This window comes from Dendrobates tinctorius, unplaced genomic scaffold (genome assembly GCF_039654945.1).
Source record: "Dendrobates tinctorius isolate UK_male_01 unplaced genomic scaffold, ASM3965494v1 ptg000285l, whole genome shotgun sequence".
NCBI lineage: Eukaryota > Metazoa > Chordata > Amphibia > Anura > Dendrobatidae > Dendrobates > Dendrobates tinctorius.
Genome location: NW_027361952.1, coordinates 1,372,018 through 1,444,106, shown reverse-complemented (window position 1 = coordinate 1,444,106; position 72,089 = coordinate 1,372,018). Strand labels below are relative to the sequence as shown.

At 44.6% G+C, this 72,089-nt stretch overlaps 1 protein-coding gene across 1 annotated transcript; it reads left to right on the top strand.

Moving 5' to 3' along the window:
• Positions 1 to 19,142: 19,142 nt before the first annotated feature.
• Positions 19,143 to 58,941, top strand: LOC141072659 (granzyme A-like). The gene is made up of 5 exons (XM_073559959.1): positions 19,143 to 19,197; positions 32,609 to 32,756; positions 38,864 to 39,014; positions 53,361 to 53,618; positions 58,389 to 58,941. Exons 1-5 carry the CDS (start codon positions 19,143 to 19,145, stop codon positions 58,545 to 58,547), a joined length of 771 nt encoding a protein of 256 aa, XP_073416060.1. The 3' UTR covers positions 58,548 to 58,941.
• The last annotated feature ends 13,148 nt before the right edge of the window (positions 58,942 to 72,089 follow it).

Sequence of the window (72,089 nt, the reverse complement as noted above, 5' to 3'; positions counted from 1 at the left end):
CCCTGCGACTATGGCCCTACCTGTGCAGGGCTTCTACATCTTAGCTGCACCAAAACATCTGTCCCAGAGAAGCGACACTGCAGCGCAGGTCAATCTGATCAGAAGCCACAGGTGGCGTCACGTATCATTCACCTATAAACGTTATTCACCCCTTTGCATGGACGCCCAGGGCCACGGAACGGGTCATCATCACCACCAATGTGATACATCCCTCTGAGACACCGGCCCGGTACCGATTAACCCCACTGCCCCGGCTGGCCACCCACACTCCATTTCAGATTCATCTTGGACTGGGGAATTCACGATTTGACTTGATAACCCAGGCATGGTATGATAGAAAGAGCTACATGGACTAATGTGAAGTGTGGCCTGCTGCATCATTCACTTTTGGTGGGGGTGAAGGACACAAGGAAAGGGGTTCTTCCTGACCAGGAGCCAGCACTTGACGACTCAGTGTTGCATTTTTTGAAACTTCTGAAGAGGAGGGCATATTTGCTGGAGTCTGTTTCGGCAATGTAAGCCAAAACCAGTTCCTGATGCTCCGGTTTTAAAAGCAGTTAACCTATTCCCAGAAAATGTAGCCTTCCAGGCGTTCCGGAGCCAGACCATGACGCAGGCTCAACACCTCCTGCCTTAGCTGCTATTGTGCTTTTGCCACTACCAGCAGATGCACCACCACCATCAGCACCAGCTGGCCCCCCACGCCCACGTCCGCGGCCTCTTCCACCAAACTTCAAAATGTTGCAGAAAATGAACCCAAAATAACATCAGATATATGGTACTGTATTAAAAGCGTACAGCTCTATACAGTCAAAGGATGATTGTCAATCTCCCTATATATACCATCAGTCACACAGAGACACTCACAGGCTCAGTATGGATTAGACAAGAATATAAAAAGTAGAAAAAGTGTACAGTATCATCAGATAGCAGGTATATATATTATAGTTTAAACATTCTAAATCTCCGTAGATATTTCAGGAGGCAGACACAGATGCTCTCAGGCTCAGTATGGATTACAACACAATATAAAATGCCGTAAAACAGTAATGGATCTTAAGAGTACAGCTGTACATAGTGTAGGGGTCATTGTTGTCAATCTCAGTATTTGTTTCCACAGTCAGAAAATAACTCTCACTTGGTCAGTTTGGATTAGACCAGAATATGAAAAGCAGTAAATGGTTAATGTATCACAAGCTTAGAGCTGTATACACTAGTGTTGGGGGAATTTTTAAATGTACATCTAAATTGCAGGAGTATGGCTAATTTCACACTAGCGTATTTTACATGCAGCGCACGGTGCCGCTAAGCCCCGCCCCCTGCCCGCCCCGTCCGGTCATCTCCCCCTACTATCGCACACGGTCGCATGCGATCTGCGCACCCTATCTTTAGCATAGGGTGCGCAGACCGTGCGCTAGTAGGATTTTTGCGTGCGCTGCGCACTTTTGAAAGTGCGCCAAAATGCTGCACGCACCATGCTGCATTTTGGCGCGCTCGGCGCACCTTCAAAAGTGCGCAGCGCACACAAAAATCCTACTAGCGCACGGCCAGCGCATGGTCTGCACACCCTATGCTAAATATAGCATGCGGCCATGTGCGATAGTAGGAGGCGATGACCGGATGGGGCGGTCAGGGAGCGGGCAGGGGGCGGGGCTTAGCAGCGCCGTGCCCTGCATGTAAAATACGCTAGTGTGAAACTAGCCTATCCCACAGACTGTCACATGCTCAGGATGGATCACACCATAATATAACAAGAAGATCCGCAAGAAATAATCACACATGTGGGACAATGTTCCAGGTGTCAATGATACACTTAGAGTGGTGGGTGGAGGAGGACTTCCTGGCAGAAAGGGTACAGTATTACCAGGTATATATAGCATAGTTTAAACATTAAAAATGTACGTCTATATATTCAGGAGTAGTGTTGAGCCACCCCGCTAGTGTTCCAGTTCGTTTTGGTTCGTCGAACACGAGACAAGTTTGTCGAACATTCGACGAACAACGTCGAACACCATTGAAAACAATGGCAGGCAAGCACAAACACATACAAACACATAGAAAACAATCACAAAACAGTCCCAAAGCAGACACAATGCTCAGAATACAAAAATAACATATAGAAAAGGGCAACTACATATAGAAAAGAGGTGGAGGAGTAAAAGGAGGAGGAGGAGACACAGATATAGGCATGTCATGCCCTTATGAAGTCAAGAAAGGCTGGAATAAAAATGTAAAATACCAAAAAACAGTAAAAATCTGAAATCGAAGACTATCATATACTGTCGGACTTCCCACCATAAATTAGGCCTACTGCCGATCGGGCGGCGTTATTCCCACGAACCTCCGAACAGTGTCTATGAAGGCAAAGTGTTTGGTGTCCGGGGGCAGTATGGTTGCAAAGCTGAACCTTATAGGAATGTCCAGAAGGGCACCACCAGGAGTGGAGCCTGCGGTTTAATTCCACCCGGGAAACCTCAACCATGCCAGCTACAGAAAAGATGGACAGATTGCAAGCTTTGTCGATTCTGTGGGTGGTGGTGGATGTCCGTTTTTAGTTGTGCTAGCGATTTGTCAGCTTAATTCCGTTAACGAACGAGACTCCAGCATCCCCCCGCTGTACGCGTCAAGCTTACTAGAGGGACACGCGAGGCTCTGGCACGCGAGATCGATCAATAACAGGTCTGTCATGCCCTTACATGTCCAGGGCTGCATGCGTGCTACACTGAAAGGTCCAGCAGGTGTCGCTTACAGGTGCAGATAACCCGCTGAACCCCATTAGTGATGGGATTCCAATTCTTCCCCGCGAACGAGGATTTCCCAGTAAGTGCAGGTCAATCGGAATTCCGGAATTAGGCCTAACCGGCATTTCAGAAAAAATGAAAAACTTAAGTGTCCAAACCACAGGTGCTGTAGCTTGCTTAACAGCTGGGCTCCTATGCTGAGTAGCACGCAGTTCTTACATAAACAGGCGGCATAGCTAGGTTCACAGGTGGGCTCCTCTGCTGAGCAGTAGACACCAGTACTAGTCCCAAAGTATTCACTGGGCTAAATGGAATTAAAAAAAAATGGTTCTTACATAAACAGGCGGCACAGCTTGGTTCATGGGTGGGCTCCTCTGATGAGTAGCAGACAGTTACTAGGCCCAAAGTATTAACTGTGCTAAATGCAGTCAAAAACTGGTTCTTTCATAAACAGGCGGCATAGCTAGGTTCACTGGTGGGCTCCTCTGCTGAGTAGCAGACAGTGCTACAAGCCCCAAAAGGATTTTCTGGACAAGATGCGGAAAAAAATATTTAGAAACACACACGGTGTAGCTCCTTGACAGGTGTACTACACCGCTTGCTGCCACACACTGCTACTATGCCATGAAACAGTCTATTAACATTGAAAACCATTATTAATGTGAAAATGAAGTTACGCTTTTGGTGAACGAACCATTCTCGAACGGAACCTCGAACAGCCGAATTTTAAGCAAAGTGTTCGAGTTCGGCGAACGGATCGAACACCGCCCAAAACAGCTGGAATTTTAACTTGGCGAACAGGTCGACTAGAACACCGCTCATCTCTAATCGGGAGGCAGACTCAGACGTTCTCAGGCCCAGTATTAATTTGACAAGATTGTAGAAAGTTGAGAAAGGGTACAGTATCACCGGATAACAAGGTATATATGTAGCATAGTTTACACATGAAAAACCTATGTCTATATATCAGGAGGCAGACTCAGAGGGTCTCAGGCCCAGTATGGATTTGACGTGATTGTAGAAAGTTGAGAAAGGGTACAGTATCACTGGAGAGCAGGTATATATAGCATAGTTTAAACATTAAAAATCTGCGTGTATATTTCCGGAGTCCGACAAAGACACTCACAGCCTCAGTATGGATTAGACAAGAATCTAAAAAGTAGAAAAAGGGTTACGTATTCGAAGCGTAGACCAGTATACACTGTTGGGGTATTTTGCAATCTTCATATATATTTCAGTCTCAGTAAGACAGTCCAGACTCTCCGCAAGAGGAAACGAGATGGATACAAGCACAGACGGAAAGTCGACTGATTGCAGAAATTTTGGAATTATTAATCATGGTAAAAACTCCCGGGAGAATTCTCAGAGGCGATGCTGACCCCCAATTACTTTGTCTGTGGAGACAGCGAAAACAGTTCTTGTGAAGAAAGGTTTGCTGTATCGCAGTACCGTGGAACCCATCACCGTTACTCATCTCCATCAAATTGTGATCACAGGGACAGATGTAGACATTGTCCTCTGTTATGAATGAGTCACCGTAGGAGGCAAAAACAGAAATGCTAGCTAAGTCCTGAAAACCAGAGAAGTTGGCAACTATCAGATTGCAGACCCCTGAACCTATCAACACAACTAGCAGTAGCCGTGGGGGGTTCCTACGATGACCTAGACCCCTCGATCACAGCCAGAGAGATACATAGACCTAAAGAAGGAAAGGGGAAATCTAACTGCCCCAGAGCAGACCCCAAAGCAATAGGAAGCCCCCCACATATAATGACGGTGAAGCAAGATGAAAACACTTACACAGACAGAAAGACAGGCTGAGCAAAGACGGGGCCCAAAAACTACCTAGATAGGAACGGATAGGAAGGCTGCTGTCTGCAATCTGCCAAAACCCTATCAGAGACAAAAGCCAACAAGCTGATATAAAAATGTCCCTGAAGCAACTAAGCTTCAAAAACTAAATCAGCACTCCGGTACTTTCAGAAAACAGAGCTCAAGGAACACTGCACACTCCAGCAGGGAGTGGCAGAATCCAAAAAGCAAGAAAAACAAAAACAAATCTTAGATGCAAAAAGGCAAAACAGCAAACTTAGCTTTAGGAGAGCAGGAATCAGACTGGTGTCTAAGAGTCCACAGAGAAATCACCCGCAGGGCAGAAAGGGCGTAGGCTGCCTTAAATCCAGTCAGTGACTCCACTCAGCCAATCGTCTTCATTAGTCCCAGGTGCCTGATAATCAGGCTCACTACCTTCCTTCACTAGAATAGGGAGTTCACCAGGCCTCAGTGACGGAGGGGAAAATGAACTCACAACAGTACCCCCCCCTTGAGGAGGGGTCACCGAACCCTCAACAACGCTACCAGGGCGATCAGGGTGAGCCCGATGAAAGGCACGCACCAATTTTTTGGCATGAATATCAGAGGCAGAGACCCAGGAATTATCCTCCTGACCATAACCCTTCCACTTAACCAAATACTGGAGTCTCCGTCTAGCCAGACGGGAATCCAGAATTTTCTCTACCTCATATTCCAAGTTACCTTCAACCAATACAGGGTCCGGAGGTGCCACCTCAGGCACAACTGGCTCAACAAACCTCTTCAACAAGGACTTATGGAACACATTATGGATCTTAAATGTGACAGGAAGAGCCAAACGAAAAGAGACCGGATTAATAATCTCCAAAATCTTGTAAGGTCCAATAAATCTAGGCTTAAACTTAGGAGAAGCCACCTTCATAGCAATATTTTTTGATGATAACCACACCATATCACTAATCTTAAACTGGGGACCAATGGTCCTATGTCGATTGGAAAACCGCTGGGCCTTTTCCTGGGAGAGAGATAACTTATCCACCACTTGGTCCCAGATCTGGTGCATTCTCTCCACCACAGTGTCAACACCTGGGCAGGCAGAAGGCTCCACCTGCCCTGAAGAAAATCGAGGGTGAAAACCAAAGTTACAAAAAAAAGGTGACATCAAAGTGGCAGAACTAGCTCTATTATTTAAAGCAAATTCGGCCAAGGGCAAAACTGAAACCCAATCATCCTGATCAGCGGAAATAAAACATCTCAAATACGACTCCAAGGTCTGGTTTGTTCTCTCTGTCTGCCCATTGGTCTGAGGGTGAAAAGCAGAGGAGAAGGACAACTGAATTCCCAACTTGGAACAGAACGTCCTCCAAAATTTAGACACAAATTGAACTCCTCTGTCAGATACAATGTTCTCAGGAATTCCGTGCAAGCGAACCACCTGTTGCAAAAACAGAGGCACCAACTCAGAGGAAGATGGCAACTTAGGGAGTGGTACAAGATGAACCATCTTAGAGAACCTATCACAAATCACCCAAATAACAGTCATTCTTTGAGAGACCGGCATATCAGAAATGAAATCCATTGAAATATGGGTCCATGGCCTCCTGGGGACCGGCAAAGGCATCAACAACCCACTAGAGCGAGAACAAGATTTAGACCGGGAGCAAGTCCCACAGGACTGCACAAAATTCCTGACATCATGAGACAAGGTGGGCCACCAAAAAGAGCGACTCACCAGATCTCTAGTACCAAAAATACCTGGATGACCAGCCAGTGCAGAGCAATGAACTTCAGACATCACTCTCTTCTTCCACTGGTCAGGAACATACAACTTTCCACTGGGGCAACGCTCAGGTTTGTCCTCCTGGAACTCTTGCAGAGCAAGTCTCAAATCGGGCGAGATGGCAGAAAGAACTACCCCTTCGCCTAAAATGGTGGCAGGCTTGGTCACCACAGGAGAATCAGCAAAGAAACTCCTAGAGAGGGCATCTGCCTTGACATTCTTAGTTCCAGGAAGGAAAGAGACCACAAAATCAAAACGTGTAAAAAACAAGGCCCACCTAGCCTGTCTAGGGTTCAGGCGTTTAGCCGACTCTAGGTAAATCAAATTTTTTTGGTCAGTGAGGACCACAACTTGATGTTTGGCTCCCTCCAACCAATGTCTCCACTCCTCAAATGCCCATTTCATGGCCAACAGTTCCCGATTCCCCACATCATAGTTACGTTCAGATGAAGAGAACTTACGGGAAAAGAAAGCACAGGGATTCATTTTAGATGTTACTGGATCCTTTTGGGACAACACCGCTCCTGCACCAATCTCAGAAGCATCCACCTCTACCTGGAACGGGAGTGAGACATCAGGTTGCCGCAGAACCGGGGCGAAGGTAAATCTACGCTTCAGCTCCTGAAAGGAAGCAACCACCTCCGGAGACCAATTCAACACATCCGCACCCTTCCTGGTCAGGTCAGTCAATGGTTTGGCAATACTAGAAAATTTTGCTATAAATTTCCGATAAAAATTAGCAAAACCCAAAAACTTCTGGAGGGCCTTCAAAGAAGTGGGCTGAACCCAATCATAAATGGCCTGTACCTTGGCCGGGTCCATTTCAATAGTTGACGGAGACAAAATAAATCCCAAAAAAGAAATTCTCTGTACTCCAAAAAGGCATTTTGATCCTTTGACATACAGAGAATTCTCTCTCAAGATCCGAAACACAGTCCGAATATGTTCCACATGAGAATCCCAATCCTTGCAGAAGATCAAAATATCATCCAGATAGATAATCAAAAATGTATCGACAAAGTCTCGGAAAATATCGTTCATGAAGCACTGGAAGACAGAAGGGGCATTAGTGAGCCCAAAAGGCATCACCAGGTACTCAAAATGTCCCTCCGGAGTATTAAACGCCGTCTTCCATTCATCCCCCTGCTTAATGCAGATAAGATTATACGCCCCCCTGAGGTCAAGCTTGGTAAACCAGCAAGCACCTCTGACTCTAGAGAATAGATCCGAAATCAGGGGTAACGGATACTGATATTTTATAGTAATTTTATTGAGGGCACGATAATCAATACAAGGCCTTAAAGAACCATCCTTCTTGGCCACAAAAAAAAACCGACACCTAAGGGAGAAGAGGATGGTCTAATATGACCCTTCTCCAACGCCTCCTAAATATAGGACCGCATAGCCTCGTGCTCGGGTACAGATAAATTGAAGAGCCGACCCTTAGGAAATTTACACCCCGGGTTTAGTTCAATAGCACAGTCATAACTCCTATGAGGAGGCAAGGACGCAGACTCATTCTCACTAAATACATCATAGTAGTCCGCCAAATAGTCAGGAACCTCATGCGACTGAGGAGAGGTGGAAAAAACCGGAGCCTCACTAAAGGTACACCGGCAACCCCAACTCACCACATACACAGACTTCCAATCCAAAACTGGATTATGAATCTGCAACCAGGGAAACCCCAGAACAACGGCATCATGCAGACCATGCAACACCAAAAATCTGCAATTTTCTTGGTGGTCTGGGGCGACCCGCATGACCAACTGGGTCCAAAACTGAGGTTTATTTTTAGCCAGAGGTGTAGCATCAATCCCCCTCAAAGGGATAGGCGTCTGCAGAGGTGTCAACGGAAATCCACAACGTTTAGCAAAATCCAAGTCCATTAGGTTTAGCGCTGCTCCCGAATCCACAAAAGCCTTGGTGGAAAATGTGGACAGGCAACAGATCAGAGTAATCGCCAAAAGAAACTTAGGCTGAACCCCACCAACAGAAAACGTGTGTGCAAAGCGTTTCTCACGTTTAGGACAAACAGAAATAACATGTGAGGCATCTCCACAGCTTATTACGCCTTCTGAATTCCTGACGTTGCGCCTTAGACAAAACTCTATCACATTGCATAGGTTCAGACGTCTGTTCAACCAGTGGCAACACCTCTCGTGTAATCCTGCGTTCACGTAAACGCCGATCTACCTGGATGGCTAAAGACATAGAATCGTCCAGACCAGAGGGAACAGGAAATCCCACCATAGTATCTTTTACGGCTTCTGACAAACCCTTCCGAAAGAGAGCAGCCAAGGCACTATCATTCCAGGTAGTAAGGACCGCCCACTTTCGGAACTTTTGACAGTACAACTCTGCAGATTCTCGACCCTGGTTCAATGCTAACAGGGTCTTTTCAGCCTGATCAATAGCATTAGGTTCGTCGTACAGCAACCCCAAGGCTTGAAAAAATGCGTTCACATTAGTCAGAATAGGGTCATCTGGTTTCAAAGAAAACACCCAATCCTGGGGATCGCCGCGCAGCAAAGAGATGACAATTTTAACCTGCTGCGCGGGGCTCCCTGACGAGTTAGGCTTCAAAGCAAAAAATAATTTACAATTATTTTTGAAACTCAAAAATTTAGATCGATCCCCAAAAAATACATCAGGTGTGGGGATCTTTGGTTCAACAGCATGTGAACGAGCAAGATAGGCGGAAATTCCTCGCACTTCAGCAGCGAGCTGCTCCACACGATCAGACACTTGCTTTATCTCCATTGAGAGAAAAAAAAATTCCCCCTACGGCCTCAGAGATATAGAGGAAAGAATATACACACACCTTTTTTTTTTTTTTTTTTTTTTAAACACAATTCTTTCCTGCTATTGAGTACCCCAGGATCTGCGGTTTGGCGGGTGATTCTGTTATGAATGAGTCACCGTAGGAGGCAAAAACAGAAATGCTAGCTAAGTCCAGAAAACCAGAGAAGTTGGCATCTATCAGATTGCAGACCCCTGAACCTATCAACATAACTAGCAGTAGCCGTGGGGGGTTCCTACGATGACCTAGACCCCTCGATCACAGCCGGAGAGATACATAGACCTAAAGAAGGAAAGGGGAAATCTAACTGCCCCAGAGCAGACCCCAAAGCAATAGGCAGCCCCCCACATATAATGACGGTGAAGCAAGATGAAAACACTTACACAGACAGAAAGACAGGCTGAGCAAAGACGGGGCCCAAAAACTACCTAGATAGGAACGGATAGGAAGGCTGCTGTCTGCAATCTGCCAAAACCCTATCAGAGACAAAAGCCAACAAGCTGATATAAAAATGGCCCTGAAGCAACTAAGCTTCAAAAACTAAATCAGCACTCAGGTACTTTCAGAAAACAGAGCTCAAGGAACACTGCACACTCCAGCAGGGAGTGGCAGAATCCAAAAAGCAAGAAAGACAAAAACAAATCTTAGATGCAAAAAGGCAAAACAGCAAACTTAGTTTTAGGAGAGCAGGAATCAGACTGGTGTCTAAGAGTCAACAGAGAAATCACCCGCAGGGCAGAAAGGGCGTAGGCTGCCTTAAATCCAGTCAGTGACTCCACTCAGCCAATCGTCTCACTACCTTCCTTCACTAGAATAGGGAGTTCACCAGGCCTCAGTGACGGAGGGGATAATGAACTCACAACAGTCCTCACTGCCTATCATGATCTGTCAGGTAACTTTGGAGTGCAAAAGACACAAGCCACAGGCCGTAGGTGATTCTATTGGATTGGCATGAGAGGACACATTTAAATATGTGGGCAGGAATGTAACACGTCTGTGAGTCGGAAAACCGTGAAAACTGATGATAAACCACCACTGCATCTCATTGTGAGTCGACGTCCATAACAAATGGAAGCCATTGATCATCTGAAGATAGAGCCCAGCAGGACAGGGCATAGCTACGTCTTAACCATCATCTATCATTTCATCAAATTTGTATTGGCAGTCCCAGTGAAGTATTTAACAGGCCAGACTACACAGTGGTGGAGCAGGGAGAGGTAAGTATTGCAAGTGCTGGTGCCCTGAGCAAGCTCGTGGGCGGTGGTACTGGTACAGGGCCCCTCATAGTACGCCGGTGTGTCTGACGGCAGGTGTGCACCCCCAACTGCTGTCTCCTGTCACTTTCAATCAATGCAGTATTACCAGTCGTGTGAGCGGTACTTGAAAAATCAGTCCACAACATGGTCATGAAACCCCTGTGTCCAACGCCACTTCGGCTGTGTGCACCACGAACACCTCTTCCATGTTGTCCCCTACGGCTCGATGGAAAAACATCACCGCCGCTGTGTGCTGGGAATGCCTCAAACAAACGGTTTACCAGAGTTGCTCGTATGTTAGCCAATATTAGCTATAGGTTCTCTTGTGGCATGATGTTTTGGAATTTGCCTTTATAGCGAGGATCCAGGATGCTGGCCAACCAGTAGTCATCATCGTTCATCATCTTGGCAATGCGGGGGTCCCTTTTTAGGATCTGCAAGGCATAATCAGACTTGTGGGCCAATGTTCCAGGTGTCAATGATGCACTGCGAGTGCTGGGTGGAGGAGCACTTTCTGGCAAATCAACATCCCTCCAGTCATGCACAAACCCTATCAACATCCCTCCAGTCATGCACAAACCCTGTACCTGACCTTGCCATGCCAACATTTTTTCTTGCCCCCTGAGAAGCATCCTCCTCCCCAAAATATTCATGCCCATCATCCTCCTCCTCCTCCTCTTCCTCTTCTTCCTCCACCTCGTCCACGAGACTTCCCTGAGCAGACAATGGCTGACTGTCATCAAGGCTTCCCTCCTCCTCTTCCTCCTTGGCTGCAGAAGCCTGCTTCTTAATGTGCGTCAAAGTTTGCATGAGCAGACGCATAAGTGGGATGCTCATGCTTATGATGGTGTTGTCTGCGCTTACCAGCCGTGTGCATTGCTCAACACACTGAAGGACTTTACAGAGGTCTTTCAGCTTCGACCACTGCACACCAGACAACTCCATGTCTGCCTGCAAACTGCCTGCCCGTGTATCCTCCCACAAATGAATTACAGCCTGCCTCTGTTCGCACAGCCTCTGAACCATGTGCAGGGTGGAGTTCCACCTTGTTGCAACGTCGATAATTAGGCGGTGCTTGGGAAGGTGGAGCAATCGCAGCAGCTTCTGCATACGACTGGAGTGTACGGGCGACTGGCGGATGTGCGGATGTGTCCCTGAAGAAACCACGTGTGAAACACGCATTGGAGTGTGAGGCGGCGGTGTTCACATACACAGTATGAATCCAGGTGGGTAGGTTTTGATTAACCCTATACCTTTATGGCCTAGTTACTTCATGTTGAAAATGCACTATGCACTTTATGTCTTTTTATATTAATCATGACAAATTTGGCCATATAATAATGAATGAATTTTGGGTAGTAGGATAAAAAGCAGTGGGACAATTGATTATATGAAATAATGCACTACATGGTATATTAAACAGAAAATTGTATACTTTTTTCTGCTTTTGAAAATCCCCCCTTTTTTTGGATTGAAATCTTATATATTGTCTTCTGTGCATGTTGACCTGCTTCCTCTGTAGGAAATTTTTTATTGTTTTAATTTGGAATCATGTTGGTGTCTTTTTGATTTAATAAAAATCATATATTTAATAATAATTCAGTTTTGTAATTTTTTCTTAAGTAGAATTTTTTTGGTATTATGAAATTGGGTGGTGTATGACAAGGTGGAGGGTGTCTATAGGATTGGTGAGAATTTGGATCTCACTAGAGATTTGAGGATGCTGAACTATTGTCTCATGCCCAGGAGAGATTACAACTCAATGTAACAGGCTGAAATTGGATGGTGTATGACAAGGTGGAGGGTGTCTATAGGATTGGTGAGAATTTGGATCTCACTAGAGATTTGAGGACGCTGACAATGATGCTCAAAGTTCAAGTATTGATGCAGGCAGCCTAATAAGCAGGTCTGCTGCAGACACAAAAGGGTGGAAAAATGAACGCTTGGTAACTGTGCAGAAAAGAGAAAGAAAAGTATTTTTGCTTTTAAAAAAGCAGTTTGCACAGCAGTGTGCAAACAGCAATGCAGCTATCAGGGAGCCTTATAAGGCAGCCTAATAACCAACAGAGCTGATGCACAAAAATAGAGCCTCCCCTGTCACTGTACACAAAGTGTTGTGTTGTAAGTGGAAATCGCTAACAGCAGAAGCAGTTTTTTGGTTCTTCTTCCCTGCCTAACACTCTCCCTACAGAATCAGCAGCAGCAGCTCTCCCTATGCTAAGATCAGCAGAAGTAAGATGGTGGTCGCCGTGCACGCCCTTTTATAGCCCCTGTGACTCCAAACAAAGCAAGCCAATCGTTTGCATGCCCTTCTCAAAGATGGTGTTGACCGATGCCCATGTCATCGCGTTGCCCACAGTGTGCGTCCTCCATCATTGGCTGAGAAAGGGCGCTGGAAGCATCTTTTGAAAGGCGACTTTGGCGCTCTGGTCGCCGACCTCTTGGCCGACCTCACGCTATGGTCGGGTTTCGTTTCATGAAACCCGACTTCAACGAAAGTCGCCGACTTTTGAATATGACCGACCCGTTTCGCTCAACTCTAGTTAAAGGATCCAGAAATGTTTACCTTGCAAAAAAGAAGGCTAAGAGGAGACTTAGTAGCTGTCTACAAATATCTGAAGGGATGTCACAGTGTCAGTGTAGAGGGATCGCCCTTATTCTCATTTGCATATGGAAACAAGAAGCAATGGAAAGAAACTGAAAGGGAGAAGATACAGATTAGATATTAGAAAAAACTTATTGACAGTGAGGGTAATTAATGAGTGGAACAGGTTGCCACGAGAGATGGTGAATTATTCTTTAATGGAAGTCTTCAAGCAGAGGCTGGACAGACATTTTGTCACGTGGAACCGTCCTGTGTGACACGACCCGCAGGTCGTTAACTGAAACAACAAGACAAGGCACGTGTAACTGTCCTGTGTGACACGACCCGCAGGCCGGTAACTGAAACAGCAAGACACGGGGAAAGGGGCAACAGTTACAACGGTGGGCCCTGCGATAGGGAACGGGGACGTGGAGACCTCCTGCACTCCCCTGAGTCAGTGTCCCTCCACTCCTAATGATTCCTAGGCCAGTTCCGCACCGGGCGCCGATCAGGATACCTGTCACCCTAGCACATCCTACACCTATCCTTTGCTAGGGAGCTGGGTGGTGTAGGCACTGGCCCCACCGCTGTGCTAATACACACCAGGGAATAATACAAACAGGGGAAACACTAAAAAGACTTATCTTGCTCTGCTGCAGCACCAGGCAGCAGAGTGCATCACCGGATTAACTTTTCGCAGTGGCTCGACACCTCAGAGCCAGCTGCCACCTTCACCATCTTACTCTGCTGTGGACACCGGGCAGCCAGAGTTCAACACCAGTTTCAGCAGTGGCTCCAACCTTCAAGTCAGCTGCTAACTTCACCAGCTTTCAGCAGTGGCTTCACACCTCAGCCAGCTGCTCCTTTCTCCGTGGTTGGCATCCCAAAAAGATGCTATCACCAACACCTGGTCATAGACCATGTGACCCTATATAGGAAAAGGAAATGGTCAAATGATCAGGGGCTAAAAACTGCTATAACCCCAGTGACCACTGGGGGCAAAAGGCAAAGCAAAGAAAACATCAAGTGCAATGACCCTAACGGCCACCAGGGGCAAAACTAGAACTGAAACCACACAGTGAGGAAAAAAAGGTTACTAGTGCTTTTATCTGTCATGATCCAGCATGGATCATGACGCATTTCTCTGAGATGATTTACTGAATCTTACATTGAGCAGGGGGTTGGACACAATGACCCAGAGGTCCCTTCCAACTCTAACATTTTATGAAAGCTTCCTTGCCCAACCAAGGAGGAAATGTGAGGGAGACACACAGCAGGTACAGTAGAGTACACTGTCAAAGGCCTGGGCCATTTCATGACATCATCCCAGCATCCAGGCCCTGATGACCGGGTATTTTTGACAAGGAGGGAAAAGTTTGTACTGATGGTCAAGCAATGCCTGGACAGGAAATCGAGCGTAATCCTTAATTCCTTGGCAACCTTCAGCTATTAGGACTCAAAGCTGGACACCTGGCATAAGCAGTCCCTCTATTCCTTGGAGGTGTTGTGCTGCCCTGCCACTAGAGTCTTGTCTGAGTAGGTTTTTAGTGCCACCAGAGGTACTGATAACAGACAGGCGCATTTGCCTATCAACAGAAAGTCCTGTCAGGCTCACTCTGATAACAATTAACAAAGCTTAGATTAGCCATGACATTTCCACACCAACAGATGACAGCAGCACGTAAAAAGTTTTAAATCTTCAATATTTTAATGAGGCCGCCAGTTGTTGCCTTCAAGGGTGTGTGGATGACTGGATGTTCCTCCTTATAATTTCTGTCTGGCTTTGCACTGCCACAAATGCACTTTCTTATTTCACTTTCTTATTTTTTCATGCGGTACTCCAGTTGGTGCCTTGAAGTGTGTATGAATGACCCTGTTTGTAATTTTTGGATTGAATTTTTGCATTGTGTGCAGGACCTTCATGAGTGTAGAACTACCACAACTACACTTTCTTAATATTTGAATGAGGCACTACAGTTGGTGCCATGAAGGGTGTACGGCAGACACTTCTTTTATTTTTGTCAGGCTCTGAACTGTGTGCAGAGCTTTTATATGTGTAGAAGTACCACAACTACACTTTGTTCACAATACTTGAATGAGGCACTACACTTGGTACCGAAAAGGGTGTTTGGATGACCCCTGTGTGTAAATTTTAGCAGACTTTGCACTTTATGAGTCTAGGACATGTAAGTACAACATGTAAGTAAGTACTTGGATAAGAATGAAGTGATTAATCAGAGTCATCATGGGTTTGTAACTAATAAGTCATGTCAGACTAACTTAATTTCATTCTATCACAGAATCACTGACTGGGTGGATCAGGGAAATGCTGTAGATATAGTATATCTTGACTTCAGCAAAGCATTTGACAAAGTATCTCACACCATCCTTATTGAAAAAATGTATGGAATGGACAAGGCAACTGTTAGTTGGATTCATAACTGGCTTAGTGATCGGACCCAAAGAGTGGTCGTAAATGGCTGCACAACCAGTTGGAAGAATGTCTCAAGTGGGGTACCACAAGGTTCTCTCCTGGGCCCTGTATTGTTCAACATCTTTATCAATGATTTAGATGAAGGAATTAAGGGTAAACTGATTAAGTTTGCTGATGACACAAAGCTAGGAGGGATAGCTAATACTAGAGAAGGAGAAGAGAGAGTGAGGATTCAAAAAGTTTTAAATAAACTGGAGCAGTGGGCAGCAACTAACAGAATGGTTTTTAACAGGGAAAAATGCAAAGTACTACATCTGGGCAATAAAAATGAAAAAGGCATACACAGAATGGGAAGAATAGGGCTAAGAACCAGCACAGGTGAAAAAGACTTTGGTATACTAATAGATCTTAAACTGAACATGAGTCAACAGTGTGATGCAGCTGCAAAAATGGCAAATGCAATTCTGGGATGTAATAACAGAGGTATACAGTCTAGATTGCGTGAAGTCATTACTGCCCTCTACTCCTCTCTGGTCAGACCTCATCTGGAATATTGTGTTGGGGTTTGTGCACCACATTTTAAAAAAGACATCAACAAACTGGAGCCAGTTCAGAGAAGAGCGACCAGAATGGTGATCGGTCTGCAAACCATGTCCTATGAAGAACGGTTACAGGATTTAGGAATGTTTAGCTTGCAAAAAAGAAGACTGATAGAAGACTTAATAGCTGTCTACAAATATCTCAAAGGCTGTCACATTATAGAAGGATCATCTTTATTCTCATTTGCACAAGGAGAGACTAGAAGCAATGGGATGAAACTTGTTGTCAAAAATGGGGGGGAAACCACACCATTTTGATTTATTTAAAAGATTAAAAAAAACAATGTAGGGACCCCTCTATTCTTGATGACCAGCCTTACTAACTGACAGCTGAGGGTTGCAGCCCGCAGCTGTCAGTTTTTCCTGGCTGGTTGTCAAAAATACAGGGGAACCCACAATTTTTTTGAATATGTAAGAGGGTGAACTGTGATTACACTAGGAGAACGCTAGGACCCTGTGGTGTTTGCCTGCTGCAGCTAAGAGCAGGTGCTGCGAGTGCCTGGGAATCTGTGTGTGCTGGGAGTGGGGCCTAGTGTTGGCTGTCTAGAGCTGTAAGAGAAGCTTCCAGAAAAGGAAGAGAGACTGCCCTGAGAGACACTGTGTGTGTGGAGCAGCTTGTGAGAAGCAAAGAGATTGAACTCTGTAAGAGACTGTGAAAGGCAACCCTTCATCTTAGAAGCCTGAGACCTTGCTGTCGAACAAAGACAGTGCGTTCCTGAGAGCTGTGTGACTGTGGAGCTCTGTGAAGTCCCTGTTGTGATGAGCTGAGAAGCAATATTGGACAGACATTTTATACAGAAACAGGCGTATTACTTCTAGGAGAATTCGTGAGGACTACAGGAGGAGAGACGGCATCTTGAGGCTACAGAACTATAAGTCCCCGACATTTGGGCTCAGTACCAGACGAGGAACCTTGTGTTGCTGCAACTGATTTGCGCCGAAGATTTCGGGACTGGTTGCACCCTATACAATCTGTTAGGGTCGACGGAACGCACCAGATATAAATACTAGAAGGTGCGTTCTCCGCCTGGGGTCCACCGTGCGGTAGATGACAAGACCGCAGCTGGACAATGGCAGAAACGCTAGAGGTGCGGTTCAGCGCTCAGGATAACGTCACCCGAGAGCCTAGGATCTGCTCTGTTCAGACCCAGAGACGCCTAAACACAAAATAGAAACAGACGCTGGCCCTGTTAGCCTCACAGGGTAATCAGCGGGTGGCGTTGCAGCCGCAAACGCCAATGATCGCTGCAGAGGGCAGCGCGGCGGACGACTATAACCGCCGGGCAACGGTGCCGGAGAGCCGGACACCGACGGACGCTAGTGTAGGTGCGGTAAGCACAGTGGCGTGTAGCTTGCCACAACCTGGCGCTGACTAAACCAACATTCTGTCACCATCCGTAATGTCAGAGGGAAGGGTTTCATAATACAGTCATATGTAAAAGTTTGGGCACCGCTACTAATGTTAACCTTTTTTCTTTATAACAATTTTGGTTTTTGCAACAGCTATTTCAGTTTCATATATCTAATAACTGATTGACTCAGTTATATTTCTGGATTCAAATGAGGTTTATTGTACTAACAGAAAATGTGCAATCTGCATTTTAACAAAATTTGACCGGTGCAAAAGTATGGGCCCCTCAACATAAAAGTGACATTAATATTTCGTAGATCCTCCTTTTGCAAAAATAACAGCCTCTTTACTGAAATAGCTGTTGCAAAAACCAAAATTGTTATAAAGAAAAAAGGTTAACATTAATAGGGGTGCCCAAACTTTAACATATGACTGTAAGTCAGTCACCAGTCCATGCATCCATCACCATACACATATATAAATCTTAGTCTACACTAGCGCATGACCAAGGCACCATGCGGGCTTTTTATAGCCATGCGCTTCCGGGACCTTCCAGTACCCTGGAAAGGACCAATCAGATCCAACGCGGGACCTAAGCATGTGACCCCTGCTCTCCATTGAGAGGTCACGTTATGGGCATGCCCAGTAGCACGGCATGAGGACTTAGCCTCTGGAGCGGTTCCCTGCAGGGCAGGTTGCGCTACCATTGCTGCACCAGAGGTGGCAGCAACATCCAGGCTTCCAGAACGAGTCTGAGCAGCACGCCTGGCTCGCTGTGATTGCTGAGCAGGGCCCAGAGCGGTCGGAGCGGAATAGGAGACCGCTGAATGTACGGCTCTGGATTCCTGCTGTGCAGAGCCAGAAATCCAGCGCCTAACGCACTCTATATGTCTGAGAGGAGACTCACCTCAGGTTAAAGGTACCATAGTCAGTGATACCCGGGTATCCCTAGTTGAAGCGCTTAAGGACCTTTGTATTATATGTATTGTTATTGTAGCTTTGTGTAGGTTATACTCAGTGTGCCATTCCAGGGGGGGGTCCCTTGATATCACTACATTCAATTTACACCTGTTCTCTGAGTAGATGAATTGACCTTTCTGATAGGTAAATTTATTTCAAATCCCTGTGTAATACACTCTGATTTTAGCTCCAGCTGAGTGAGTGTACTGTATAAAGGTATTCAATCTGTTTCTTCCATATACTGAGTTCTATTCTATATGCTGTTTGAGTAAAGAAGACTCTTTTGGGATTTCTTCCTAAGTCTCGGTTTGTGACCCACTGGATCTTATTCAGACCTCGAGTCATTACAAATATAATGGTGGCTGTATGTCCCAAGTAAAACAAATCTCCCTCAATGTCTGAGTGCTGATGACTCTGCTGAAGGCTGAAATCTGAAACAAGTGTTGAGTCTTCTGAAGCGCTCAAGAAATCCCTTGGAAATATGTGGACATCTTTTATGAAAGGACCTAATAAAGACTTAGCCCCTTGGGAATGTGTGATGTATACTTCGCTGTACACCAGCCATTCCATTGTACATTAATGAACTTTTAAAATAATAATAAGAAAAGTTAGGGGGCATGACAACTGTACTCTAGAAGTCTAAAAATTAAAAGGAAAGTGTCTAAAACAAACCGTTTTGTGTTGTTGAAATCACATTGCTATCGAGAGGAGTTTCCATTCCTTGCTAAATCAGTGTATCTGCGGTAGATTGTTAGATAACTGTTTCCAGAGCTTAGAGTATTTGAGATGTGCAATCTGACGCATTCACATACTGTAACAGTCATGAAACCTTTCCAGATCCTGCTCTTCTCTGCAGCTTGTCTGCTGATCTCCGAAGGTAAGAACCTCATCATTTCTACATCTGCGGTATTCCGATATACTTTTTCACTTAGGAACCGCCTATGATAAAGGGTGAACCGGTTAATAGTCAAATTTGTCATATGAGCAAGAAGGGGACATCCTGTACATCTGCAGCTATCAGCAAATCAATGTATGATTCTGATATCATGGTTTCACACTGGAAGCCAACGTCTAAGACATTCTGATAAACAACTAAGAGAATGGAGGGGATGTGCATTTGGTTTGGATAATATTTAACCTCTTAAGGATGGGGCGATTTTTAGTTTTTGCCCTTGCTTTTCCCTTCCTTATTCCGAGAGCCATAACTTTTTTAAATTTTTCCCTTGACATTGCCATGTGACGCCTTTTTTTTTCTACAGGACGAGTGGTACTTATGAAGAGTGTCGAAGTGTCAAAAAAAGCGCAATTCTTTTTATATATATATATATATATATATATATATATATATATATATATATATTTATATTTACGCCATTCACTGTGGGTTACAAAAGGCCCGGCAATATGATTCTTCACATCAGTACAGTATGGTAATGGAGAATCCAAACATGGATAGCTTTTGTGTTATTTAAGTGGTGAAAAAAAATCAGAGATTTGTAAAAAAAATGTTTGCAAGTGACACCATTTTCCGAGAGCCGTAATGTTTTAAATTTTCAGGACATGGAGTTGTGTGAGGGCTTATTTTTGTGCCCCAAGACACTCCCTTTATTTATATTATTTTGGGTTAGATATGATATTTTGATAGCCTCTTATTACATTTTGTTGTGCTGCTGCGGTGGGTGAAAAAACCCAATTCTGGTGCTTTGATTTTTTTATCATTATGCATATTTATTTATTTTATATTTTGATGGCTCTAGCTTTTACAAATCTAGAGAAATCAAACGTGCATTTTTTTATTTCTTAATTTTTAATCGGAGAAAAGAGAGCTGATTTGAAAATGTATATTTTATTAATTTCTTCACATTTATTAAACTTTTTTTTTCCTTTTCATTGTATCTTCAAGTCCCTTAGGGGACTTGAACCTGCGATCATCCGATCATTTGTGCTCTATACAGCAATGCCACAGTCTTATTTAGCAATTTTCAAGGTCTCTTATGAACACCTGCGACGGGCTGGCTTTTAACGTAATACCTTTAACACAGGCACATAGATCTTCAACAGACCCCTGGCTGTCATGGCAATCCAATGGCGCCCTGTGATCATGTCATGGGAACATCAATGGTAGCACAAAATGAAGCATACCCCTGCAGGAATACTGTAAATGCCGCTGTCACAGATTGACAGTGACATTTAACAGGATAACACTGCAGCTATTAGTGGCAAATAATGGCTGATTAGCACTGTCATCATCTGACGGCAAAGATGCAGGCTCAGCTTGCGAGCCTGCATCAAAGTCAGGGAGTCGGCATGTGATGTACCAGTACGTCATATGTTGGTAAGAGGTTAATTCAGCAAGAATTCTGTATTTTTTCTAAAAGATGGAATTTAGGAACAATATGTCTTCAATTAGAATGCCATTCTTTAATTTGTTTATGTTTTGTTACATGAATTTGGTATAAATGACCTATAAAGCATTTATCATTTTTTTTTTTTAATTATATTCATTCTCTGTATGGCTTCCGAAGGTCAGATTTTTTATTGGTAAGACTTGAAGAATGATCATTCAATGTGGTGGTCCCATCTTGTACATTATATTTATGGCATACTGATAGGATTTTCCATAAATGTCTCTCAGAGGCAGGTCCCACTGCTAGAACCCACAACCATCTAGATAATGGGGACACATTACACACCGTTATTAATAGAAAGGCACACATCTCTCTTCATTAATTTCTAAGACAGCTTCAAAAATTGCTGAGCTCGATAAAATGAAGATAATTACATTTACAAAAATGTGCCCTATTTTTTGAACTGTTCAGAAATTTACAGATGGTTGGAACTCCGGTGCAGTAATGAATAAAACAGCAGTACTGAGGAGGGAGAGGTGTTAGGCAGCAGTCCCTGAAGCACTGATACTGATCAAAGGTTTTTGGTGGGCTGGTTAACCCATCACCATAGCGAAAAAAGAAGTGGATGCCCATATACAGTGTCATGTAAAGTTTGGACACCCCTGGTCAAAGTTACTGTTAAAAAAAACAGTTAAGCAAGTTAAACATGAAATGATCTCTAAAAAGCCTAAAGTTAAAGATGACACATTTCCTTTGTATTTTAGGCTATATATACAGGGTGGTCCAAAAGTAGGTAGACAGTAGGTGTAATAGGGTAATGAAATGGGTCACCCTCCCAGGGCTGTGGGGTACTCGGTACCGGACCGGTGTAAGTGGGATGTGTCACAGCGGCGGTGACCCGGTCCGTGGCCCTGGGCGCCCAAGTAATGGGGGAATGGAAATGGTGGAATGTGGTTAATTGAATGAATAGTTCGTGACGCCACCTGTGGTGTTCGGCAAGTGAGATGTTAAGCCGACGCTGCATGCAGATCCTCTGGGACTGGTGGTTTGTTGCAGCCTAGATGGTGAAGCTCCCCACAGGTGGAGCTGTAGTCCCAGGGCAGTGTAGATGTAGGGGGTAGAGGAGAGGTGCAGGCAGTGTAGAAGCTGGTACCCAGAGGTAGCGGTACTGAGTGTGTTTGTGCAGGAATGAATGGAGGACACCAGGGCTTGTAGTTCCAAAGCTTTACTCACAGTCTGTAGTACATACAGGTGCCTGCCTCCGTGCCGTGTCCTCCGGGTCAGGGACTCAGTCAACCTCCAGGTCAGATGGAATGCTCCCTTCCAACACTCCGCCAACATGTGTCTATCTGAATGTCTCCTCTTATAGCGCCTTTTAGTATGAAGATCTCCTAGTACTGAGTTACACTGGGCGCCACACTCCCCCCGTTAAACACAGCATGTCTGCGGGCTGCAAGTTAAACTGAGTTAACATTACAGGAACATACAAAAGTTTTATAATGCTGAATAAACATTTCTTATACTAAACTTCCCAATGTGGGAGGCACGGTTTCTTGAACGTTACAAACAGTTTTAACTACCTATCTAAATTCAAAGTTATGCTACCTAATTTAAAGTGCTATGGAAGCAACTCAATATCAATTCACATTTTCTAGCAACACATTTTCTTTCCTGTTACTTTACACATTTTTCTACTTTCTTCCTTACATGACAACCGCTGGTGTCTGGTTCATCACCTGTAACTTCAATTCTTTATTCACATTCAAGGCATTTGTACTTCAAAATTTCTTTAGTATACCATTTACTATATTTCTGCATTTGTAAAACATTCACTGTATTCCTTTCTCAAGTATACACTATAAAATCTGTCATTAAACATTATCACTTTCTAGCTTTCTGTTTCAAAACTATGTAAACCATTATCAATAAGTGCAATTGTAGACACTGGTCCGGCCAACATGTCTGGAAATGTCCCTATGATGAGGTAATTCATCCTTCAGGAAGAGAGTACTATGTAAAACCAAGAGAGAGCACCTAAAGAGGTGCAAACTATATACAATAACAGTTCTGGACCATTCAGCGTTCATGATCTCTGCAGTTCAATGTGAAAGCTGCCAATGAAACTGGGCAACAACTGGAAAAACAAAACCAAACCATGATGGTCAAAAATAGGAAACAAAAGGCAAAAAGTGCAAATACCCTCCTGGGTAACGAGAGTTATTTTTGCTAGTGGTGGTCTCCTCCTGAGCTTTCTGGAAACTGGTTACGGGAACTGCTTCCAGAGGAGAAACTTTGTTCCCAAGAACTCTACTTGCATGGCAGACAGCTGTAGCCTGTTTCAGGGACTCCTTACTCCTAAGTCCCGGCTCACTATCAATGTTGCTGTTGTGCCCCAAGTCTGTGATGGGAGTAGTGCATTTACAGCCCACTACTCCACCGGTGTCTGCTGTAGGACCCTTAGTATCCATACAACCTCGGGCCCCGGCCTTGCGCTTAGAACTTCTAGGCAGGGTTCTCTCCTAACCCACGTCCTCTGTTCTCTTTTACTCCTACGTTCCATACTAGTCATTCCTTCTTATGGAATATCAGGTTTCGGTTCAATGTCTTTCTCCTTCTTTCCTTTCCTGTGCCAGCAGACCCAGGTCACTGAGATCTGCTGCAGCACCTCCTTCCTCCATCCCTCTCTCAGGTATCTTCTCTCCTCACTCCTCACTGACCGACTCACTGACTCCTGAAATTCTAAACCTTCCCGCTCTTTTATGTATTCTAACTCCACCCGCCTCCCAGCACGTTTCGTGTTCCAAGCAGGGAGCCACCAAAGGTGCTCTGCTACACTCCAAGCAGGGAGCTGCAATGTGGCTTTGCTGAACTACTGTGTTGTGTGGGATGCAAGTGTTGGAGCGTGGTCAGGAGCCTCCAACTTACATGGATGGTGGGGTACCACACCTCAGGAGGAGGTGCAGTACCTCTGTGGCAACTGAACCCTCAGGGGCGCCAAAGAAACCTTTCCTAATAAATGGATTGGCCGAAAAGGTCCACTTGATTGGCCAGCACGTTCACTAGACTTGACCCCAATGGATTTGTTCTTTTTGGGAGTACTCAAGGACAAAGTTTATAGTCGAAAACCAAAAAGTGTCAGTGATTTCAAAAATTACATAAGAGATGCATTTCAAGAAATTAATACCGAAAGAGACTTGTGCAAAAATGCTTGTTGAAGCATAAGAGGCAGACTTCAAAGCTGTGCAAATTGTGATGTAAAACAATTGGAGCACCTGCGTTGATAAAATTTAAGGGCTTTTGTATTATTGTTCAGAATAAAATGTAATTGGCAATGTTATGCTTGTGTTACTAAACATAATTTTATATATAAATCAAAATAAATGTTTTCAGTCCACCTACTTTTGGACCACCCTGTATGTATATGTACATATATATATATATATATATATATACACATATACATACAGGGTGGTCCAAAAGTAGGTGGACATTATATATATATATATATATATATAATGTCTTTTCTATATTTTAAAAATTATAAAAAGGAAAATGGGCCAATGCAAACGTTTGGGCACCCTGCATAATTAGTACCTAGTATCACAACTAGAGTTGAGCGATACCGTCCGATACTTCAAAGTATCGGATCGGAATGGATAGGCCGATCTTAAAAAAAAGTATCGGTATCGCCGATTCCGATACCGGAAGTCCCATTCAAGTCTATGGGACTTCCGGTATCGGAATAAGAAAAATCCTGTTTTTCCCTTGTACAGCCTCTCTGGGGTCTGTACGGGCCTTTCGGGGGGCTGTGCCGGCCTGCCAGGGGGTCTGTGCAGGCTCCGGTGGGCTGTGCCGGCCTGCCGGGGGGCTGTGCCGGCCTGCCGGGGGGCTGTGCCGGCCTGCCGGGGGGCTGTGCAGGCTCCGGTGGTCTGTGCCGGCCTGCCGGGGGGCTGTGCAGGCTCCGGTGGGCTGTGCCGGCCTGCCGGGGGGCTGTGCCGGCCTGCCGGGGGGCTGTGCCGGCCTGCCGAGGGGCTGTGCAGGCTTCGGGGGTCTGTGCAGGCATCGTCCGATGGGACTACAAGTCCCATCGGGCGATGCCTGCTACCATGACAGTGATTGACACATTAGCCAATGATGGGACAGTAGTATTCCCATCATCCGGCTAATGTGTTGAATGTAAAAAAAAAAAAAAAATTACATGCTACATACATACAACATGCATACTACATACATGCTACATTCATACTACATGCTACATTCATACTACATATATACTACATGCAACATACATACTACATATATACTACATGCAACATACATACTACATATATACTACATGCATGCAACATGCATACTACATATATACTACATGCTACATACATACTACATATATGCTACATACATACTACATATATACTACATGCATGCTACATACATACTACATACATACTACATATATCCTACATACATACTACATGCATGCTATATACATACTACATGCTACATACATACCACATATATACTACATACATACTACATGCATGCTACATGCTACATACATACCACATACATACTACATACATACTAGATACATACTACATGCTACATACATACTACATATATACTACATGCAACATACATACTACATATATACTACATGCATGCAACATGCATACTACATATATACTATATGCTACATACATACTACATATATGCTACATACATACTACATATATACTACATGCATGCTACATACATACTGCATGCTATATACATACTACATACATGCTACATACATACTACATATATACTACATGCAACATACATACTGCATGCTACATACATACTACATGCTACATACATACCACATATATGCTACATACATACTACATGCATGCTACATGCTACATACATACCACATACATACTACATACATACTACATGCTACATACATACTACATATATACTACATGCATGCTACATACATACTACATGCTACATACATACTACATATATACTACATGCATGCTACATACATACTACATGCATGCTACATACATACTACATGCTACATAAATACCACATATATACTACATACATACTACATGCTACATACATACTACATGCTATATACATACTACATGCATGCTACATACATACTACATGCTACATAAATACCACATATATACTACATACATACTACATGCTACATACATACTACATATATACTACATGCATGCTACATACATACTGCATGCTACATGCATGCTACATACATACTACATGCTACATACATACCACATATATACTACATACATACTACATACAATACATTAATACAATACATACATAGACATACAGTACATATAACATAGAGTAACATACTTACCAATACTTGTCACATTGTTCCCCGAAGCCATTGTCTTTTACGGAATAAATATTAACATAACAAACCACAAAAATACTCACCCACGATCCGAAGCAGTCCACGAGTGTGTCCCACGACGATCTTGGGTAGAGAACTGCAGAATCAGCTGTTGCTGCCGTTCTCTACGCGCTGCAGGAATCCAATGACGGAAGGTAGGTATCCTTCCGCACTGTATTCCTCCGCCACTTAAAAAAAAAAAAAGTCCCTAGTCTCACTTTATGCCATTGCTGCGTGGGAATTTCCCACACAGCAATGGCATAAAGTGAGACTAGGGACTTTTTTTTTTTTAAGTGGCGGAGGAATACAGTGCGGAAGGATACCTACCTTCCGTCATTGGATTCCTGCAGCCCGTAGAGAACGGCAGCAACAGCTGATGCTGCAGTTCTCTACCCAAGATCGTCGTGGGACACACTCGTGGACTGCTTCGCATCGTGGGTGAGTATTTTTGTGGTTTGTTATGTTAATATTTATTCCGTAAAAGACAATGGCTTCGGGGAACAATGTGACAAGTATTGGTAAGTATGTTACTCTATGTTATATGTACTGTATGTCTATGTATGTATTGTATTAATGTATTGTATGTAGTATGTATGTAGTATATATGTGGTATGTATGTAGCATGTAGTATGTATGTAGTATGTATGTAGCATGCATGTAGCATGCAGTATGTATGTAGCATGCATGTAGTATATACTGTATGTAGTATGTATGTAGCATGTAGTATGTATGTAGTATGTATGTAGTATGTATGTAGCATGCATGTAGTATATATGTAGTATGTATGTAGTATGTATGTGGTATGTATGTAGCATGCATGTAGTATATATGTAGTATGTATGTAGTATGTATGTGGTATGTATGTAGCATGCATGTAGTATGTATGTAGTATGTATGTAGTATGTATGTAGCATGCAGTATGTATGTAGCATGTATGTAGCATGTATGTAGCATGTATGTAGTATATATGTAGTATGTATGTAGCATGTAGTATGTATGTAGCATGCATGTAGTATATACACTCACTGGCCACTTTATTAGGTACACCTGTCCAACTGTGTGTTAAGACTTAATTTCTAATCAGCCAATCACATGGCGGCAACTCAGTGCATTTAGGCATGTAGACATGGTCAAGACAATCTCCTGCAGTTCAAACCGAGCATCAGTATGGGGAAGAAAGGTGATTTGAGTGCCTTTGAACGTGGCATGATTGTTGGTGCCAGAAGGGCTGGTCTGAGTATTTCAGAAACTGCTGATCTACTGGGATTTTCACGCACAACCATCTCTAGGGTTTACAGAGAATGGTCCGAAAAAGAAAAAAAATCCAGTGAGCGGCAGTTCTGTGGCCGGAAATGCCTTGTTGATGCCAGAGGTCAGAGGAGAATGGGCATACTGGTTTGAGCTGATAGAAAGGCAACAGTGACTCAAATTGCCACCCGTTACAACCAAGGTAGGCAGAAGAGCATCTCTGAACGCACAGTGCGTCGAACTTTGAGGCAGATGGGCTACAGCAGCAGAAGACCACACTGGGTACCACTCCTCTCAGCTAAGAACAGGAAACTGAGGCTACAATTTGCACAAGCTCATCGAAATTGGACAGTAGAAGATTGGAAAAACGTTGCCTGGTCTGATGAGTCTCGATTTCTGCTGCGACATTCGGATGGTAGGGTCAGAATTTGGCGTAAACAACATGAAAGCATGGATCCATCCAGCCTTGTATCAACGGTTCAGGCTGGTGGTGGTGGTGTCATGGTGTGGGGAATTTTTTCTTGGCACTCTTTGGGCCCCTTGGTACCAATTGAGCATCGTTGCAACGCAACAGCCTACCTGAGTATTGTTGCTGACCATGTCCATCCCTTTATGACCACAATGTACCCAACATCTGATGGCTACTTTCAGCAGGATAATGCGCCATGTCATAAAGCTCGAATCATCTCAGATTGGTTTCTTGAACATGACAATGAGTTCACTGTACTCAAATGGCCTCCTCAGTCACCAGATCTCAATCCAATAGAGCATCTTTGGGATGTGGTGGAACGGGAGATTCGCATCAGGGATGTGCAGCCGACAAATCTGCGCCAACTGTGTGATGCCATCATGTCAATATGGTCCAAAATCTCTGAGGAATGCTTCCAGCACCTTGTTGAATCTCTGCCACGAAGAATTGAGGCAGTTCTGAAGGCAAAAGGGGGTCCAACCCGTTACTAGCATGGTGTACCTAATAAAGTGGCCAGTGAGTGTATGTAGTATGTATGTAGCATGTAGTATGTATGTAGTATGTATGTAGCATGTAGTATGTATGTAGTATATATGTGTTATGTATGTAGTATGTATGTAGTATGTATGTAGTATGTATGTGGTATGTATGTGGTATGTATGTAGTATGTATGTAGTATGTATGTAGCATGTAGTATGTATGTAGCATGCATGTAGTATGTATGTAGTATGTATGTATGTAGTATTTTTTTTTTTTTTTTTTTTTTTTTTTTTTTACATTTAACACATTAGCCAGGTGATGGGACTACTACTGTCCCATCATTGGCTAATGTGTCAATCACTGTCATGGTAGCAGGCATCGCCAGATGGGACTTGTAGTCCCATCGGACGATGCTTGCACAGACCCCCGGACATCAGCACAGCCCCCCGGCAGGCCGGCACAGCCCCCCGGCAGGCCGGCACAGACCCCCACAGGGTGCACAGACCACCGGCAGGCCGGCACAGCCCCCCGGCAGGCCGGTACAGACCCCCACAGGGTGCACAGACCACCGGCAGGCCGGCACAGCCCCCCGGCAGGCCGGTACAGACCCCGGGCAGTCCACACAGCCCCCCGGCAGGCCGGCACAGCCCCCCGGCAGGCCGGCAGAGACCCCCGGAAGGCCCGAAATGACGGCGCATCATGATGCGCACACACCGCGCATCATGATGACGTCAGGCTGTCAATCAACTTTGAACTTCCGATTCCGATGCCGACTTCCGATATTGAAAAAATATCGGAAGTCGGTATCGGAATTCCGATACAGCAAGTATCGGCCGATACCCGATACTTGCGGTATCGGAATGCTCAACACTAATCACAACTTGTAAATGCTTTTTTTTAGCTGACCAAGTCTTTCAATTCTTGTTTGAGGGATTTTCATCTATTCTTCCTTGGAAAATTTTTCCAGTTCTGTGAGATTCCTGGGTCATCTTGCATGCACTGCTACTATGAGGTTTAGCAACAGGAAGAGTTAATTAAATAGTTGACCAAATATAGCAAGCCAGCATATTGAATACAATGTATTATTCCTACAACTGCATTATTTTTCTCAAAGCACAGTCAATGCATAATTATTGTTAATATACAAACTAAGCCCAACATAATGATTCCTTCTAATGCCTTTGGCTCTTTTTTCATATTTATATGCCATATTGGGCATCCAGCTTCACATAGCTGAATAGATGATCCTAATTTTACACTGCCAAAAAAAAAAATTCCCAACAGCACTCTGCTTCTCCTCAGTGCTACAGGCCTCTTCCCCTCCCTCTCCTGTGTGCTCCAGACTAGCCCACCTCTCTGAATTGATGATTAGGAGTTGTGCTGGAATTAAGGGCATGTCACACTAAGAGATATCGCTAGCAATATCGCTATAACTAGTGACGTTATAGCGATATTGCTAGCGATATCTCTGTGTCTGATACTTACCAGCGACCGGCTCCCCCGCTGGTTATCGCTGATCGCGCGAGAACGTTCAGGACTGTTTCTCGTCGTCAGCTTCCTGTGGCGCTTCCTGCTGTGAGGACGAGCGACGCGTGGAGCCGGGCGGGAGGATGCAGGATCGCCTGGTGTGACAGGTAAGTAGTGATCCCCGTCCCCAGCGATGTCGCTAGTGAGATCTGCCTATGTGGCAGCTCACTAGCGACCACTTAGCGATGTACCAGCGATCCTGACCGCGTCATATCGCTGGTCAGGATCGCTGGTACATCGCTAAGTGTGACAGTACCTTTAGGCTGACTGATTAATGTGTAAAATAACAAAGGCTTCCAACATAGCTCTGTTATACTTATCTCTGAATTAATCTCCCGATATCTTCCCTCACGTAATCTCTGATCCTCCCAAGACCTCCTTCTCTCCTCCACACTTATTCGCTCCACACCCAACCGCCTCCAAGACTTCTCACGAATAGCCCCCATCCTCTAGAATTCTTTGCCCCAACACGTCCAGCTATCAACCACACTCGGATCCTTCAGACGGAACCTGAAAACCCACCTCTTCAGGAAAGCCCACAGCCTGCAATGATCCCCGCTGCCCCCTCACCACTACTGGAGCTACCGCCTCACCATCACTGGAGCTGCTGCAACCCCCCAACCTACTGTCTCCTTCTCCACCATCCCGTAGAATGTAAGCCCGAAAGGTCAGGGTCCTCTCTCCCCTCTATATCAGTCTGATTGTTAGTTTGTTTACTGTAAGTGATATCTGTAATTTGTATGTAAAGGCCCCGTCACACTAAGCGAGATCGCTAGCGATATCGCTAAAGCGTCACCGATTTTGTGACGCAGCAGCGATATTGCTAGCGATATCGCTATGTGTGATACTTACCTCCGACCGGCTCCCCCGCTGGTTATTGCTGATCGCGCGAGAATGTCCTGGGCTGTGGACGCAAGCGGGAGGACGTCTTCATCACCACGTCTGACAAGTAAGTAACGACCGCTGCTGCGTCGCTACATCGCTAGTGAGATCTGCCTGTTTGGCAGCTCACTAGCGACCGGGTCATATCGTTGTCGGGATCGTTGGTGCATCGCTAAGTGTGATGGGGCCTTAACCCCTTCTCATGTACAGCACCATGGAATCAATGATGCTATATAAATAAATATTATTATTAATAATAATAATAATAATAATACTGTTCTTAGCTCAGATGCAGCTATCAAACACATCAACAAGCTAACCTATGTTTAAGAATACACTCTATTTTTGTGTGCAATATATGGTCCTGAACACTAGTCAGTCAGACCAATTTTTATCTTCTACAGGCTAAACATAACTGCATGCATGTTTTTAAATCATTGATTTGTTAGCTGGTTTCCAGCAAAAGTCAATTGTCCTGTACTCCATTCTGCTTTACCTGCACATTTGGGCTTGTAATTACTAAGGCTGGTTTCACATTAGCGCTTTTTAAGCGCACGCACGGCCGGGGGTAGCTCCGCCCCCGAGCCGGCTCTCTGCCCGGCGTGCCCGCCCCTTGCTTGTAGCGCCGCCTCCTAGCGCACAGCGGCGCCTGCGATCGGCACACCCTATCTTTAGCATAGGGTGCGCAGATCGTGCGCAGGCCGTGCACTAGTTGCGCTTTGACCTGCGCTGCGCACTTTTGACGGTGCGCCGTGCGCGCCAAAATCAAACTTTTCGGATTTTGGCGCGCACGGCGCACCGTCAAAAGTGCGCAGCGCAGGTCAAAGCGCAACTAGCGCACGGCCTGCGCACAATCTGCGCACCCTATGCTAAAGATAGGGTGCGCCGATCGCAGGCGCAGCTGTGCGCTAGGAGGCGGCGCTACAAGCAAGGGGCGGGCACGCCGGGCAGAGAGCCAGCTCGGGGGCGGAGCTACCCCCGGCCGTGCGTGCGCTTAAAAAGTGCTAATGTGAAACCAGCCTAAGCAGTACAGAGCTGAGACCCAAGCAGAGCTGAGCTGTTTTTGTTGCATGATGTTGGCAGAGCAATGATGCAAAACTGCAAATGCCGCTCTGTTGATGCTTATGACAGAGAATTATCTTTTGCCATATGCATCAACAAAGGGTCATTTTAAGGTTCACATCACTCCTCTGTCAGCAGCAGGCATTAAACACAGCTCAGCACTACTTGTGTCAGCTCTGCAGTGCTTTGTTGTGTGATAGAGCAATACAGAATGCAAGAATGTTAATCTGTGCTAACAAATCAATGATGTAAAACAACACATGCAGCTATGGTTATGAAGGTGACAGAAAATAAAATTGGGCTGACTACTGTACAGGTTCATTCAGTTCACAGAAGAATAGAGTGTATTCTAAGTGTAGACTGCACTCTGTCAGTGATGGAGGCACAGCAGAGATTTGCTGGAAGTCCTCTGAGACTTCACTCATTGCTCTTGGTCGACCGGGAGCATTTGAACTACATCAGGACGGAATGGTAACTAGAGGGTATATAACGCCTGGAGGAACATCATTAGGGGATGATATGTGGAAAATGGTGTGATTTAAAAATGAGATATATTGGCACAAACACATAACTACTATACTGTATATACTGTACATACAAAATTTTAAGATCACTTATTGAATGTTTGAATAACCCTGGTTGCATAGCAGTACATAGACACAGTTCTTGTTGCTTGCAGTACAAAATTGAGACACTTGCGGTATCTCACATTTGGATGAGCTTTTACAGGAATGCATGTTCACAGATGAAGGACACTATTGGTTTTAGAGAAACAGCACTAACTCTTTACAGGTTTCCTGCTGTGATCCATGCCCACCATAATACATGTCTTCCTTATCCCACACAGGTACAGATATCATAAATGGCCGTATTGCTGCTCCACATTCTAGACCCTATATGGCTTACATAAAAATAAGAAAAGGATCAGAAGAATCCATATGTGGAGGAACTTTGATAGACTCAAAATGGGTTGTAACTGCTGCTCATTGTGAAATGTAAGTATACCAAGTCCAGATATACAGGGTGGGCCATTTATATGGATACACCTAAATAAAATGAGAATGGTTGGTGATTCCTGTTTGTAGCACACTAGTATATGGGAGGGGGAAAACTTTTCAAGATGGGTGGTGACGATGGCGGCCATTTTGAAGTCGTTTATGACCGCTTATAAAATGTGTTCAAAGTGCTGCCCATTGTGTTGGATTGTCAATGCAACCCTCATCTCCCACTCTTGACACACCCATCTTGAAAAGTCTTCCCCCTCCCATATACTAATGTGCCACAAACAGGAAGTTGATATCACCAACCATTCCCTATTTATTTAGGCATATCCTTATAAATGGCCCACCCTGTATATAAACGATAAAATGGTTTAATAGTCTCAGCAAAATTCCAATCATGAAGCATGCCTGGAATGGCTATATTGTCATATTATCATATATTTGGAACCCTCAAAATCCTCCCTTGGTCTCAGGGTCAATTTTCTTTTTTGCGCTTTCATTTTTTACTACTTTTCTTTCAAGATTTGTAATTTTTTTTGTTTTGTCAAAACCGTTTCTCTGGGACAACTTTTAAGATTCAGTTACACTATTCACATTACCAAATAGTGCAGTGAAAAAGCAGATTAAATTGAGGCTATCAGCAGGATTGTGCTCAGTAACCTACAGACAGTGTCAGGTCGGCGTCGTTATACTGATTACTATAATACCTTGGTTGATGGAAACCGTCTTGTGGTTGTTGTTTAATCTTTATTTTCAGTTTTGAGTTAATGATTTGCTCGTGATTTGGGGCGGGCTGTGGGGGGTCTTTATGTGGTGCTCTGCTATTCAAAATGCAGCCTGCTAGCAGGTCACTGATCCCTCACTGACCTGCCCCCTAGTTTAATGAATATCTGTACATACTGAAGAAAAAAAACCTTCTGTAGGCAGATGCCAGCTGTGGCACTTGCGCTGTAGCATAAACGCATATATGTCTATAATTAATGTGGGTGAGGTTATCGTGATAGTTTTTAAAAAATCCATTTGAAAATGGCACCGCCGGCGCCTGCACATTAGCAATTGTTGGTGTATTTAGAGGTGATCTAATAGCTGCTATTGTGCAGATGCCAGTGGCGCCATCTTGGAGGAGGGAATAGCAGCTATCGGATCACCTCTATATACACCGATACCACAAGACGGATTTCATCACCCAGGTATCATTTTAATTAGTATAACGGTGCCAACCTGACCCTGTCTGTAGGTTACTCAGCACAATTATGCTGACAGGTTCCCTTTAAGAAAGGTCTATATTGAATAAATTTTGCAAAAAAAATTTCTGCCATTGTTTTTTTAGTTTTACTTTTGTAGCTGTGTAATAAGGATGACCTAGTAATTTGATTCCGCAGGTTAGTACAAATACGACAATGCAAAATGTATGCAGGGTTTTTTTTATATACTTTACTGCTTTTAAAAATTCTAAACTTAAACCTGATCCATCCTATGAGACCTGCAGTCAGTCTGGGCCTTGAGGTCTGAGATTTTTCTCAAATTTTTTTAAACTATTTTACACATTTTTGAGCACCCTTGGAAAACTTGAAACTTGTGATTGTCTAATTGCTGGTACAATGCAAATCAATACACTATATTGTCAATCGAAATATTGACAATTTTACTCAGGGCTTTCGTACAAGTACAAAGATGACAGGACGAAGGCATTCAGTAGGCCATGTGCCTTGACTAGTCTGGTGTACAACACAAAGGCATTGCGGGAGGTAATGAATTAACAAACACAACTCCAAAATTTTACAACTTAAATGTCACAGTCAGTGATTGATTTGGGAATTGCTGTTAGAGGCAGTTGCCAGCTGTATAATACAGCTGGCAGATGCAGTGTGTGTAGAGGGTTCTTGAGTCTTCTCCATACACATGGATTAGATAACTAGGAGGGGGATAACTTGAGCAGCAGGACAGAGGAGCACTAATCAGGTCCCTTCTCTGACATGCAACGCTATGGTGAGTGTTATGAATGGATCACCGAGGAGGATAGCAGGCCCAGGCTAAGCCACAGAAAACCAGAGAGGTTGGTAACTAAGTGGATTGCAGACCCCTGATCCTATCCACACAACTAGCAGTAGCCGTGGACCGTACCTACCATGATCCTAGCTGCCTTGGCACAGCCGGAGAGCTAACTAAGACTAAAGCAAGAAAGGGGAAATCTAAACTGCACCGGAGAAGACCCCAAAGGAATAGATAGCCCCCAAACATATATTGTCGGTGAGACAAGATGAAAACACAAACGCAGGCAGGAAAATAGACTGAGCAAATGATGGGGCCCACACTGACTAGACTGGACAGAAAAGGAAAGACACTGTCTGCAATCACGCAAAAAACACTGCAAAAAGTCCAACACGTCTGATGCACAAAAAACACTGAAGTCGCACTTCGCCCCCACTATATCAGCACTCTGGTATATTCTGAAAGCAAAGCAAAAAGAGACCAATATAACCGGGGACAAAACAAACTGGCACAAGCAGTAATATATGGGCGGTGATTCAGCACAGCCCCACCCGGAGCTGGCTGACCCACACAAAGCAGAGATAGACAAAACCAGATCAAATGCAAACAGAATAGCAAATGAACCACTTAGCTGAACCATGCAGGGACAGAGCAGGAGACATCAGACCTCAGAAGGCACAGGAAGAAAATCACCAGCAGGGATAGAGGGAGTCAGCTGTCTTAAATGCCAATCTGAAATCCCAGATCTCCAATCGTCATCCTTATTATCAGGTGGCCAGCCTCTGTCAATTAGATCGGCTCCACTACCTCCAGTAACCACCAGAGGGAGCCCAGAAAGAGAACTCACAACCCCTCTGTCAATCTGACCAGCTCCACTACCTTCAGTAATAACCAGAGGGAGGCCAGAAAGAGAATTCACAACAGATGAGGTTATGTGGGTTGTGGTAAGAAATCCAGAGTGGAGCTGAAGATTCAAGGAACTTTTATTGTAGACGAGGTGTTAGTATGAGGGACTTTATGCAAAGGGAGGAATATGAAGATGGGCACAGTATATAGAGGGTAGAGTGTAAAGAGGGTGACGATATGAAGAGGAGACAGTGTGAAAAGGATGAACAGCATAGAGTGGAGGTAGGGTACGGGGACATTGTGAGTGCACAATATGAGAGAAGCCAGTGAGGGGAGGGCAGTGTGACAGCACATTAAGGAAAGGGGGCAGCATGGGGTTATTGTGTGAAGGCACAGTGCAAAGAGGGGGCAGTGTAACAATGACACTGTGAGAAATAGGGCAGTATGGAAGGTGGAAGTGTGGGGATAAAGATAGTGTGAGGGGAAGCAGCGGAGAGGAGACAGCGTGAAGTGGAGACATGTGGCGTTATACAGTAGTTAAAATTTAGCATGATAGTTCATAAGGTGGGACAATGTGGCATCATTGTTCATAAGATGGGACAGTGTGAAATCATAAATTATAAGGGAACACAGTATGGCATCATATTTCATAAGGTCAGATAATGTGGCACACTGGCGGACACAGACAGAAGTGGGCCCCTGTGCAGGAACAGCAAATTGGGCATCACCGGAAGAAGCTGGTGGCGAAACGCACGTCAGGGTGATGGGACTCCGAGCGGACACCCTGCACCGTTCTTACCAGTAAATCATTGTTTAGAACTTTTATTAGGGACTTCTTTGACTTTATTTGTCTAGTTGTTAGCATATTACTATTGATTCTATTCAGGATAACGTTGATAATGATATTTTCCTTATTCCTTTATCCTACATATATATATATACATATTTATATATACTAGATGTGTGCCCGATGCTATTGCATCAGGAGGGCAGTAACATCACGATGGGGGCTGCTTTAAGGCGCTGGGGGTGGCGGCCTACCCACTTCCGTGCAGTCACAACCGGCATGAAAGACTGTTTTGCGGCCTGTGCTGGAGATGGTGTGCGGTGCCACCAGAGGGTGGCTGCACCCAATCTCCAGCACAGGCCTCAAGCTGCGGTCTTTCCTGCCAGCTGTGACTGCATGGAGGTGGGTGGGCAGGCAGTGGCGGGATCCGGCACGTGTAGTCAGGCAGTGGGTCCTGGCGGGGTCCGGCGGCGGCATCCCTCTCATTACTCCCCCCTCATTACATCCTCTCATTATATCCCCTTCATTACACCCCTCTCGTTATACCCCCTTGTTACACCCATTTCACAGCCTCGTGATCATAGCGGCAGCCTGGATCCGAGCGGCAGCTGGGATCCCAGCGGTAGGTGAGATCCCAGCGGCGCTTGGGATCACAGCAGCGGCCAGGATCCGAGCGGCAGCTGGGATCCGAGCGGTGCCTGGGATCACAGTGGTGGCCAGGGTGGCGGTCGGTATCACAGCAGCGTTCGGGATCGCAGCGGCAGCCTGGATCCCAGTGGTAGGTGGGATCCCAGCGGCGCTCGGGATCACAGCAGTGGCCTGGATGTGAGCGGCATCACTTGGGTGTACCAAAATGGCGGTTGGCATACTTCCAGTGCGGCGCAGTGGATTGTGGGATTTGGGGACATCCAGAAGGAAGTGAATGACAGACAATTTAAGGCAATTATATTTATAGATATATAGGGAGCTGTTATGTGGGGAATAATTGTCTTGTATCATCTGTGATCATTGTTTTATATTTAGACATCTTTTTGCCTTACTAATTGTACTGTATAGGCATAATGTTATTATAAATACAGAATATATACTGTATATGTATATTAACATTCTTCATATGAGATATCCCCTCTCATTATTTAGTGTCCCTACCGCTTAGTGTCCCCCGACAGTATTTTTGCTTTTTTATTGTATTTTATATGTAATATGTAATAAAGGTCACTTTTATATCTCTATTTGCATTTGGGATCTCTAAATATTCCCATGAGTATTTTTCAGTGAGTGGGAGTTTTGTGCTATTGTTCTCAGATTAGGTAGCAAACCCTTGATGACAGATTCCATTTAAGTGCACTTTCCCTCCTACTTGTTTTCCTCCATCTTCACCTTACCCCTTCTTCTTTGATTGACATCTCTGGTTTTATAGAGTCAGAGTCTAAGAGCACAACACAGAATGCTGAACCTAAAAGTTAGGCCGGTTTCATATTTGCGCTTTATAGCGCAGCGACGGCCTACGCACGGCCACAGCGAAGCCACGCCCCCTGCCGGCTCCCTTCCCGCCCCTTCCGGTCATCGCTGCCTACTAGCGGACTAACATGGGTTGTTTGGTTTAGAAAATTCTATTTCTAAATATCTGATCAGGGCATTCTAAGTAAAATGAGAGAAGACTCTTATTCAGTAACACCATCACCTTTTTTTTAAGTAGAGAGCAGATTTAAAGGGCATCTCTCACCCTGGAGGATCTGGGAAATTCATTCATTACACAGATAGCCTATGACTTACATTTTTTTATTTCTTCAGATGGTAAGATGTAGAGTGAGTGAACACTGTAGTTAAAAGGCACCTGTAAGCAAATAAAAAGCTATAGTGATAGTTTGCAGGTAATAACAGATTTAAACATATCTGTTCAGCTGCTGGGAGAAAATGAAGTTATAGTCTCCCTGCAGCTGCTCACTTCCAGCCATTGGGGTGATGCCAGGGCAGTGAACAGTCAGAAATCGCTCCCTATGCTCCTTGACTGACATCTCGATCAGCATACATGATGCAGAGTAGGATGTCAGTCAAGGAGCAAGAGTAGTGATTACAGTACGCTCACTGTGTAAAAAGCATTGACTGTTAATTGCCCTGGCTCCACCCCATTGACTGAAAGCAAGCAACCACAGGCAGAATATAACTTAATTTTCTCCCTGTAGCAGCACTTACAGTTAGACTGCCACCTACAGATTACCTCTACGGCTGCTGGTAAATACGTTTTTTTTTTTTTTTGCTGGCAGGTTCCATTAAATTCTCTAGCATATTTCAACTAATCCCTGGGGGCTTCAGCAGTGAGACGACCAGTGATCACCTTATTTTTCTAGGACCCTTTTAACAAACAGGAATTAAAACAAGTGAACAACTCCGTATACAGTGGACATTCTGAATAATATAAATTTGACTGTCTGGAAAAAAAATGTTATTACATCCTTTCCTTCTTTTTATGTAGTCCTGCAGATGAAATTATGATTATTCTTGGAGCTCATTCAAGTAATGAAAACGCTAAAGAAGAAGGGAGGCAGAAATTTAATGTTATGAAGTTATTGAAGCACCCGTATTACGACAATAATACTCTAAAGAATGACATTCTGCTGATGGAAGTAATGATGATGATTTCTTTGTTTCTAAAACTTTATGAGAAATATTTTTATATATTATGTATATATTTTACTTTTTTTTTTATTTAGAAGTGATATTTAAACTGATTTATAGGTTTTTTCTTTTATTAATTGCAACCTATAAGAACAAATTTCTACATTAAAATAAAGGTATGGCTGCATAGGTGCAAATCCATACCTTTCTTGTAGAAAACTGCTCTGCCACTGCTGAGAAATCTGTTGAATAATGGCATAAGCAAATTTTCTGCCAGTGCTTTGGGGTGTGCCAAAGCACTTCCTGCTCTCCGCCCTCTTTCCTTCTTCCCTGCCCAGCGCCTGGTTCATGTGTTTGATTGACAGGCCAGTCCAGTCTCATTATCTGCCACCCTTCACCAAAATCTTGCACAACTGAAATCAGCGCCTGGGATCAGTGTCAGCATGTGAGATCTCAGCAAGGAAAGTCTATGAAATGCAGTGGATTTCTAAACTTAAAGGTATGGATTTACTCAGGATAACAGTGCCTATACAGTCATATTTTTAAAGCAGTTTTTTTTCTAAATCAGCAAAAAATTAGATGAAGGGGTGTGAAGGCCAGATTTGTTTTAAAGGTAAAACATGTTAAATAAATGCATTGTGCATGTAAAACACAAATACTGCATTGCAAAATCAAGAGTACCATGCAGTCCATAAAGATCAAGGATGCACAACCTCTTCTAGTCCAAAGGACACTCTCAGGCTGAACCAATCCCAAGATCACAATAAAACTTAACTAGTTATTACCATGGCATATTGATAATGTTTGCCATAAATGAATGATAGGATAATAGGTGCCAGTTCCATGTCTAGATTTTCAACTTATTACAGAATGTGAGGCCCCATTTTTCTCCATTCAAATCTAAAATAAAGAGTTGTGCATGCATGAGACTCTTTTCACCAGGGCTGGACTGGCCATCTGGCAATTCTGGCAAATGCCAGACGGGCCTGTCTGGTCATGGGATGTTTTGTCTGCTACATTGTTAACAGAATCGGTGTTCTCAAGACACCAATACTGTTAAGAGTTGTGACGGAGCACAAAGTCGCCAAATCCATCACCTACCCCAGCAGGCCACAGGTTTCATTAATAATATTGGTCATGTAGTAAATCTTGCTTTCCTCCATCCAAGGTAATATTAGTAATATATTTCATCTAGTGCTTGAGGACAGGAACAGCATGGGCCTGCATGATTTCCAATGCCAGGGCTGAATTTCAGTCCCAGTTCATACCTGCTTTCCACTGTAGCTTAAAGGGTTTGTCTCACAAATAAAGTCCAAATTAATTAATAGATCTTGGAATAAAAATAAGTTCCGCAATTGACTGGGTTAAAAAAAATGTTCCTGTGCTGAGATAATCTTAAAAATTTGTCCCTACTGTGTACTGGGTAATGACTGAGTCTGACAGTGCAGGAACAGGAAAAATACAGGATAGAGACAGGACAGCATGAGATTGCAGCTGAATCTTTCTTTGATCTAAAACATTGCTCAAAAATAGGCAGTGCCTCACAAAAAGAATAATCTGCGATCCTGTGCTGTCCTGTCTGTATACTTTTTTTTTTGCTTTCTCCCCTCCCCAGGAGCTGTGGTATGATCAGACCAAGTCCTTGTACGGTCAGACACAGCCATTACACAGTACACAGCAGGGACACATGTATAAGATTATCTCAGCACAGGAACATTTTATTTAAACACATCCAAATGTGGAACTTAATTTTATTCCAAGATGTATTAATTAAAATTTACTTTGTTCGTGGGAAAACCCCTTTAAGTGAGATACTGTTACCACTGAGTGTTAAACTATTACAATAAAATGACAATGAAGACAGCTGAAACAAAAACCTAAACAGATGAACTGGAATATAAGTTGGTGTGCATGCAGCATGTAGGAGCATGTTCATACTGGTCACTAAACAGACAAAACCCAAGATAAGAATGAAAGAAGCAAATACTCTACAGTAAATAAATAACTACCAATAGTGCATGAAAAATAATATAGGATACTTAGCTAACATAATTTTGATCAAAAAAATGTAAAAGCCATCTCACAATGTCAAGGTGACCCTATTCAGGATGGTCCTAACTAGAGTTGAGCGAAAAGGGTCGAAAAATTTCAAAAGTCACCGACTTTTGGCAAAGTCGGGTTTCATGAAACGCAACCCGACCCTAGGATGAGGTCGGCCACGAGGTCGGCGACTTACGCGCCAAAGTCGCGTTTCAAAAGTTTGTTTTGCGCTCTTTTTCAGCCAATCAGGATCCACGGACACTGTGGGCAACGTGATGACATAGGCACGGGTCACCACCATCTTTCAGAAGGGCATGCAAGTGATTGGCTTGCTTTGGGGGGCGTCACAGGGGGTATAAAAGGGCGTGCACGCCCACCGCCATGTTACTCATGCTGATCTCAGAATAGAGAGAGCTGCTGCTGCTGCTGATTTTGTATCCCTACAGGCAGGGAAGAAGACACCAAAAACTGCTTCTGCTGCTAGCGATTTTGCCTGTACAACACACCAGTCACTGTGTGTGCAGTGCAAGGGGAGGCTATATAGTGGTGTATCAGTGGTGTTGGTTGTTGGGCTGCCTTCTAAGGCTTCCTGACATTCCTGCATTGCTGTTTACCCACTGCTCCGCAAACTGCTTTTTTAAAAGCAATCCCAATTTTTTTTTTTGTCCTGCTGAGGTACTGAGCGTGCATTTTTTCACAACATACAGCGGTGTACGCTCCTCACACAGTACCGTGTAACGGCTGTTATCACAGCCACAGTGAAGCTATCAGTGTGTCACTCTGTGAGAATAAAACGAGGACATGTTCCGTTCTTACAGACCTGCACTCTAGGGAGATTCCTATTCTGCCCAATTCTACATACACCTTGTAGTTTGTGATACACTAGCCAATTTCTGCCTGTGACATAGCGCTGTGATATTCAGTGGGCCTCACACAATCCATAAGTGTCCAGTGTCCACAAGTGTGTGCAGAAATTCAAAATCTCCCTTATCCTCTAGTCACTTTGGTCACAGCTGTGCCATCGAGCCTGTGACAGAGCGCTCAGATATTCAGTGGGCCTCACACAATCCAAAAGTGTCCAGTGTCCACAAGTGTGTGCAGAAATTCAAAATCTCCCTTATCCTCTAGTCACTTTGGTCACAGCTGTGCCATCGAGCCTGTGACAGAGCGCTCAGATATTCAGTGGGCCTCACACAATCCAAAAGTGTCCAGTGTCCACAAGTGTGTGCAGAAATTTAAAATCTCCCTTATCCTCTAGTCACTTTGGTCACAGCTGTGCCATCGAGCCTGTGACAGAGCGCTCAGATATTCAGTGGGCCTCACACAATCCAAAAGTGTCCAGTGTCCACAAGTGTGTGCAGAAATTTAAAATCTCCCTTATCCTCTAGTCACTTTGGTCACAGCTGTGCCATCGAGCCTGTGACAGAGCGCTCAGATATTCAGTGGGCCTCACACAATCCAAAAGTGTCCAGTGTCCACAAGTGTGTGCAGAAATTCAAAATCTCCCTTATCCTCTAGTCACTTTGGTCACAGCTGTGCCATCGAGCCTGTGACAGAGCGCTCAGATATTCAGTGGGCCTCACACAATCCAAAAGTGTCCAGTGTCCACAAGTGTGTGCAGAAATTCAAAATCTCCCTTATCCTCTAGTCACTTTGGTCACAGCTGTGCCATCGAGCCTGTGACAGAGCGCTCAGATATTCAGTGGGCCTCACACAATCCAAAAGTGTCCAGTGTCCACAAGTGTGTGCAGAAATTCAAAATCTCCCTTATCCTCTAGTCACTTTGGTCACAGCTGTGCCATCGAGCCTGTGACAGAGCGCTCAGATATTCAGTGGGCCTCACACAATCCAAATGTGTCCAGTGTCCACAAGTGTGTGCAGAAATTCAAAATCTCCCTTATCCTCTAGTCACTTTGGTCACAGCTGTGCCATCGAGCCTGTGACAGAGCGCTCAGATATTCAGTGGGCCTCACACAATCCAAAAGTGTCCAGTGTCCACAAGTGTCTGCAGAAATTCAAAATCTCCCTTATCCTCTAGTCACTTTGGTCACAGCTGTGCCATCGAGCCTGTGACAGAGCGCTCAGATATTCAGTGGGCCTCACACAATCCAAAAGTGTCCAGTGTCCACAAGTGTCTGCAGAAATTCAAAATCTCCCCTGTCCTATAGACACCTTGTACCTTGTTTTACATTACTATATAGTTTGTTGGATTTTGTCTACATTTCTACCAAAAATGAGGAAGGCTGGTGGAAGAGGCCGTGGAATTGGGCGGGGGTTGGCAGCTGGTAATGATGGTGTTGGTGGTGGATCTGATGGTAGTGGCAAGAGCAAAATAGGACCGAATGCAGGAGGTGTTGAGCCTGCGTCATCGTCTGGCTACATAAGGCCTCGAACGCTTAGTTTTCTAGGAGTTGGCAAACCGCTTTTAAAGCCAGAGCATCAGGAAAAAGTTTTGTCTTACATTGCTGACTCAGCCTCCAGCTCTATCGCCTCCTCTTCTTCAGTTGTAAAAAGTAAAAGCACTGAGTCGTCATTGGAGGCTCATGTTCATGAACCACACCTTTCCTTGTGTCCTTCACCCCAACCAAGATTGAAGGATGACGCAGGCCATACTACTGATTACTCCATGGAGCTGTTTTCACATACCATGCCTGGATTATCAAGTGAAATGGTGAATTACCCAGGCCAAGATGAATCTGACATGGAGTGCACTGATGCACAGCCGCTGATGGATGATTCTGCTGGTACATTCACTCAGAGCACTACATTGTCCTCGCAGTGTACAGAGCCAGATTCTGACCCTGATGAGACTCAGATGCCCCTTCCCGCACACTATACCACCACACACGGTGACACAGAGGAAGGTGCACATGACATAGAAGAGGAGGTGATGGATGACCCAGTTGTTGACCCAGATTGGCATCCATTGGGGGAAGAGGGTGCTGCTTCCAATAGCTCAGATGAGGAACATCCACAGCAGACATCGACATCGCAACAGCTGCTATCTGGCAGGCCCGGAGCACTCCAAAGACAGGTTCCAAACATCAAAAGAGTTGCTGGACAGCTTGTCCAGAGGGTCAAAAGATCACAGCGTGCTAGGCCGCAAAATGTCTGCCAAAGTAGGAAGAGTGCAGTGTGGCACTTTTTTGAACAAAATCCTCATGATCAGGCCAAGGTTATCTGTAAGAAGTGCGCAAAGACCTTTAGCCGAGGGAAAAATCTGAAAAATTTGAATACCAGTTGCATGCTTAGACATTTAACCAGCATGCACTTGCAAGCGTGGACACAACACCAAACCTCAAGTGCCACATGTGCAACTGATCACAACGAAGGTAGTCAGCAACACTACATTGTTTCCCCCACTGTAAGCCCACCGGTTAGCACAGCAGCAAATGTTGAGGTGTCGTTGCAAGGCCACAGCAGTCAGGGAATCCCACTGTTATATCAACGAAAGACTGATTCTAGGCCATCAGAAAGAACAACAACTCCATCACCATCATCAACCCTCTCTCAGTCCGCCCTGTCCACCGCAACTTCCACCATATGCAGCTCTCAAGTCCAGCTCACCCTCCCAGACACTATGAGTAGGTCAAGAAAGTACTCAGTCTCTCATCCGCGTACACTGGGTTTGAACGCCCACATTGCCAAACTAATCTCGTTTGAGATGATGCCCTTTCGGTTGGTGGAAAGCACAGCTTTCCGCGAACTCATGGCCTATGCAGTACCACGCTATGACCTACCCAGTCGCCACTTCTCTCGCAAAGCCATCCCAGCCCTCCACCATCATGTGAAAGACCGCATTGTCCATGCACTCAAGCAGTCAGTGAGCGGAAAGGTGCACCTCACAACTGATGCATGGTCCAGTCGGCATGGCCAGGGCCGTTACGTGTCCATCACTGCGCACTGGGTTAATGTGGTGGATGCAGGGTCCACAGGGGACAGCGGTGGTGGGACAGTGCTGCCTAGCCCACAGTATAGGAAACAGTTGGCTGTAGACGTTCGACCCTCCTCCTCCTCCTCCTCCAGAAGCGAAAGCTCGTCCACAGAGCGCAGTCGTACGAGCACTCCATCTGCAGCTGCCACTGTTGCACACGATGTGTCCCCCTATCGAGCAGCTAGTGGAAAGCGTCAGCAGGCTGTGTTGCAGATGATGTGTTTGGGCAACAGACACACCGCCGAGGTGCTGGCCGAGTACTTGAAGCGACAAACTGAGTCATGGCTGGGCAGTGTACATCTTGAGGCAGGCAAGGTAGTTAGTGATAACGGCCGTAATTTTGTGGCAGCCATAGCCCTTTCAAAACTCAGCCATATACCTTGCTTGGCTCACACCTTGAACCTGGTGGTGCAGTGCTTCCTCAAAAATTATCCGGAGTTAACAGCCCTGCTCCAGAAGGTGCGAAGACTGTGCGCGCACATCCGCCGGTCGCCTGTACACTCCGTTCGTATGCAGAAGCTGCAGCGATTGCTCCACCTTCCCAACGACCGCCTCATTATCGACATTGCAACAAGGTGGAACTCCACCCTGCACATGGTGGAGCGGCTGTGCGAGCAGAGGCAGGCCATAATGCATTTGTGGGAGGATACACGGCCAGGCACTTTGAGAGCAGACATGGAGTTGACAGGTGTGCAGTGGTCGAAGCTGAAAGACCTCTGTAAAGTCCTTCAGTGTTTTGAGGAATGCACACGGCTGGTAAGCGCAGACGACGCCATCCTAAGCATGAGCATCCCACTTATGCGTCTGCTCATGCAAACTTTGACGCACCTTAAGGAGCAGGCATCTGCAGCCAATGTTGATGAGGAGGAAGAGGAGGAGGGAATCCTTGATGACATTCAGCCATTGTCTGCTCAGGGACCTCTCCTGGACGAGGTGGAGGAAGAAGAGGAGGAGGAGGATGATGGGGATGATTACTTAGGGGAGGAGGATGCATCTCGTGGGGCAAGTGAAAATGTTGGCGTGGCAAGGTCTGGTACAGGGTTTGTGCGTGACTGGAGGGATGTGGATTTGCCAGAAAGTGCTCCTCCAACCAGCACTCGCAGTGCATCATTGACACTGGGAACATTGGCCCACATGTCAGATTATGCCTTGCAGATCCTAAAAAGGGACCCACGCATTGCCAAAATGATGAACGATGACGACTACTGGTTGGCCAGCATCCTGGATCCACGCTATAAAGGCAAATTACAAAACATAATGCCACAGGAGAACCTTGACCTAATATTGGCTAATAAACAAGCAACTCTGGTAAATCGGTTGCTTGAGGCATTCCCAGCACACAGCAGCGGTGATGGTTCTCACACGAGCCGTACGGGCCGGGGGCAGCTTGGCAGAGGTGTTCGTGGTGCACACAGCAGAAGTGGCGTTGGAGACAGGGGTTTCATGACAATGTTGTGGACTGATTTTTCAAATACCGATCACACAACTGGTAATACTGCATCGATGGAAAGTGACAGGAGACAGCAGTTGTCAACTATGGTTACAAACTACTTTTCCTCCCATATCGATGTTCTCCCACACAGGTCATTCCCCTTTGACTATTGGGCTGCTAAACTGGACACCTGGCCTGAATTGGCCCAATATGCCTTACAGGAGCTCGCTTGCCCAGCTGCAAGTGTGCTACCGGAAAGAGTCTTCAGTGCAGCAGGATCAATCCTGACAGAAAAAAGGACCCGTCTGTCAACCCAAAATGTGGATGATCTAACCTTCATTAAAATGAACCATGCATGGGTTTCCAAGGATTTTGTCCCACCTTCCCCTGATGACACATAGGGTGACAGAAAAATGGCTTGCTTTGGTCCACCTCTTCCTGGGACTTCACCTATTTCGCCTTTTGCATCAGCTGAATTTCCAACATCAACATATGCCACTTTCTAAAACTCCCTAACTGTGCTGCCTCCCCCCCCCATGGCCGGGGTCACCACCTAGCGCACGACACCGTGCGAGTGCCGTTGCCCTGGACAGGTGGGTAGTCCGACTCTTGGGTGCGGGCACTGGCACAGGGTCCCTCTTAGTGCAATCAAGTGTCTCTGATGGTGGTGGTGCACACCCGCCGTCAGACACACCGCTGTACTATGAGGGGCCCAGTGCCAGTACCGACGCCCACGAGTGGGCCCCCCTTGCTTGGGCAGGGCCCCAGCATTTGCAATCTTTACCGCTCCCTGCTCCTCCGCTGTGTAATCTGGGCCGTCAAATCCATACTGTGCCTGACACCGTCTGAGCCTGCCTCCTGATGTATAGACATATATTTTGAATGTGTACGCTATCCATACATGTTATCCGGGGATACGGTACCCTTTCTCACCTTTGTGCAATCACCTGCAAGCCATACTGGGCCTAACACCATCTGAGCCTGCCTCCTGATGTATAGACATATATTTTGAATGTGTACGCTGTCCATACATGTTATTCGGGGATACGGTACCCTTTCTCACCTTTGTGCAATCACGTGTAATCCATACTGGGCCTGAGAACGGCTGGCGAGCTGTTAAGCAAGCTACAGCACCTCTGGTTTGCACACGTAAGTTTTTCATTTTTTCAGGAATGACGGTTAGGCCTAATTCCGGAACTGCGGTTGACCTGCACTTACTGGTAAATCATCGTTCGCGGGTAATAATTGTAATCAAAGATCCCCATCACTAACGTTGTTCAGCGGGTTATCTTCACCTGTAAGCGACAAACGCTGGCCTTTTCAGTGTAGCGCACATGCAGCCACGGACATGTAAGGGCATGACACACCAGTTATTGGCCAATCTCATGTGCCAGAGCCTCAAGTGTCCCTCTAGTAAGCCGGACTCGGACCGCGGGGCATGACGGAGTCTCGTTCGTTAATGGAATTAAGCTTGCAATCTGTGCATCTTTTCTGTAGCTTGCATGGTTGAGGTTTCCCAGGTGGAGTCGAATTAAACCGTAGGCTCCACTCCTGGTGGTGCCCTTCTGGACATTCCTTTAAGGTTCAGCTTTGCAACCATACTGCCCACGTAAAACAAACACTTTGCGTTCATGAACGCTGTTTGGAGGGTCATGACTCGTGGGAATAACGCCGCCCAATCAGTTAACCTGCTAGAGAGATCGTTCGTTGCTCCCAAGCATGACATCACACTCCCTAGGAGGAAGGTAATGCCACTGTGGCGACCGTACTCCTGGGGGCGACACAAGTGCACTGATGCTCAGCCACTGCTTGATGAATCTGCTGGTACATTGACCCAGACCACTACATTCCCCTCGCACTCTACACAGCCTGAATCTGACCCTGATGAAACTCAGGTTACCCTTCCCATATACAGTTCCATCTTACACGGTGACAAAGAGGAAGCTACAGATGAAAGTGCAGGTTCGGCCCACCCGCCATCAGACACACCACCGTACTATCAGGGGCCCTGTGCCAGTGCCGTCGCCAACGAGTGGGCCTCCCCTGCTTGCTCAGGATCACAGCACTTGCAAGGTTGAAATACTGTGCAGTGAGATGGAAGATGGGGACGACGAGGAGTCCAGACTAGTACAGGGATTCCCTAGCGAGGAGACTTATTTGATTGTTTTCAATGTTGGGACAGCAATTTTTGGGGAGCACTATACTCTGGAGAATGATAGATGGGGCCCACCATACACTAGAACATTCCAAAGGTGGACATCAGACACTGGAGCAGCATTTACAGGGCCCATTATACACTAGAGCATTAGAAATGGGGCCCATTATGTTTGGAGCATTATTTGGGCCCATAAGACAGTGGAGCTTTATCCATGGGGACCAACATATACTGTAGCATTATGTGGAGCTCATCATATACTGTTTCAAACATTATATGGGACCAATGATTCTGTATGGAGAAATTGATGGGTCTCGTCATGAGATGTAAAAAGTGAAGTATTTTTCATTGTACTATACCGCTATTTCTCTGCCGTATCGGAGCATGATGAGTTGTGGTATGTGTTAAAGGGGCGCTCTTTCGCCCAGGGCACATGAAAACCTGGAGCCAGCCCTCCCCCCCAACAACTTTAGCCAAATAACCCCCATTTTTCAGTGCGTAACTTGTATTATGAAGTTAATTAAGGTTGACAAGCTTAAGTAAGAAGAATTGATGCTTTTGGCATTCAAATGGGCACTGTAGGTGTGTTTCCTGTCCTCCTCTCACTGCTGACTTTTATTCCCCATTGACTTACATTGGGTTTCGTGTTTCGGGACGACCCCGACTTTTCCCTATAATCGGACGATCTTGCTCGACCCGACTTTTGGAAAAGTCGGGTTTCACGAAACGAAACTCGACCCTAAAAAAACAAAAGTCGCTCAACTCTTGTCCTAACCTCTAGCATTAAAACCTTACCATATGTCAATTGATGTAAATGTGAATAAGGGCTAAGGCTAGTTTCACACTAGCGTTTTGGAGCGCAGCGACGGCCTGCGCACGGCCGCCGCTAAGCCCCGCCCCTGCAACGCCTCCGCCGGTAGCTCCGCCCACCGGCACATGACGCTGCATGCGCCCTGCGTCCCCTATCTTTATCACAGGGGGCGCAGGCCGTGCGCAGTATGCGTTTGGCGGCGCACACGCCTTTTTGACGGTGCGCCGACGCAACCAAACTGCAGCAGGTTGCGTTTGGCGCAGGTCGGCGCACCGTCAAAAGGACGCATGTGCCGCCAAACGCATACTGCGCACGGCCTGCGCCCCCTGTGATAAAGATAGGGGACGCAGGGCGCATGCAGCGTCATGAGCCGTGGGCGGAGCTACCGGCAGAGGCTCGGCAGGGGGCGGGGCTTAGCGGCGGCCGTGCGCAGGCCGTCGCTGCGCTCCAACACGCTAGTGTGAAACTAGCCTGAGAAGGACTGATCCGGCTAATAGACACCCAGCCATGGGAAGTTTTATGACTGTATTGTCCAGCTCAAAGAAAAGGGAGGCCACACCTTCATAAGCACAGAATGCAAAAAAACTTGAAACAAAAACCTAAAAAGATGAACTGGAATATAAGTTAGTGTGCACGCAGCATGTAGGAGCATGTTCACACTGGCCACTAAACGAACAAAACCCAAGGTAAAAACAAAATAAGCAAATACCCTGCAGTAAATAAATAAATTGCACTAGTGCATTAAAATAATATAGAGTACTTAGTTAACAGAATTTTGATGAAAATCATGTTTGTTATTTATTTATTTACTGCAGGGTATTTTCTTATTTTGTTTTTATCTTGGGTTTTGTCAATGAAGACAGCTGTACATGCAAGGCTAGTTGGCTACCTCTTCTTTCTTGAATCCCACACAGGGACAGGTATGCAAATTTGTTATCTCTCAAAGCATAGAAAACTATGCTGCAATTGCCACCTAACAGAAGTATCTATGCTGTAAGTAAAACCTATAAATCCAACCCGGGACCTGTTGTTAGGGTTTGTGGACCACACCAAATGTAAATTATGAGAAGGTGCAATCGCAACCCGGGGTCCACCGTGCGGTGATGGAAAAACCGCAACTAGAGGACAATGGCGGAGCGGAGCTGCAAGCAAGCACAGTTAATACACGAGTTAGGGTGCGTTTCACATAGCGACGCACCAGCGATCCCGACAACGATATGACCTGGTAAGGATCGCTGGTGCGTCGCTACATGGTCGCTAGTAAGTTGCCAAACAGGCAGATCTCTTCAACGACGCAGCAACGATCCGACGATCTGTGTAACGACCTCAGCGGTCGTTGGGACCTTGTCACAGCAGCTTTTCTGACGACTTCCACCTGCGTCCCTGAGTTCTGCGTCGCCAACGGGGTCGCTCGTCGGTGTCAAACACAGCGATGCATGCTGGCCAGCGGGACGCTGCCGATGAAAAAATGGCCCAGGACATTCGAGCACGATCAGTGATATCCAGTGGGGGGGGCGGTCGCCGCTATGTGTCACATGTAGCAATATCGCTGTTGCGTCACAAAATCGGTGATGCTTCAGCGATCTTGCTAGCGATCTCGCTATGTGAGACAGGGCCTTTAAACAGCACTCGGTATGAACAGAGTGCAGCATGGCTGCCTCTGATACTCCACAGAGCAGTAACAAAACTGAGAGCACTCTAAGCTATGCCCTGTTAGACATCACAGGAGCATAGAAGAATTGAGACTAGTTGAGGTCCCTATAACTCTCCCCCCACTATGCTGGTGATTGGAACCTGCGCTGACACATGGTGGCTTTTGAGCATGCGCCTGAGGATGCCCGGTGCAGAGGCTAAGTTCAAGTGGGAGTTCCCACCCTACCTTGCCTGTCTAGAAACACACTCGTAGTGCTATTAGCGGCACATGTGCACACAGGGTGGTAACTGTCCCACCTATACACACACAGCAAATACACATGATCTTAGCACACCATGCTAAGATCCCTTTATAGACTGTGCCAATCAGACAGGACCTTGCTCACGGTCCAAACCAGAGTAGGCACAGGACCTGAGCAGCTGACGACCTACCACCAATGAGAGGTTGCACCTCACGAGCATGCTCAGTAGAGTGAATCCTGGACTTAACCTCAGCAACGACTGCCAGCCTCTGTCCACTGTCATTTACCATAGCTGAACCTGGAGAGGCAGCGGTAACAATGCGCACAAACGGAGTCTGAGCAAGACGCCGAGACCGACGTCTTTGCTGAGCAGTATCCACTGCAGTCGAGACTAAATGGGAGACCGCAGAAGAAGATAAGGCTTGGGATCCATCCTGTGCAAAGGGAAAATCCTGGGGGGTACATGGAGCCTAAGGTATACAGCACATGGGTGGTACATGGAGCCTGAGGTATACAGCACATGGGGGGTACATGGAGCATGAGGTATACAGCACATGGGGGGTAAATGGAGCCTGTGGGATACAGCACATGGGGGGTACATGGAGCCTGAGGTATACAGCACATGGGTGGTACATGGAGCCTGAGGTATACAGCACATGGGGGATACATGGTGCCTGAGGTATACAGCATATGGGGGTACATGGAGCCTGAGGTATACAGCACATGGGGGGTAAATGAAGCCTGAGGTATACAGCACATGGGGGGTACATGGAACCTGAGGTATTCAGCACATGGGGATAAATGGAGCCTGAGTTATACAGCACTTGGAGGGTACATGGAGCCTGAGGTATACAACACAATGGCTGTAAGTGGAGCCTGTGGTAAACAGCACAATGGGGGTAAATGGAGCCTGTGGTATACAGCACATGGGGGGTAAATGGAGCCTGAGGTATACAGCACATGGATGGTACATGGGGCCTGAAGTATACAGCACATGGGGGTACATGAAGCCTGAGGTATACAGCACATGGGTGGTACATGAGGCCTGAAGTATACAGCACATGGGGGTACATGGAGCCTGAGGTATTGTAATTACCTTGCACACTGCAGCCGCACAGGAGGACGTGACACTTTCAGCTCTGCTATCTCGCTCAGCAGTGGATGGAGCGGGGAAGGGCAGCGACTCCTGTCAGGGTTGGTTCCTGTGTGCGGAGTCCAGCGTCTCCCTGGTGCAGGCTCGCTGACAATGCAGCCCCCTTGTCTATTGCTGGAACCGGCACCGCAGGAGTCCCCCCACTGACTCAGTCCCTCACCTGGAGCCACACAGCAGGAGTCTCCCGAGTCCCCACTGATGGGAAAAGCGCGGCAAGATACAACGCGCAATTCTTAAGGGACCCGCGGCCAAAAAATAGGGAAAGTGGGGAAAGCGGCTGCGGGCCGCACAAAATTATATGGCGGGCCGTATACAGCCTGCGGGCCGGACGTTCCCCACCCCTGGTATAGAGTACATTTCTGAATCGTTTAATGTTAGCTTCATTGGAAAAAAAACTGTGCTTTTCTTTCAAAAATAAGGAAATTTCTAAGTGACCCTAAACTTTTGAACAGTAGTGTAGCTCTTTCAAAAACAAGTCCGACAATACCTTTACATGTCCAGTCTGTTCATCCGTTACTAAGAAATCAGCTTTTGAATTGATATGCAAATGAGGCTGAAGAACTATGGTAGATCTGAAGTCTCTGTCACTCCAGCTCTATTCCCCGACAAGCACTACCTCTTCCTGCTTGACTGACAAGTCCTTTGCCTGAAGTTATACACAATAGAGGATGTCAGTCAAGCTTGAGGAGGCGGAGCTGAGAGGGAAATTGAGCTGGAGTGACAGAGGCTTGAGATCTACAAATAACTTTTTAGCCTCATTAATTCAAACGATGATGTCTCAGGTATAAAGGAACAGACTTGACCATGTAAATGTGTTGTTGGACTTGTCTTTAAAAGAGCTTGTAGACGCTTATGTCAACTATTGCTCATCTGATAAAAAAAAACTAAAAAGGAATGTCATGCAGATGTTGTTAATTACTATCCTCTATTGCAGTTGAACGGTACAGCAAACTTTGGAGAATTTGTCCAAAACATTTCTCTACCAGAGACCTTTGAAGATCTTGAAGAAAGGACAGTTTGTGAGACAGCTGGATGGGGATGGACTGGAAAGAAATTTGCTAACTGTCTCATGGAAGTAAATGTCACCATTCTAAATAGAAAATTATGTCAGAGACATTTGAAAAATGCAGTGCCAATTACCATGAACATGATGTGCACCAACGTGGGGCCCGAAGGACAGGACACCTGTGTTGTGAGTTTGGAGATATGATTTTTGTTTTTTTGTAGTTGAGAGATCAGAAGAAACAATGTAGAAGAATTAGTGAATTTTCATACAAGAGCTAAACAACAATCAACTTCTTCCTTGCATTAGTTTTTAATAATACTATAGGATAAAACTGCATATGGTGCCTTCAGTTCATAGTCACAAACAGCCCAAAATTCAGGGCTTAGATATGGGCAGCCCGGTGGCTCAGTGGTTAGCACTGCACCCTTGCAGCACTGGGGTCCTGGGTTCAACATCTGCAAGGAGTTTGTATGTTCTTCCTGTGTTCGCGTGGGTTTACACCAGGTTCTCCCCTTTCCTCAAACAAAATACTGATAGGGAATCTAAATTATAAGTCCCAATAAAGACAGCGATGATGTCTGTAAAGTGCTGTGGAATTAATGGCGCCATGTGAGTAAAATAAATACAGTATATACTCGAGTTTAAGACCATTATTTTAGGATGTAAGTGCCCCCTCTCTGTTTATACTCGAGTCATTGTCCCAGGGGGTCGGCGGGAGAGGGGGAGCGGCAGGAGCAGGCGGCTGTCACATCATACTCACCCCCTCCTGGCGCAGTCTCTGCACTTCCCTGCTTCTCAGATGGTCTCCGGCGCCGGCAGCTCTTCCTGTGCACAGCGGTCACGTGGTACCGCTCATTAAAGTAATGAAAATGCCCGCGATTCCACTCCCATAGGCGTGGAGCGCATATTCATTACTTTAATGAGCGGTACCACGTGACCGCTGAGCACAGGAAGAAGCTGTTGGTGCTGGAGACCATCTGAGAAGCAGGGAAGTGTAGTGACCGCACCAGGAGGGGGGTGAGTATGACAGGGAGGATGGGGGGAGCCATGCAAACAGCATGGGGAGGACAGGGGAGCCATGCATACAACAGGTGAAGGATGGGGGAGCCATGCATACACATACAACAGGGGGAGGACGGGGGAGCCGTGCATACAGCAGGGGGAGGACGGGGGAGCCGTGCATACAGCAGGGGGAGGATGGGGGGAACCGTGCATACAGCAGGGGGAGGACGGGGGAGCCATGCATAGACCAGGGGGAGGACGAGGGAGTCGTGCATACAACAGGGGGAGGACGGGAGAGCCATGCATACAGCAGAGGAAGGACAGTGGAGCCATGCATATGTAATATTGTGCAGGTACCGATAATGTCAACACGGATCAGAGACAGACCAAGAGGTAAAGGGTTTATTTACAGGGGATAGTGTCTCCACGCAGGGAGAGGCAGTGGGGGTAAAACTAACAGAGTAAAATGTCTTAACGGAACATTAAAGCTAGACAAAGCTTTCAAACAGTTAAGAGGGGTGAAAACGGTTAAACGAGTATTCTTGCAACTTATCAGTCTGATGAAGTCTTGATTGAAGTGTCATCTTTTCCAACGTTGGCACCGTCAACAGCGGCACTTGAAGTCTCTGTAGTCTCTCTATCCTCCTGGGACACGGGAACTCCGGGTGTTATGAATGGGTCACCGAGGAGGATAGCAGGCCCAGGCTAAGCCACAGAAAACAGAGAGGTTGGTAACTAAGCGGATTGCAGACCCCTGATCTTATCCACACAACCAGCAGTAGCCATGGAGCGTACCTACGATGATCCTAGACGCCTCGGCACAGCCGGAGAGCTAACTAAGCCTAAAGCAAGAAATGGGAAATCTAAACTGCCCCGGAGAAGACCCCAAAGGAATAGATAGCCCCCAAACATATATTGTCAGTGAGACAAGATGAAAACACAAACGCAGGCAGGAAAATAGACTGAGCAAATGATGGGGCCCACACTGACTAGACAGGAAAGGAAAGACACTGTCTGCAATCATGCACAAAACCCTGCAAAAAGTCCAACACGTCTGATGCACAAAAAGACTGAAGTCGCACGACTTCGCCCCCACTATATCAGCACTCTGGTATATTCTGAAAGCAAAGCAAAAAGAGACCAATATAACAGGAAACAAAACAAACTGGCACAAGCAGTAACATATGGGCGGTGATTCAGCACAGCCCCAGCCGGAGCTGGTTGACCTGCACTAAGCAGAGATAGACAAAACCAGATCAAATGCAAACAGAATAGCAAATGAACCACTTAGCTGAACCATGCAGGGACAGAGCAGGAGACTTCAGACCTCAGAAGGCACAGGAAGAAAATCACCAGCAGGGATAGAGGGAGTCAGCTGTCTTAAGTCCCAATCTGAAACCCCAGATCTCCAATCGTCTTCCTCATTATCAGGTGGCAAGCCTCTGTCAATCAGATCAGCTCCACTTCCTCCAGTAACCACCAGAGGGAGCCCAGAAAGAGAACACGCAACCCCTCTGTCAATCTGACCAGCTCCACTACCTTCAGTAATCGCCAGAGGGAAGCCAGAGAGAGAATTCACAACATCCGGGCTTAAAGCAGGAGGCAGGGGGACGCTGTGAAACTGGGTCTCCCCTGCTCTGAGTCTCTGCATGTCAAGCTAACAGTCTCTCCAAAGGAGCGATGCGCACACTGCAAAGTCTCTCTGCCACACTCAGGGGTTCTGGCCTGTCACAGCGTGCACGGGGCTGTGCGCTTGGGTTGCTGTCTCTGCACTGTCGGGGGAAAGTCTCCTCTGATCACAGTGGCTTCTGCATTCATGTACTCACAGACAGCGCTCTCTCTATCACGTCTCTCAATCCTCTGATCGTGAGTCCACTCTATCCTGGAGCGCGTTGCTGCAGCCTGCTCTCTCTGGGTTGCGTGCTGCTCTGAGTCCCACGTGCTCTGCTTTTGCGCCCTCAGCCTGCACAGCTTCCTGTCCACTGTCCCTTCTCTTCCCCCACTGCCCCTGACAGTCACATGGTGCAGTCCGTCCAAGTCAGCAAGTCTTTCCCCCGGCAAACCTGCTGCCTGGCTATGTGGTTCCGGACACGGAACAGGGGAGGTATCCCCCTTCTAACTCTTCTTACTCTTCACCCACTTACAAATAAAACAGGGGGAGGACGGAGGAGCCATGCATACAGCAGGGGGAGCCACACGTACCAGGACAGTGATGATGGGACAAGGCATACCTGGCTTATACTCAAGTCAATAAGCTTACCCTGTTTTCCGTGGCAAAATTAGGTGCCTCGGCTTATACTCGAGTGTATACGGTACATATTTTTATATATATATATATATATATATATATATATATATACAGTATATCTCAAGGAATGAAGGAAAGGGGAACACTTGGCAAGGACTGGCTTATAGAAGTTCACAGTATATAAAAAGATGATATATGGTACATATACACCCTATTTGATAAGGTAGAGAGAGGGGATAGGTAGCTGGGTCTAGTCTAGGTATGCCATTCAAAAAGGGAACATACACCTATATACCTGTACATCTGCAATCCAAAGGCAGGAGTAGAAAAGTGGCCACAAAATCCAAGTATTCCCAGTCAGATAAAGGAATGGAAAAAAATATGTAAAAAAATAATTCTGTAAAGATATAAATAGAGATGAGTGAATTTGATCGGGTCAGGGCTTATTCGGCCAAGCAAAAGAGCTTACCAAATAGCTGCATCGGGAACCCGGATACCTGGATCGCTTCCGATAATCAAATGTTTGGTGCTGCAGCTGCATCAGTTGCGGCTGTGTGACAGTCACAGCACATGCATGGAGTGCCCAACAAACAGGCTCTCCATGCATGTACTGTGACAAATCCGCGACACATACAGCTGCGGCGGCGATCAGCTGATCAGCCAGAGCAATCCAGGAAGCCGGATTCCCTCTGTAGCTTATTCGGTAAGCGCTAGAGCTTGGCCAAATAAGCCCTGACCCGATCAAAGTCGCTGAACTCTAGATATAAATATTACCCAACAATAATAGAAAGCAATGCTGGACAGACACTAAGTAAGTAGACAGGGTCACACCACATAGTCATATTCATAGGGATTCGGCACAGAAAATCTGCAAGATAAATTACGATTTAAAAAAGCTTCAAATTCGGCATGAAAATCTGCATTAATATGATGCAAGTTGTTTTACATTTCATTACTTGTAATGAAATGTGTTCTAGCGCTACATTCACAGTTGTCAGCAAGCACACTATTAAAAGGAAGCTGTCACTGGGATTTTCCCACCTAGTCTTCTAATCTGTGAGCAGCATAATGTAGGGGCAGAGGTGCTGATTCCAGCAACCAATCACTGGGCTGCTTGCTGTCATTTTAATAAAATAACAGTTTTATCAGCAGAAAATTAGTAGTAATTCTGCTGCCAGGTAGCCCTTCATATTCATGAGTTCTATTTATCCATCCCCCATCATGCAAATCATGAGTGGATGCTCTGCGCAAAAATTGGGGTCCAAATGCAAAATACGTAACAGGTCCCACCTGTTCTCATGAATACTTAACAACTACATTGCAAAATTCAGATTTCAGCCCCACACCCACGGCTACACTGGTGAGCTTAGGAACACCCATTAAACACCTACTTTAGGGTGTAGTTTTACAAAGCAACATGCTATTTGCTCCCTAGTTCTCAGGACTGTCCCAGCAAAATGGGGATTGGTAACATATTCACGCACCACTTGTATAATGCGGCAGAGGGTCTTATAGGACCTGGAAGCAGATGTGACTGTAACCTCTGCACCACTGTCCTGGCAAGAAAGTATGTAAAGAAATGTCAGCCCTGAAGACTGGAATTGCGAATTTAGTTGAGCACTAAAAGGAAAATCTGACCTTTTAATATATGACATGCCATTGAGACAAAAATCACTATTAAAATTGTGCAAATTTTTCTTTCACAGGGTGATTCAGGCGGTCCCTTGATATGTGATGGCATCTTCAGAGGAATCCTTTCTTTTGGGACACATCCTTGTGGAATGCGAAACGGAGCAGCCGTGTATACTCGACTAACTGAGGAATATATAAACTGGATCAAGAATAAAATAGAGCGTCAGCGCTAATTCATCACCATCCTGTTATTTGTAGCCATTTTACTTTATAATAATCCTAGAATCAAACATTCCGGGATTTAATAAGTCTCCTTGAACAAAGGCCGAGTGGTTGGGGCTACATTGATGACATGTCGCTAGACCAAAAACATCAGGGCAACTTGTCTGTGAGTTGCTTATGCGCAACTATTTTAAAGCTGTGATTTTGCTATAACAAAATTGTCAAATCATAGATAAATTACCCCCAAGTCTGCGATTTCAATGTAAAGAGACACACATCGCTGAGTAGCTCCAGTCTACAGTGTACCAATCACTATGTCCAAAGACATACTGATAGGGAATTTAGATTGTGAGCCCCATCGGGGACAGTGACGATGATGTGTGCAAACTGTAAAGCGCTGCGGAATTTGTTAACGCTATATAAAAATAAAGATTATTATTATGTCAAAAGTGCCTAGTGTCAGCTCTTACTTTATTTCTGCTGCTGGCCTCCTGCATATTCCATTTTTTGTTATTGGGGTTTTTTTTATATCCACTAAACGGTTTCAGAAATTTGAGTCTTAATTAGTGCTAATTTTAATGGTCTCTATCAAGGACGCATTGCTCAAGTCACAGGGTGTCATGTCCGCCATGTTTGTCATGTCTGTTTTGTCTCAAGAACTCCTGGAGCGATGTGCATATCTTGTCTGCTGTCCTGCATGTTCGCTAGAGCATTGTGCACACTCACCTCATGTCTGAGCTGCAGGATGCCTGCGTTTCTGCTCTGCCTTCTGTGATCTTCTTGTCTTGTCTGGAGTCCCTGATCATGTGTCCCTGCCTGGATCCTGCACTGTCTGGTTCGGCAATCATCTCATCATGTCTGGAACGCTGATCATGTGACCTGTCTAGGTTTCAGCACTGGATCTGCAGTCGTCTCGTCATGTCTGGAACTCTGATCATGTGACTGTGCTCTGTTATCCTGTGGATCTGATCCCGGAAGTGCTCCCCTGGTCCTGACCTGGAAGAGGAGGTGCTATGCCCTATATCAGGCCGCCCCTTCCTATGCTCAGCGCCTGAGTATTGTGTGGTGTCCCTGCATGGCTGCTTGGTCTGTGGGGCGCTCCCTCTATTCTGTGCCCTTGCACTCTGCCCTGTCGTGCATCTCTGCACACGCTCCGTGCTCGTATTCCGTCTCTTGTCTTGTGCCATGTCTTGTGTTGTCCTTCGTGCCATGTTCTGTCCCTGCTCTGCTTTGCCTTGTAGTCCTTGTTTGCTCTGTTTCTGTCCTCGTGTCATGTCTTGCTCTGCTTTGTGGCTTCAGGTACCCTGCCTCTGTCTCTGTCCCTGGCGTGCCTCTCTGCACGCGCAGGACTCTGCCTCGCCTGTCCCTGGCGTGCCTCTCTGCACGCGCAGGACTCTGCCTCACCTGTGCCTGGCGTGCCTCTCTGCACGCGCAGGACTCTGCCTCGCCTGTCCCTGGCGTGCCTCTCTGCACGCGCAGGACTCTGCCTCGCCTGTCCCTGGCGTGCCTTTCTGCATGTGCAGGACTCTGCCTCGCCTGTGTACCTTGTCTAGTCCCAAGGCCCTGCCTTGGCCCGGCTCTGGGCTTCGGCCTACGCTCCGCTGCTAGACTGTCCCTGTCCCTGTCATGCCCTCTGCATGCGCAGGTCTCTGCCTTGTTCTTTTTTTTTTTAATTCTTTATTTTCAAGTTTAAACCACACCATAAGACAGAACATCGTTTTACAAATACAGATGGTTAAAGGTTGCTTAGACGTCGGTCCAAGGTGTTAAAAAATAAAAAAGGGGTGAAAACAAAGGGGGGAGGGAAAAGTGGGTGGGAAAAAGAAAAAAGAAGAAGGGAAGGGAAAAGAGGGATACATAATAGCAAACAATAACAATAACATCAACAAAAAGCAGTCGTCGGCATCGACACTAGCAATAAATGAGTGTATTATAAAAATAGAGTAGGTGAACAGTTTTATAAGTAACCTTGGAACCAGCTACCCCAAAATAAAGGCCATCAGGTCTAAGTAAGACTCATGTATTATCCGATCTCTCACCTCGAGGATTATCCCCCAGATATCTAGTCCACGGGGCCCAGGTCAACACATAAGATTTGTGGTTGAAGACCTCCCAGCTAGACAGCTCCTCCAGATGAGAAATCTGATTTATCTTACCATGCCACTCCTCCAATGTGGGGGGAGCGGCATCTTTCCAATGAACAGCTATTAGTTGTTTTGCAGCACTTAGCATCAATGGGAGTAGGCCATGTTTTTTTGGTAAGAAATCCTTTGATGGGCATGAAAGAAGAACCTCCGTAGCCCTGAGATTGGTCTTTATTAATTGCAATTTCTTGAGAACTAGCTCGACACCGTCCCAAAAATGTCTCAATTTGGGACAATCCCAGAATATGTGTGTATGATGTCCTCCAGAGTTGAGGCATCTCCAACAAGCATCATTATCAGCAAGACCCCTCTGAAAGAGCTTCGCGGGAGTCCAATGCCACCTGGTCAATATTTTATAAGAATTTTCTTGCAAAAGAACACACCTGGAGAATCCCCGTGCACTACATAGCATTCTAGATACTTGTTTCTCTGTGAACGTAGTATTAAGTTCCATTTCCCAGGAGTAAATAAATGAGGGCTTAAAATGTACTCCCGGAGAGATCAGATGTGAGTAAATACGAGACAGGATTTTTAGCCGTGGAAGCGGGAGTTTGATCATAATATCTAACCAGGACCAGTTCGATTTGGTCGGGAATTTCTTCCTAAACTGTAGAAGCGTACGTCGAATGTGCTGGCACTGAAGAAAATTAGTTGGTTGACTCATTGCATTTGATGGCCAAACTCCTCCCTGTAATATTTTATTACCGTAAAAGCTATTCAATGTATCTCTAGGGAGGGTAGACCATAGATAATAAGGATCCTGAAAATCAAAATCCAATAGAAACGGTATTGAGCTAATCGGCGTTAATGTCGAAGGAAAAGTGTCCTCCGGTAATTCCCCCAACATCAATCTTTTGATACGTAATGTAGTAGAAGTTATCTCGTCCAGTCTAAGAGTAACCGGTGGTTTAGCCCTAGTCCATAGATAAGGCAAACCTCTCGGGCCCAGTAAAGCCAGGTCGACACAAGCTCCCTCCCCACCCTCAGTGCAAGACACCACCTTTAACCATCTGCCAAGGTGGATTGCTTTATAATATACTAGGGGGTCTGGAACTCCCAATCCACCAGAGGAGACTGGGTAAGTAAGAAGCCTATAAGGCAACCTAGCCGGTTTAGATTTCCAGATAAATTTTCCTATTAGTGACTTTAATGACCCAAAAAAGGTCAGGGGTATCTGAATCGGTACCATATTCATGGCATACAAAATGATAGGCAAGATATATGCCTTAAACACGTTGATGCGACCCAACCAAGATAAAGTGGGTAGGTTATATTTATGCATCAGATTGGTAACTTTCTTCAATAAGGGTATGAAATTACTTTGAAATAAGTTAGTGGGGTCCCTAGTTATGAATATTCCTAAGTATTTAATAGAGCCATTAGCCCAAGAGAAGGGAGTCTGCGTACGAAGAATGGAAAGTTGGGAATGAGGGAGAGTGATATTTAACGCTTCAGATTTGGCTAGGTTAATTTTAAAATTGGAAAGGGAGCCAAACTGTTGAAAAATTCGGAGGATGATCGGGAATGCCTGAGATGGGTTGGATATGAGGAAAAGCAAATCATCTGCGAAAGCTAGCGTTTTAAATGTAACCGCGCCCACCGACAACCCCTTTATGCGTTGTTCTTGTCTGATGCTTTGTATCAAAGTTTCTATAACCAAAATGAACAAAGATGGGGACAGAGGGCATCCCTGCCTAGTCCCATTGTGAATCTCCAAGCTTTTTGATAGGGTGCCATTTATCCTGACCCTGGCCGTCGGTTGGGAGTAGAGAGAGAGGACTGCTGTTATATATTGAGGAGGAAAACCGAATTTAATTAACACCTGCTCCATGAATCTCCAGCACACTCTGTCAAAAGCCTTCTCGGCATCCGTTGACAAGAGTACCAAGGGGACCTGCCGGGTTTTGGCAAACATTATAGACTGTATGACCTTAGTGGAGTTATCTTTCCCTTCCCTACCCCTCACAAAGCCTGCCTGATCCGCATGAATCAATTTGGGTAAAAAGTTGCTTATTCTACCCGCTAGTATTTTAGCCCACAGTTTTATGTCCGCATTAAGTAATGAAATTGGTCTATAGCTGGTGCACAAGTTGGGGTCCTTACCCTCCTTCGGGAGAACCGTAATATATGCCTCCAGTGATTGCTTAGGGGGAAAAAGGAATTAAACAAGGTCACCAATTGAGGTAAGAGTGATTTTATAAACTTTTTATAATATATAATGGGGAGACCATCCGGGCCTGGGGCCTTTCCATTTGGAATGGTGGAAAGAGTATCCAAAATTTCTTTAGGGGTAACCAGAGCAGTTAACAAAGTTTGGCCTTCCGGGGTTATTTTAGGTAAAACTAGTGGAGCCAGGAACTCTCTAATTTTTTCTATAGCTTTTATTGGATCTTGCATACTATCTGGTATGCTTAGATTATATAAGCTGTCATAAAAGGATCTAAACTCCTCGGCAATATCAGCGGTCTCGAAAATTGAGGAGCCATCCAGAGTTTTGAGTTGCCTAATAAACGTCCTTTCCTGCTGCTTTTTAAGCAATGAAGACATAAGCTTGCTGCTTTTATTGCCATGGAGATAGAACCTCTGTTTACATCTCATATAGGTTTTGGCCGATTGGATATTTAAAAGATTTTTTAGTGAATTTCTTAGGTCCGTCAGTTCAGTTAGTGTCTTAGTTACTTGAGATCTCTTATGCAATCTTTCCAATGAATTAATTTGGTGCAAAATAGACACAACCTGTTTTGTCCTTTCTTTTTTGAGATGGGAACTCAAAGCTATAAATTCTCCCCTCATTACCGCTTTATGTGATTCCCACACCACAGGTATGGATGGGCCAGAGTGCAGATTTGTCTGAAAAAAGAATTCCAGAGTGTCAGTCAGTCTCGTAATGTGGGAATCTGAATCTAATAATGTCTCATTAAGCGACCAAGACCTGAAGGGTTTCTATGCCTATGTCGAGAAAAATAGGAGCATGGTCCGATAGTGAGATAGCGTCTATGGTCGCATTTTTGACTAATGAGAGGTAAGTTGTTTGTGTCAATATATAGTCAATTCTATGATAGCTACCACACGGATGGGAATAAAAAGTGTAGTCTCTGCCCGAAGGAGAGAGTGTCCTCCAGGGGTCTATCAAGTGTAATTCTTGGAAAGAAAGGTGTAGTTTTCTCAGTGCCTTTTGAGAAAGGGTCGACTTGCCCGTGGAAGTATCCAAAGATGGATTAAGTGGTACATTAAAATCTCCCCCCATCAGCAATAAACCTTCAGTAAATAGTTTTAAGGTATCCATTGTCCTGCACAGCCATCCAATCTGATTCTTGTTTGGGGCATATAAGTTACATAAGGTAACTTTGGTATTGGCAATAAGGCCCTTCAGTATAATATACCTTCCTTCGGAATCTGAAAGGCAATCATGCAAGACAAAAGGAACACCTTTTTTAATAGCAATACTCACTCCTCTAGATGCCGACCCACCTGTACTATGATACCAGGTCGGGTAACGAGATCTGGACATGTCTGGTACTCTACCCGCTTTAAAATGTGTCTCCTGTAGAAAGATCACACTAACTTTTTTTGCATGCAGAAGGTTCAATACCTGATTTCTCCTACATGGGGAGAGTAGCCCCTTTACATTATACGAAGCCACTACTATAGTGGCAAATTTTTCCTTGTCACCCATAGTAAATTAGATATAGCAAAAGAAAAAATAAATGATAAAGTGTCCCATGCCGACAGACCACAAAAAATACAAAATGCAAGGTAAAATAACAGTAACCAATAGATAACAATAACCAACTACCTGCCTGCGGCAGGAGCAGGGGGTCCAACATGCCCCCCATGACAGAGCAGGGAATCACATCCCCAACACACGAGTAGCACATGATAGCTTATACGGCAGTTAAATGAAAGCATCAACACCTAGGCAGGTGCCAATCAAGGAAAACTAAAGTGACCCAAAACATTGCAAAGTTAAACCAAAACTACTGGGTCCAAATGTAAGAAAATGCGACTAGACCATATAAAACAAAATTCAGGGGAGCATCTCTTTTCTTGCCCCAGATTTCCCTCGCTTAGGGGGCATGCGTCTCTTCACTGAGGCCCAATCCCCCTGACCTCCTGTATAAGCGTTGATAGGAGGAGGTGTGCGAAGATCCATTTCCAAAGGTAACCATGAAGGAATATCAATAGAAGCAATGTCAAAAGTGTCCCATATTTTGCTTAAGTCTTCGGGACTTCTCACTGTTACTTGTTTGCCATCCCCATTTACCGATATTCCAAACGGAAACAGCCATTTATAGAGAATTTTACGCGAGCGTAATATTTCCAATAAGGGTCTCAGGATTCTTCTCTTTGCAAGGGTCGACGGCGCAATGTCCTGGTAGAGTTGTATGGCAGATCCTTCGTAGGCGAGATTTTTAACATAAACCAAAAAATTCTACTTAAACAAATTTATTATAAAATATATAATCTTTATTAGGTCAAAAAAGACACCAACATTAAAATAAAAAAATATAAAAAATCCTACAGAAGAGGCGGTCATCATGCACAGTTAGACAATATATATAATTTTAAATCCCAAAAGGGAAAAAATAGGAATCATACAATATTATATTACATGTAGTCAATTTATCCCATCATTTTTTATCATACTATCAAAAATCAATTTATTATATGGCCAAATTTATCATTAGTATAAAGAAGCATAAAGTGCATAGTGCATTTTAAATATAAAGTAATTAGGCCATAATGGTGTGGGGTTAAACCAAAAACTACCCACCTGAATTCATACTGTGTACGTGACCACCACCGCCTCACACTCCAACGCGCGTTTCACACGTGGTTTCTTCAGGGAGTGATAAAGTGAGTGGGCTACATGCTGGTTTTTATAACACAATGATCTAGCAGGATACCAATCAAAAGCGCTCTGCGGCGCATCGCCAGCTGCCATATTGATGACGATCCCGCTGCAAATCTCGCGGTAACATCGCCAAAAAGCGCGATGGCGCCGTCTGTGATGTCACAAGCGAGACTCCCGACTGGGCATGCGCCAACAACGGAAGCAGGCGATGCGCACAGCACTAGTGTGGCCATTGTATCTAAGGGCAAGTTTGAGGGCAAGCACCATTCATGTATAAAGCGTGATTACAAGTCCAATATAAATACATAATATTAAAACGTGATACAATAAAGTGGCGTCTACAAGAGACAACCATACTATTGGCTATGTGTGAATTAATTATCTGTGTGTAAATCACCAGAAATGGGCGATGCACACAACAACAATATGGCCATCACATTTAAAGACAAGTATAAGGACAAACACCATTCAAAATATAAAACGTGTTTGTAAGTGCAAAAATAAAAAATGAAACGTGATACAATAAAGTGACGTCTTCAAAGACAAAATGTATATATATACATACATAAAATTATAAGAATAAATATAAATATACAAATACATATACAATTTTTTTAAAGTGAAAAAAGTGAAAATAATTTTTCTTCCTCTAACTTGAATGATGAATGTCCTCATAATGGCAAAAAGGATTTTCTTAAATTATTCCCTTCCCCTTCTTCAAAAAGACACATATTCCTTCTCTTGCTCTTCACACTACTGATTTCTTCTCCCACATAGCAAAAAAACTTAATGGACAATAGGAACACTGTATAATAAAATAAACATATGTTATAACATTTCATCAAGAATACATTGCTCAATAAAAGAACCCATGTCCACTTGCAGACCCACCACAGAAATTGGATTGATTAAAAAAGAAAATAAATGAAAAACATATTTAGTGTTATGAAGGGACAATTACTACAAATAGACTATAATACCCCCATCAAAAGAAACCTCTTCTTTAAAGTCTACAGAAAGCTGGAGCAACCCCATTGGTCATTAAGACCATGCGGTTTCATTGTTCTCAAAATGGTGATCCACTGACACTCTTTTTGGGCTAACCTATTCATGAGGTTCCCCCCACGAATACCCAAATGAATCATATCAATACCTCTGACTTGAAGATCAATATTTCCAGAAGGATGAAATTTTCGATAATGAGCAGGTAATGTTTTCAACTTAGCTACATCTTCTTTTCGTGATTCATCCGAATCAATAAGTCTCGCAGATTTTATATCCCTTACATGTTCCAATATCCGTACACGAAGTTGCCTTGATGTAAGACCTATATAAATAAGTCCACATGGACATGTAAGATAATATATAACTGACATAGTTTTGCAATTGATTGCATGAGTAATTTTGTAATCCCTTGTCTTAGAAGAATTGCAAAAGGTCTCGGTTTTTACCATATATTTGCATGCACTGCAATCCCCACATGATCGTGAACCCCACTTTGGACCTTTGGAGTTGAATATAAAATTAGATTTGGGGGCAACATAATGACTATGAGTGATAGTTTCCCCTATAGTTTTGCTCCTTCTTGCAACAATCAAAGGTTTATTTTCAATATACTTACTCAATCCTGGATCTTGTTTCAATATTGGCCAATATTGATTAAAAACATCCGTCATATCCCTCCATCTTCCATGATAGTTAGTAATAATACGTAAACGAGAATCCTCCTTCTTTAATTGTTTACCTTGAAGAAGTGTATTACGATCCATATTTTTAACTTGTTGGTATCCTCTATCAACATCTGAAGAATTATATCCTCGATTTAAGAATCTTGATGTGATGTCTCTAGCTTGAACTTCAAATTCATCAACAGTGTCACAAATTCTCTTTGCCCTAATGAATTGACCTTTGGGAATTGCCCTAATTGTACGTCTTGGATGAGCAGATCTTGCATGCAGTACCGAGTTAGTACTTGTTTCCTTACGGTAGATGGTACTATGAATATTTCCGAGTTGATCCACTGTAAACTGAAGATCCAAAAAATCAATTTTCTCTCTGGAAATCTTGAAGGAAAGCTTAATATTCCAATTATTTGAATTTAGATGTACTAAAAAATCATCCAAATCAGATCTGTTACCCTGCCAAATGAATAACAGGTCATCAATAAAGCGCATCCAACTGACCACAGAGGGACTTTGTACATTAGATAAATATGCCAACATATGTTCTCGCTCCCATTGGCCCATAAAGAGGTTGGCATATGAGGGCGCAAAAGACGCCCCCATAGCCACTCCCCTTTGCTGTACATAGAATCGATCTTTGAATGTAAAGTAGTTATGCATTAAGGCATATTCCAACAATTCAAGAAGAAGTTGCATCAATTCTCTATCCATACCTTTATTTGTTAGAAAAAATCTGGCTGCTGAGATGCCGAGTCCATGTTCTATACAAGTGTATAGGGACTCGACATCTCCAGTGATAAAGAACATGTCTGGCTCTAGATTAATTCCATGTAGTCTTTGCAGAACCTCCCCGGAATCCTTCACATAAGATGGCAACTCTTCAACACAAGGCTTCAAATAATAATCCAGAAATCTACAAACTGGTTCATTTAAACCGCCACATCCGGATACAATGGGCCTACCGGGTGGATTGGTCAAATCCTTATGGATTTGGGGCAAAAAATATATTGTTGGCACAACTGGAAAGTTAACCCGTAATCCTTCCCACACTGTTTTGGTAATATAACCTTCTTTAAGTGCTTCGTCCAAAATATGAAACAGGTTTTTCTGAAAACTGGCTGTGGGGTCTGAAGCTAATCTCTTATAACAACTAGTGTTATTTAATTGAGAGAAAGCCTCCTTCTCATATTGCTTTACCGGCCAGACCACCACATTACCACCTTTATCTGCTTGTTTTATCACTACCTGCTTCATATTTTTCAATTCATTCAATGCTTGTCGTTGTTCTTGTGACATATTATCATATGGCCTGTATATTTGCAATTGATACAACTCATTGCATACCATTTTCACAAATACTTCTATGGAGGAATTAAGCGTAATTGGTGGAAAATTTTTAGATTTTTTTCTAATAAAATCTGGAAACTTACTTTGTGGATTCTCCTGCTGTTCAAGTAATAAATCTTCTAATATCTTGAGCGCTTCCAATTCTGCCTCTGTAGAAAAAGACGCATCAAAAGAATTTTTGTTGTCATGAAACTTTTTAAGTAAAAGTTTCCGGGCAAAGAGAAAGACATCTTTAATTGCAATAAATGTATCGAAATTAGATACAGGACAAAATGTTAAACCTAAAGATAAAACCGATAAATGAGCAGATGTCAATTTGATATCGGACAAATTAATTACCTTAAAGTTGTCATCTCGTTTGCCATCCTGATAATTGGATTTCCGTTTTTGTATCATTTGGCGAGTGTTATAGGGTCTTGAATTTGTTGAGGCACTTGTATCCGTTGAAATATGCGATGAGGAACTAGCTATAGAAACTACTGAATTTGAACGAAATCGATTATCATTTTTCCTCCATTTATAAACCCTATTTTGTTGATAGTCCAACTGATCACGTTGAAATTTTTCCGTCTTAGATTGTTTTAATTCACGTTCCCATTTTGTATAGCTTTTATTCAAATCCTCTTCAAAAGAGGTTAGATCAGCCAAGGACAATTTTTCTTTTAATCTGTCCTGTATAATATGAATTTGACTTTCAATTGTTTCTAATTTTTTCTGATCAAGGGAGATGATTAATTCCAAGAAAATCTTTGAACAGTTTTGACATGCTTCCTCCCACCTTTTAATAATATTCACATCTTCCACTGGGAAAGATGGAAAGATTTGAACTCGCAAGCCACGAGGTACTAATTTAAGTTGCAAATATTGCTCAAGAGTCTTGCTATTCCACCATGTTTTGGTCCGTTTGAATAGGAGTTCTCTGAGCTGCTGCTTATCTAATTCAAAATTACCATCATTAACATCAGAAGTGACATTCTTATCTGAATTGTCCCCAAAAATAGTAGAGATTTGTGTAAGCCAGCTGGTGTCCCGGCTTTTGTAATCCATAGTCAAAAGGGTAGCTCCTGAAAAGATACAATACACTTATTTCAAATAAAGGAGATTTAACAGATATTTTAACCCTAAGTTTCTATATAGATTTTAAGTAGATACCAGAAACATAAACCAAAAAATTCTACTTAAACAAATTTATTATAAAATATATAATCTTTATTAGGTCAAAAAAGACACCAACATTAAAATAAAAAAATATAAAAAATCCTACAGAAGAGGCAGGTCATCATGCACAGTTAGACAATATATATAATTTTAAATCCCAAAAGGGAAAAAAGAGGGATCATACAATATTATATTACATGTAGTCAATTTATCCCATCATTTTTTATCATACTATCAAAAATCAATTTATTATATGGCCAAATTTATCATTAGTATAAAGAAGCATAAAGTGCATAGTGCATTTTAAATATAAAGTAATTAGGCCATAATGGTGTGGGGTTAAACCAAAAACTACCCACCTGAATTCATACTGTGTACGTGACCACCGCCGCCTCACACTCCAACGCGCGTTTCACACGTGGTTTCTTCAGGGAGTGATAAAGTGAGTGGGCTACATGCTGGTTTTTATAACACAATGATGTAGCAGGATACCAATCAAAAGTGCTCTGCGGCGCATCGCCAGCTGCCATATTGATGACGATCCCGCCGCAAATCTCGCGGTAACATCGCCAAAAAGCGTGATGGCGCCGTCTGTGATGTCACAAGCGAGACTCCCGACTGGGCATGAGCCAACAACGGAAGCAGGCGATGCGCACAGCACTAGTGTGGCCATTGTATCTAAGGGCAAGTTTGAGGGCAAGCATCATTCATGTATAAAGCGTGATTACAAGTGCAATATAAATACATAATATTAAAACGTGATACAATAAAGTGGCGTCTACAAGAGACAACCATACTATTGACTATGTGTGAATTAATTATCTGTGTGTAAATCACCAGAAATGGGCGATGCACACAACAACAATATGGCCATCACATTTAAAGACAAGTATAAGGACAAACACCATTCAAAATATAAAACGTGTTTGTAAGTGCAAAAATAAAAAATGAAACGTGATACAATAAAGTGACGTCTTCAAAGACAAAATGTATATATATACATACATAAAATTATAAGAATAAATATAAATATACAAATACATATACAATTTTTTTAAAGTGAAAAAAGTGAAAATAATTTTTCTTCCTCTAACTTGAATGATGAATGTCCTCATAATGGCAAAAAGGATTTTCTTAAATTATTCCCTTCCCCTTCTTCAAAAAGACACATACAGTATTCCTTCTCTTGCTCTTCACACTACTGATTTCTTCTCCCACATAGCAAAAAAACTTTTTTTAACATCCCTTGAAGCAGACAAAATAACATTGGTGTCCACATAACTCAACAAGCCACAGATCACATCCCTCGGGGGTTCAGAGGGCTTAGGCCTGGGTCTGAGCGATCTATGGACCCTCTCAATTGCAATTTGGTCGCATTTTTCTTGCGGGATTAGGAGAGCAAAGATTTATTTTGTGGATTTTTCCAGTATTTCTGCAGAAACACTTTCAGGCAATCCTTTAATCCTTATATTTTTTCTGCGACTTCTGTTCTCTTGATCTTCCAAGGCCAGAAGAGAATTATTAAGCTGTGCTCTGTGGTAGTCCAAATGGTCCCTCATGGCATTAGAGTGGCTAATGAGAGAAGACTGAGATGCTTCAAGGGACTCCACTCTGTTACCAATATGTGACAGATCTGCTCTCATACCAGATATCTCTGTAACCAAAGGTTTTAATGCTTGGGTCAGAAGTTTTTTAAATACTGATCTAGAGAACTTCCCAGAGTCTGAGTGGGTAATGTCGCTGCCTGAGACATCTTCACTTGAGTCCGAGTCCTCGACCCATTCCTCTACCTCAGCATTTGTATGTAGCTTTTTTGGTGTGGTTCTAGCCGACCCAGGTTTATTTTTCAAAAATTTCTCCATTTCGCTTTGCCTGCCTTGATGTACCCTAGTATCCAGCAGTTTTGCACGCTCTTTATTAGATTTGACCATAATGTTGAATTAAAGCGTGCATTTAAATCACTCCTCGTGCATTCAGGGAAAGTCTATTAATGCATGTTCATAGGTGAAGATGACCTCATGCGTCTTAAAAGGTGGAGCGCTGGCATTAGTAAATAAGGCCCTGATATGGTGCCCTATATATAGTGTTTCTCACTGCTGTGGTATGGGATCAGGCCGGTCTTAGCGTCTCTGGAAAGGGGGAGCAGGACCCCCAAACTCCCAGTCACTATATACAGCAGGAGCGCCCGTCCCAGTCACCAGGAGCACCCAGCACTGCTGCCACCCTCTGATCACCAGCCAGGCTCCTGCGTCCAGCTCACCTCCCTCTCCTCCGGTAAGCAGACCTTCTCCTTCCTTTCTGTAGCGGTCAGCGGTCTCTCCTCCAGCATAGGCCGCGGCCCTCCACCCCCTCCAATGGCTCTCCGTA

Bases quoted from the DNA above. Each gene is read 5' to 3' on its own strand.
- LOC141072659 (XM_073559959.1), top strand. From the start codon at position 19,143: ATGAAACCTTTCCAGATCCTGCTCTTCTCTGCAGCTTGTCTGCTGATC. The intron at 19,198-32,608 runs GTAAGAACCTCA...TATCCCACACAG, and splicing joins TTGTCTGCTGATCTCCGAAG to GTACAGATATCATAAATGGC. The intron at 39,015-53,360 runs GTAATGATGATG...CCTCTATTGCAG, and splicing joins ATGACATTCTGCTGATGGAA to TTGAACGGTACAGCAAACTT.